Genomic DNA, 59,176 nt, shown 5'->3' on the forward strand with positions numbered 1-59,176 from the left:
AGATAAATAACTATCAGTACTTTATTTTCACCTGATTCTTAGTCAGCTATGAAAACTTCATACTCTATGAAGCGATAATTAAAATCAATGCAATTAATCAAATATTTATATTAACTTCATAATAATAATGTAAGAATGCTATATCTCTGGGCTTCCCTTATGGCTCAATGGGTAAAGAATCCACCTGTAATGTAGGAGACACAGGAGACTCAGGTTTGATCCCTGAGTCTGGAAGATCCCCTAGAGTAGGAAAAGGTAACCCACTCCAGTGTTATTGCCTGGATAGAGAAGCCTGGCAGGCTAAGAGTCAGACATGACCGAGTGACTAAGGACACAAGCTAAACCTCTGGTTTCATTAATTAGTCTCAGGATTGTGTCAGAGGCTCAAAGGACACAAATCTATAATAAATCTTATATTTGTGTAAGAAAATATATACATGAAAGACTCAGTTGAATTCAAAATATGATACGAATGCTGGTATGATATAGAAAGCATGACATACAGGGCTGCAATGAAAAGAGAAGATTTCAGAGCCAAAAGATCTAGGGATAAAATCCAGGTCTGCCACTTACTAACTAGGTGATCTTGTAAAAGTTACAAAATCTTTCTAAGATGCAATGTCCTTATTTTAAAAATTGAGAAAATAATAATACTTATTTCACATGGTCACTGTGTTAAATGGTATAGGTTAACACACCTAGCAATGGATGACAATGAATGAATAATTCATAAATGAGAATCATGTGAAGTAAGTAAGTATAAGCTTCCACTACCAGTGCAAAAGGACATTTATAAATCAACAACAGTGGATGAATGTTACCTACTTGTCTACCGTTATGATGGAGACAGACTCGAGGAATCACTCGTGTATAGCAGGGCTTATTTTTGCAGGATTTAGGAGCATTAGAGTACAAGAAAGACCATAAATGCCTCAGCATCAGACATACACAGGTTTGTTAATATCCTATTGAAAATCCAGTGGGAGAAAATCTAATGAGATTGAGAAAATTAGATGTGTCTTCGTGTTCCTACATGATTATGCTTGCTAAGATATTTATTAAGGTCTCAAGGGCTTCATTTATTCTCTTCATTATTTACATACACATTATAACTACAAAGATCTAATTAGGTTTGAAACTTGATTTGGACCAATATAATTAGCATAGGCTATGCTGTGATCATCTGTGACATTTCTGAGAAGCAATCATGACTAGGTACCTAGAACTATTTTCTTGAGCTCGGTCCTATGGTTCCTGTTTAGGCATACCTGGGAAAGTGCAGGAAGAGTCAGATGCTTTTCTCTGTGTCAAAATGACCCACAATTTAATTCAGACTTGGCATTTCCCACTTATCATAGGGTTTCCTCAAATCCTGAATTCTTGAGATAGATGCCGAATTATCAAAAATACTTATTTCCCATAATAAAAAGGAAGCAGACTCATAAAGAACAAACTAGTAGTTACCAGTGGAGAGAGGGAAGCAGGGAGGGGCAATACAAGGGTAGAGGAGTACAGGTAAAAACTATTAGGTATAAAATAAGCTATAAGGATATATTGTACTACACATGGAATATAGCCAATATTTTATAATAACTGTAAATGGAATATAACCTTTAAAATGTGAATTACTGTATTATATACCTGTATATGATATTGTACTGTCAGGCGAGTGTATACTCCTCAGTTCTGTCTAAGCCCTCGGCGTGTCACAGCTCTCGGGTCTTGGACAGACCATGTTATTTAAGCCAATTTATTCACTCTCCTCTTTCACTTTCATCAAGAGGCTCTTTAGATCTTCTTTGCTTTCTGTCAACTGCATATCTGAGGTTATTGATATTTTTTCTGGCAATCTTGATTCCAGCTTGTGCTTCATCCAGTCCAGTATTTCTCATGATGTACTCTGCATATAAGTTAAATAAAGAGGTGACAATATACAGCCTTGACATATTTCTTTCCCAATTTGGAGCCAGTCTGTTGTTCCATGTCCGGTTCTAACTGTTGCTTCTTGACCTGCATACAGATTTCTCAGGAGGCAGGTCAGGTTGTCTGGTGTTCCCATCTTTTCAAGAATTTTCCACAGTCTGTTGTGATCTACACAGTCAAAGGCTTTGGTGTAGTCAATAAAGCAGAAGTAGATGTTTTTCTGGAACTCTCTTGCTTTTTTGATGATCCAGCAGATGTTGGCAATTTGATCTCTGGTTCCTCTGCCTTTTCTAAATCCAGCTTAAACATCTAGAAGTTCACAGCTCACATACTGTTGAAGCCTAGCTTGGGCTTCAACAATTTTGGGCTTCAAGTAATTTTGAGCATTACTTTACTAGCATGTGAGATGAGTGCAATTATGTAGTAGTTTGAACATTCTTTGGCATTGCCTTTCTTTGGGATTGGAATGAAAACTGACCTTTTCCAGTCCTGTGGCCACTGCTGAGCTTTCCAAATTTGCTGGCATATTGATTGCAGCACTTTCACAGCATCATCTTTTGGGATTTGAAATAGCTCAACTGCAATTCCATCACCTCCACTAGCTTTGTTTGTAGTGCTGCTTCCTAAGGCCCACTTGACTTTGCCCACTTGACATTCCAGGATGTCTGGCTCTAGGTGAATGATCACACCATTATGATTATCTGGGTCATGAAGATCTTTTTTGTATAATTCTTCTGTGTATTCTTGCCACCTCTTCTTAATAGCTTCTGCTTCTGTTAGGTCCATACCATTTCTGTCCTTTATTGTGCCCATCTATGCATGAAATGTTCCCTTGGTATCTCTAATTTTCTTGGAGAGATCTCTAGTCTTTCCCATTCTGTTGTTTTCCTCAATTTCTTTGCATTGATCGCTGTGGAAGGCTTTCTTATCTCTCCTTGCTATTCTTTGGAACTCCATTCAGATGGATATATCTTTCCTTTTCTCCTTTTGCCTTTCACTTCTCTTTTTTTCTCAGCTATTTGTAAGGCCTCCTTAGATAACAATTTTCCCTTTTTGCATTTCTTTTTCTTGGGGATGATCTTGATCACTTCCTCCTGTACATGTCATAAACCTCCATCTATAGTTCTTCAGGCACTCTATCAGATCTAATCCCTTGAATCTATTTCTCACTTCCATTGTATAAGCATAAGGGATTTGATTTAGATCATACCTGAATGGTCCAATGGATTTCCCTACTTTCTTCAATATAAGTCTGAATTTGGCAGTAAGGAGTTCATGATTTGAGCCACAGTCAGCTCCTGGTCTTGTTTTTGCTGACTGTATAGATCTTCTCCATCTTTGGCTGCAAAGAAAATAATCAATCTGATTTTGGTATTGGCCATCTGGTGTTATCCATGGGTAGAGTCTTCTCTTGTGCCACAGGCTCCTGGACACACACAGGCAAGCCTGGGTCAGTCTCTTGTGGGGTCTGCTCCCTTCTCCTGGGTCCTAGTGTATGCAAGCTTTTGTTTGTGCCCTCCAAGAGTCTGTTTCCTCAGTCCTGTGTAAGTTCTGGTGGCTCTATGATGGGGTTAATGGCAACCTCCTCCAAGAGGGCTTATGCTATACCCAGGTCTACTGCACCCAGAGCCCCTGCCCCTGCAGCAGTCCACTGCTGGCCCGTACCTCTACAGGAGACACTCGGACACAGTTCTGGCTCAGTCTCTGTGGGGTCTATGGGTCCTGGTGTGCACAAGGTTTGTTTGAGCCCTCTGAGCATCTCTGGCAGGTATGGGGTTTGTTTCTAAACACGATTTTGCCCCTCCTACCTGGATGTACTCTAAGAAGTAGAATTACTGGGTCAAAAGGTTTATACAGTTTAAATTCCAATAGATACTGCCAAATTAAACTTTTAAAAAATTGTATCATTTTAAAATAATGTTGTACATTAATAATCTATTAGATTAAATTTTTAGTTGTTTATTTGATCTACTAAGTTCTGAAAGTCTTACATTATGATTGTAGATTTTTCAGTGTTTCATAGTCTTTTCAGATTTTGCTTTAAATATTTAGACACTGTATTATCAGTTATATAAATATTTAACACTACCCTAAATTCCATGCAAATTAGGCCTTTTGTTTTTATAAACCCTTTAAAAATATCTGTGTTGATTTGTTTTTCATCTGCAGTATCTGAGCATATACATTCCCTCACTCCTTAATTAACCATTGGTATTGTCAAACTTGTCCATGTATACATCCTATTTCTGTTCTTTCACATCTCAAATTTTAATGCTTTGTTTACATTATCTACCAAGGTCTGGAATTATTTTGTTTCTATAATTTTGTTTGTTCATTCCATCTTCTTGTGTTTTTGTGTTTCCTTAGTTTCTCTCTCTCTTCATCCAGAAAAATATGGATTGTGCGAAATAAACATGTTGGTGTGTTTCCATGATATGAAAATGTCTCTAGATTCCCTCTTGCTTGAATCATATAGTTTTAAAATATAGAATTTTGTATAGATAAGAATTTCCCACCTCACAACTTAAAGTTGCTTCCTATCTTCTTGCCTCCTACATTGCTGATGAAAAGTCTGATATCAATATTCTGTCCTTCTGGAGATAGACATTGCTACTTACAGAAACGTTCAGAGTGTTTTCTATGTTTAATCACACAATTTTAAAGATAGCGCTTTTGTGTCACTCCTCATACTTGGTACTGAAGGAGATCTTTCTCATTGCAGACTCTTGTCTGGTCAGCACTAAAATGTTTTCTTTAATTGTGTCATTATGCATTACTTCTCATCTCTCACTTCTCCATTTTCACTCTGTCTCTGTGACTCCCACTAGATAAATGTTGAAGTTTCTTGATCTGTCTTCCACAGCTTTTACCTTTTCTTTTCTTTCTTCTACACCTCTTTGACCTTTTGTGCTACATCTTGGGCATATTCTTCAGTTTTGTTTTTTGTCTCACTAATAGAGTCCTCCCTTCCTATGTCCATTTGGATGTTTAACTCATCTGTTGAGGGTTTGTTTTTTTTTATTTCAACAATAAACTTCTCCAACATCTCAAGTTGATTTTTATGCATGTAATATATTCTTATTTTCCTCTGAGTATATTAATTATACTTATTCTAAAGTCTTCATTCTAGTTATTTTATTAACTCCTTCCCTTAGGCATTGGATCTTCTGATGATTACATTTAGTGTTTTCTTTCATAGCATTGGGTTTTGTTTTATTTTTTTCTTGATGATTAACTCTTTCTTGTTATTTGGTCAACTTTATGTTTTCAATTATCTATTAGCCTTTATATGGATGCCATAAACATTTACCAACGCTACCTCAGTGCCTCTGAGACAAGATGTACTGTCAGATAGGAATTCCAAGGGGCTGGGCTTCTGAATTTTTTCCTATTCTTATTCTCTCTGGATGCTGCCAGCTGTTTGGAATGCTACCTTTGCTACTTGGACCCAAATAATCCTTTGCATTTCCCTCCCAGGGAAAAGGCCTGAAACAGATTCCTGTTTGAAGTAAGTTAGAGTGGAACAAATTAAAGTGCCTAATTTCTCTATTGGGATATCTCAGAAAATGACCCTATTTATTGTCCAGTAGATTTCTTCTTCTCACCTTTACTACTGCTTCCAAAGCACTATCATTCTAGAACTTTCTCAGTAGTTTTCTCCTTTAACTTTGCTTCAATTCAGTTTCATCTGCTTTTTATCTTTCTAGGAATACTAGTAATTTGGACCCATTAAATATCCTTTTCTGGTTTTCTAGAATTGCTATTAGTTCACTGATTTCATATACATTTCTTATCATGAATTTGGATCAGGAACAAGAAGTTACAATATGCTCTCAGGTTGTCACTTTAATCCAATCTCTAGGTGGGAGTCATGGACTCTGTCTTTATAGATGTCTTGTTTAATCCCTGTTGGACAGGAGAAAGCACACTTGACCCTGAAGCCAAGTGAAAAAGGGAGATTGTGAGACAAATTGTAAAATAATTAAGGGCAAGCAGAGAATGCAATGAGAGCAATCAAAAACAATGAGGCTGTTATTTCAAAACATCCAGTCTAAAAAGGAAGAGATGATTTGGAAATAAGAGGTGTTAATGGAGAGAAACTGTAAAAAGGAATACGTGCATCCCTCTCTTCACACTGTGAGTTTTAAAATACAAATAAGAGGATTCCAGGGAGGAGAGAGGTTTAATTATGTCCAGGAATTTCAGGAATATTGGGGAAAGGAAGAGTGGGAAGGGTGTTCCCAGAGGTAGTAGACATAGGGGATGTATAGCAGAGAAACAAACTCGGGCAAAAGTAAGGAAGTCAGAAGTATGAGAAGAAAGGGGGAAATGGCACGTGGATTTGCCCAAGGCAAGGCTGAAAAGCAAAATTTCACACACTGGAAAGAAGGTAGAGGAAAGGAAGTTGGACAGAGATTGTGTTTGCAAGTAGAAGAGACATAACTAGCTCCAAAATTCAAGATGAAAACTTTATGCGTTACACTTCTAACTCAGAAAGCTTTCTCCTAGATACTAGTGTTTATGAACACCAAACTTTGGTAGTGCAATAGAGGAAGAGGATCAAGGAATATGGAGGTTAGTGAGAAAGCCAGAGAAAGAGTAGTTTAGAACAACAACAACAACAACAACAAAAAGTCTCACAAGCATAAAATGAGAAAGGAGGTTGTATTATTTTTCCATAGAAATCTGGTTTAAGAGAGAAATTGTGCAAATGCATCTTTATTTTGTGCAAATTTTGAGACAAGTGATTAATGAAAGCCAAAAAAGAAAGAAAAGGGAAGGAAGAAAAGAGAGAGAAAGAAAGAAAGGGGAGGGAGGGAGGAAGGAAGGAAAGAAAATAGAAAGGAGATTGAATCCTCCTGGTCTGCCAGAGAAAAACAGAAAAGGTACATAAGGAAACTTTCATGGACTTAGTTGACATAATAGTATGATTACAGTATGAGGATGAGGAATCAAAAGGCATAAATTGAAATCAACACTCCAATATTTAGTAATTGTCTAACCTTGGGAAAGTCTATTTGAATCTTATATTCCATATTTGTAAAATATGGATAAAACCAGATTGGGATTTTCTTGAATATCTAGTGGGATAATATGCTACAAGGATTATTTAGATTGTACTATGTTACATTACTTCACAATGATACTAGAAATATTAGTTGATCATCTTTAGAGGATGCCAGAAAATGACTCATTATTCTTCAAAATGACTGATAAAGAAAAAGAAACAAGTATTTGTCTTATCTTTCCAATATCAAATATACTGTGAGGTACTTAGAGAGTTGATGAAAAAAAAATCTTTATAAAATAGTTCTAGTTGATAAACACAGAAGAAAAAATAAAATTAGAACATCATCATTTTATAACCATTAATTAAACAGTGGATCTAGGCAATCATTATCAAGGGCTATTTAAAATCATTAAATGAAAAAATATGAGGAACTTTGTACTGAATGAGTCTGAACCCACTTACTAATTTTAAAGTCATAGAAAGGACAATCAGACATTATGTGCCTCATGATATGATGCAATAGGAAGTATACAAACTTACTATAAAATTTCTTGCCAAAAAAATCTAACCTCAATCTGATTAAGACTCTATCTGGATGTGCCTATCAGCTCACAGGTCACACAGAGGTCATAGGAACACATTAGAGGAAATAGTTATGTAATCAGTGAAACACATAATGTAGAAAATTCTAGAGGACTAAATAGCCAATTTCTTCAACAAAAATAATTGTATGAACAAGAGAAAAGGAAGTTATAGCTTTAAAATACATGACATATAACAACTAAATGAAATGAGTAGAGCACTTTTAAATTTTAATAACACAATTGTAAAAAAAAATTCTAAGACAATTGGGGAAATTCAAACACCAAATTAAAAAAAAAAAAAAACATTTATTTATGGCTGCACTGGGTCTTCATTGCTGTGTACAGGCTTTCTCTAGTTGCAGCAAGCAAGGACTACATTGTGGTGCCTGGTCTTCTCATTGCACTGGCTTCTCTTCTTTCGGAGCACGGGCTCTAGACTGTGGGCTCAGCAGTTGTTGCACACAGGCTTAGTTGCTCCACAACATGTGGGATCTTCCCAGACCAGGGATCAAACCCGTGTCCCCTGCATTGACAGTGGATTCTTAACCACTAGGCCACAGGGAAGTCCCTCAAACACCAGATATTTGATATTAAAGAATTATCAGTTTGGGGGTTAATAATGATATTGGTTTCCCAGGGTCTAAGTGGTAAAGAATCTGCTCACCAATGCAGGAGATGCGGGTTTGATCCCTGGGTTGGAAAGATCTCCTGGAGGAGGAAATGGCAACTCATTCCAGTATTCTTGCCTGGAAAATTCCACGGACAGAGGAGCCTGGTGGACTACAGTCCATGATGTCACAAAGAGTTGGACACAACTGAGCAATGAAACCACCACCACCAGTGCTATTTTGATCATGTTTTTATGAGTCCTTATAAGGCAACCCACTCCAGTGTTCTTGCCTGGAGAATCCCAGGGATGGGGGAGCCTGGTGGGAGGCTGTCTATGGGGTCGCACAGAGGCGGGCACGACAGAAGCGACTTAGCAGCAGCAGCAGCATAAGGTGTATACTGAATTGTTTGTAGATGAAATAAAATAATTCAAATTAAGATTGTAGATAGAAATGCTTAAGACACACCAAAATGCACTCATCAATGAATTTGGTAAAGTTTCACAATACAAAATTAATATATAGAAATCTGTTGCAGTTCTATAGCTATGAACTATTAGAGAAATTAAGAAAATAATCCCATTGACCATTGCATCAAAAAGAATAAAATAACTTGGAATAAATCTCTGTGGAATTTAAAGACCTATACTCTGAAAATGATAGAACACTGACAAAAAAACTGAAGACAATACAAACATATGGAAGATATACCTTGTTCATGTGTTAGAAGAATTAATATTTTTAAATGATCATGTTACCCAAAGCAATATATAGATTGAATTTAATCCCTATTAAAATGCCAGTGGCATTTGAAAAGACCCTGATGCTGGGAAAGAGAGAAGGCAGGAGGAGAAGGGGACAACAGAGGATGAGACGGTTGGATGGCATCACCGACACAATGGACATGAGTTTGAGTAAACTCCAGGAGTTGGTGATGGACAGGCAGGCCTGGCAAGCTACAGTCCATGGGGTTGCAGAATCAAACATGACTGAGTGACTGAACTGAGAATAAATAATTCTAAAATTTGTATTTAAACAAAAAGACCCAAGCAGAGAAAACAATCTTGAGAAAGACAAACTGAGGTGGAGATATAGATGCTCCTTGGTTTCAGACTGTACCACAAATCTACTGTCATCAAAACGGTATGATATTGGCACAAAAACAGATACACAGATAGACAGAACAGTATAAATAGTTCAGAAACCCACTCACTCATGGTCATTTAATCTACAACAAAGGAGGCAAGACAGTACAATGAGGAAGAGATGGTCTCTTCGGTAAATGATGCTGGAAAAACTGGATAGCTGCATACGAGAGAACTAAAACATTCTCTCACACTGTATACAAAAATAAACTCAGATGGACTAAAGAACTAAATGAAGACTGAAAACCATAAAGTTAGTAGAAGAAAACATAGGCAGAACACTCTTTGATATAAATTATAGCGTTGTTTTTTTTTTAATCTATCTCCTAAGGCAAAGGAAACAAAAGCAAAATTAAACAAAGGGGAACTAAGTAAACTGAAAAGCTTTTGTACAGCAAAGGAAACCATCAGCAAAATTAAAAGACAACCAACTGAATGGTGGGAAATATATGACTGATAGGGGTTAATATCCAAAATATGTAAGCAGCTGATACAGCTCAACATTAAAAAAAAAAAAAAAAAACTAACTGAAAAATGAGCAGAAGACCTGGATAAACATTTTTCCAAATGTATATAGGTTGCCTATAGGCACATGAAAAGATGTTCAACTTTGCTACTCATCGGATAAATTCAAATCAAGACCTCATATCTGTCAGAATGGATATAGTCAAAAAGACCACTCTTAACAAATTGCAGCAAGGATGTGGAGAAAGGAAGCCTTTGTTGGAGGGAATGTAAATTGGTGCAGTCAATTTACAGTGGAAATAGTTTGGAGGTTTCTATAAAAACTAAAAATAGAACTACTCTATGATCCAGCAATTCCACTCCTGGGTATATATCCAAAGAAAATGAAAATACTAACTCACAAAGGTACATGAATCCCAGTGTTCACAGCAGCAGTATTTACAACAGCCAAGATATGCAAGCAATCTAAGTGCCCATCAATAGGTGAATGGATAAAGAAGAAGTGGTATATATATATACCATGAAATATTACTTAGCCATAAAAAAAAATAAATTTTGCCATTTGCAACTATATGAATGGACTTAGAGGATGGGCAATGCCAAAGAATGATCAAACTACTGCACAATTGCACCCATCTCACACGCTAGTAAAGTAATGCTCAAAATTCTCCAAGCCAGGCTTCAGTAATACGTGAACCGTGAACTTCCAGATGTTCAAGCTGGTTTTAGAAAAGGCAGAGGAACCAGAGATCAGATTGCCGACATCTGCTGGATCATGGAAAAAGCAAAAGAGTTCCAGAAAGACATCTATTTCTGCTTTATTGACTATGCCAAAGCCTTTGACTGTGTGGATCACAATAAACTGTGGAAAATTCTGAAAGAGATGGGAATACCAGACCACCTGACCTGCCTCTTGAGAAACCTATATGCAGGTCAGCAACAGTTAGAACTGGACATGGAACAACAGACTGGTTCCAAATAGGAAAAGGAGTACGTCAAGGCTGTATATTGTCACCCTGCTTATTTAACTTCTATGCAGAGTACATCATGAGAAATGCTGGGCTAGAAGAAGCACAAGCTGGAATCAAGATTGCCAGGAGAAATATCAATAACCTCAGATATGCAGATGACACCACCCTTATGGTAGAAAGTGAAGAGGAACTAAAAAGCCTCTTGATGAAAGTGAAAGAGGAGAGTGAAAAAGTTGGCTTAAAGCTCAACATTCAGAAAACTAAGATCATGGCATCTGGTCCCATCACTTCATGGGAAATAGATGGGGAAACAGTGGAAACAGTGTCAGATTTTATTCTGGGGGGCTCTAACATCACTGCAGATGGTGACTGCAGTCATGAAATTAAAAAACACTCCTTGGAAGGAAAGTTATGACCAACCTAGACAGCATATTGAAAAGCAGAGACTACTTTGCCAACAAAGGTCCGTCTAGTCAAGGCTATGGTTTTTCCAGTGGTCATGTGTGGATGTGAGAGTTGGACTGTGAAGAAAGCTGAGCACCGAAGAATTGATGCTTTTGAACTGTGGTGTTAGAGAAGACTCTTGAGAGTCCCTTAGATTGCAAGGAGATCCAACCAGTCCATCCTAAAGGAAACCAGTCCTGGGTGTTCATTGGAAAGACTGATGTTGAGGCTGAAACTCCAATACTTTGGCCACCTCATGCGAAGAGCTGACTCATTGGAAAAGACCCCAATGCTAGGAGGGATTGGGGGCAGGAGGAGAAGGGGACGACAGAGGATGAGATGGCTGGATGGCATCACCGACTTGACTTTCATGAGTTTGAGTGAACTCTGGGAGTTGGTGATGGACAGGGAGGCCTGGTGTGCTGTGATTCATGGGGTCACAAAGATTCAGACACGACTGAGTGACTGAACTGAACTGAACTGATGCTTAGTGAAATAAGCCAGACAGAGAAAGACAAATACTGTGTGTTATCACTTATATGTGGAATCTAAAAAATAAATGAATATCACAAAACAGAAACAGACCCACAGATATGAAGAATAAACTAGTGGTTACTAGTGGGGAAAGGGAAAATAGAAGGGGCATGATAGGGAATTTAGGGGTACAGCTACTATGTATAAAGTAAACTAGAAGGATATATTGTGCAGCACAAGCAATATAACCGATATTTTATAGTAACTTTAAATGGAGCATAACCTATAAAAATTTTAATCACTGTGTTGTACATCTGAAACTAATATAGTATAGTGAGTCAACTATACTTCAAAAATACATATAAAATTATAGAGTTGTAAAAGATATAAAATGGGCCAAATATAAGTTATTGTTGAAGAAAAGTGATAGGTACATGGAGATTTGTTACACTATTCTCTCTTCTGTTAAAGAGATTTAACAGAAAAAGTTAAAAGGATAAACAATCAAGTAGAAATATGAGCAGGGGATACAAAACTATAATAACTGGAAAAACAAATACTAATTACCACTAAATACATCTGAAATATTTGATGTCACCAATAATTAGGCAAACTAAAAATTAACAATGGTGACGTATGGTACAGGTTATATCTTTGCACATAGTGAGAAAGTTGATACATCAACTCTACAATGTATTAGGTTCCTAGACTTCTGTCTTTTCACTCAGTGATCCTTACCTTGCTTTGGGGCCACAGAATGATTGCTCCAGCTTTGACCATTTTGTTCATTTTTCAGGAAGGAGGAAGGGGAGAAGTCCAGAGCCAAAAGATTTATGTCAGCTGAGTCCATCTAAACTTTTTTAGAGTATCCCTTGAACCCTAAGTCAACAAAAAGAGCTCAGTAACAAGGCCTGTTCATATACAGAGGAAGCTGGAAAATGTCATTTGTTTTGTGTTTAAATTAGGCACTTTGAAGAACCCAACAAAATCAGGGTTCTATTACCAAGAAAAAAGGGGTGAATATACATAGGATATACAACCAGAAAACTTCACCCTATAATTTCAGATTAGTCATTACTATTGTTACTTTGTGCTTGGTTATATTTATATATATATATATTTATATTTTTATATTTTTCTTTATACTTTTTATATTTTATTTTATATATATTATAGATATTTTTTTCTTTATTCATCATGGCCTCTTACATCTCTCTCCTTCCTTCTGGACTTAGTTTCTTCTGATATACTTTCTTCATTTACTGGATCTCTTATCAATGATTGCTGATATTAAACCCTCTTAAGTGGTTTTCTTTTCCCCCAAAAAATATCTTTATTTTACTCTTATTCTTAAAGCATCACTTAGTTGGGCATAAAACTCTAGGTTAATCCTCAGCTCTTTGAAAATATTATTTTCTTTCTGTTTGTGGATAAAGCCTCAAATGATGTTCGAGTATCCTTCTTTTCATAAGGAAGTCTTGACTCTTCCCTAAATTTGCAGGTCTCACAAACTTTAGGTTTTAAAACGTCTTTGTTTGCATGTGTATTAGTTGTCTGTGTTATATTTTTATAGACTTATTTTGTAGAGGGGTATAAGTTGGCACATGAAAGAGACTTCTAGTTTGACATTTCTGTTTTGGGCAGGTAATTTGTAAGAGTTGATAGAAAATTTTTCATATTGCTATGTGGTCACATAGGGCATTGGCCAATCCACAGGTGCCTCTTACACAGTGACTGCATCCCAAAAACTCAGCCAAGGAAAAGGAAGACAGATATAATCAGAGCTTCCTCCCTGTGCCACATCATCTACCAGGTATAGAAATCAAGGTAATTTAATTTTGCCTTCCACAAATTCAAAAAATGGTGAAAGAATGCAGTTCACCAATACCTCAGTGAATAGTATCCTAAATTGATTTCCTGAGTGTGCTACCAAATTATCTTTCCTCTAACACATGGCTATAACCATCCATTTACATTTGGAAAACAAGAGAAAGACAGATGTTTCAGGATATTCTGATAGGTTATTTGCAAGCATGTAGGAGAGTCTATCATTGCAAATGAGGACAACTTTGATATTCAATCCTCTTGTAGAACATGGTAACCTGTCCTAAGAAGCAAGTACTGTTTGCAAATGGAAGCCTTAAGTCACCAACCTCTTGGCTTGCCAGATAAACTCTGGGGGAAGCAATGAATTGATGTGGGTGTAAAGGGACATGTACTATTGCTTGATCAAGACTATGCTTCTGTGGTTGACTCCCCACATCTTTCAAAGGTCTTTGCAAGAAACCACATTCAGAAACATCATTTGGACATGGTTGAATGCCTCATGTCTTGGTTAATGAGTAAGCTGCTTTTAAGTTGGTATATTTCTGGTCTCACAAAGCTTTCTATTTTGGTTCTCTTCAGTCTCTCTAAAATTTCAGGGAAAAATTCTGAGTTTCAAAATGCATATAAGCAAGAAGAAGCTCATTTTACTATTTGGAATAATCTTTTTGGAACAGAGTAAATCTGCAACTCTCTCTCTCCCCAAAGGTAAGTTCTAGGAAGTCTATCACTATCTTTGAAGAAATAACCTTTGCTGGCAGTGGGTATTACAGTTTCACTCCATATTCCTTTGGGAGAACAGGAGAAGCAAATATATTCTGGAGATCTAATTAGATTTCATGTAATTAATTTGGACTTCTCTCCTGCAATCATCATTGGAGAAGGAAATGGCAACCCACTCCAGTGTTATTGCCTGGAGAATCCCAGGGACAGGGGAGCCTGGTGGGCTGCCGTCTATGGGGTCGCACAGAGTCAGACATGACTGAAGCAACTTAGCAGCAGCAGCAGCAGCCTGCAATCATCATATTAAAGTGAATAGAAAATTTATGGAATACAAAATACAACTTGGATAAGTTGCACTGATCTGGAAAAGACTGGAATTATTCATTTATTTGAACACATTCTACAATCCTATCTCCTTTAATGGAACAAATTCGAGAAATGAGCATAAATTTGGAAGCATTTGTAATCTTTTAAAAAATTATACTTTTTACTGTAGTTTGGTCTTCCCTGGTGGCTCAGCTGGTAAAGAATCCACCTGCAATGCAGGAGACCTGGGTTCAATCCCTGGATTGGGAAGATCCTTCGGAGAAGGGAAAGGCTACCCACTCCAGTATTTTGGCCTGGAGAATTCCACAGAGCGTATAGTCCATAGAGTCACAAAGAGTCAGACACAACTGAGCAACTTTCACTTACTGTACTTTATACAATATACTGCTATAAATAGAAGGTGTGAAGCCTGTTTACTGCAGTATATTTTGTATATAAATGATGTTTTTTTCTTCAAGTAACATAAGCTAAGAACAGTTCTTGGCAATCTTCTTCATAGTCAGATTTGTACTTCAAGAATCATCGTATTTTTTTATTTTTCCTTCAATGGGTTCAGGAAATACTAAATGTTATGTATACAAAGGTATTTATGATTCAGTTAACTGAAACAGCTAGAAAATAAGCTTTTGATTCAGCATTATGCCTGCTCTGGATTCAGAATCAAAAGACAGGGTTACATCCGTGCTTTGTCATTAATTAACTGTGCATCTCTTTGATTCTTCATTTTCCCATCTGTACTGTGGGGATAATAGTGCTTGATTTATAGTCAGAGAATGGAAATTAAATGAGAAGCTATTTGAAAAAGTTTTGGATATTTTAACATATTGATCTAAATAGCTATGCTTTCACAGATATTTTCTCAAGAAAAGTCATTTGTCCATCCTTCCAATTTTTCTAAGTGTCCACTGTATGCCAGGAATGTGCTAAGTCTTGGAAATACAGAGATGAATAAAACAGATTTTTTTCATTTTCATAGTAAATGAGGATACAGGAAAAGAATTTTCTATCCCACTATTTCATGGTGAAAACTATAAAAAGGGAGAGGAAAGGGTTTTACAGAGGAGAGACACTTAAGACAGTTTGAGGAAATCAAGGAAGACGCCTCAATTGAAGTGATCTCCAAGCTGAAGAATAGGGATTAGAGGATTCAACTAGGTAAAGAAGTGGGGCAAATGTGAGGCGGGGCATCCAGGCCTTCCGAGAGAACATGTGGAGAAGAATGACCTGCAGTAGGGACAGAAGGTGGATCTTCCCTGATTACCAAGCAGAACGATAAGTACATGGAGGTTCACTTATACTGTTCTCTCTACTTTTGGAGAGATTTTCACTTTTCCATCACAAAAAGGTAAAAGCATAAACAACCAAGTAGAAATATGAGCAAAGATGCAAAACTTCAATACATGGAAAAATAAACACTAGTTACTAGTAAATAAATTTGAAAAATTTGATGTCGCCGATAATTAGGCAAACTAAAAATTAACAATGCATTTTAAGCATCTTAATCTAGTCCATCTCTTAGCTGAGGAGTCCAAAATAAAACAAACAAAAAAAGGCAGAACAAACATTTGAGAGTAACTAAATGCAGATTTTTCAAGAATAAAATGTTTTTTCCATAAAAAGCAAAGGGTTCTTTTTCCCATTACCTAGTAATCCTTCTCCAGAGAAGGCAATGGGAACCCACTCCAGTACTCTTGCCTGGAGAATCCCAAGGATGGAGGAGCCTTGTAGGCTGCAGTCCATGGGGTCACAAAGAGTCGGACACGACTGAGCGACTTCACTTTCACTTTTCACTTTCATGCATTGGAGAAGGAAATGGCAACCCACTCCAGTGTTCTTGCCTGGAGAATCCCAGGGATGGCGAAGCCTGGTGGGCTGCCATCTCTGGGGTCGCACAGAGTCGGTCGGACACGACTGAAGCAACTTAGCGGCAGCAGCAGTAACCCTTCTACCCTAACACCATTCTAGTATGTGAATTAACGTACCATCTCCTTTCTAGTCCACTATCATTAAACAATCTGTTACTTTCCACTCTTAGAATTAAATCTAATATTTGACTGTGCCAGGCACTACTGACCATGATCAGAGACTTCATCTCCTGGGTCAAGCAGAGGGAAAGATGCTAACACAAATACAGTGAAAGGCAGACTACAGGGGCTTCTCTGGTGGCTCAGTGGTAAAGAATCTCCCTGCCAATACAGGAGACATGGATTTGATCCCTGATCCAGGAAGATCCCACACGCCACGGAGCAACTAGGCCCATGCACCACATCTACTGAGCCTCTGCTCTGGAGTCTGGAAGACACAACCACTGAGCCCATGTGCCCCAGCTACTGAAGCCTGCAAGCCCTAGAGCCCGTGCTCCACAACAAGAGAACCATTGCAATGAGAAGTCTGTGCACTGCAACCAGAGATACAGTGCCCCGCTTGTCACAACTAGAGAAAAGCCCACAGAGCAACAAAGACCCAGCACAGCCAAAGAAATACATAAATAAATAAAATTACTTTTTAAAAAAGTTTAAGGCAAATTGTAGTATCACCCATTCAACCAATTAATTGAGCAACGTCTGGGCATCAGTCTAGTGGGTTTGAAAGAATAACCACAATGGAATGTAATAAGTGACACAGAAGCACAGAGCGCTCTGAGGAGCCTGTAAGGGGCCAAATGGCTTAGAATCAAAAGGGGACTGCATTCGTGCTAACCCCGTGGAGATCTACCTCTAAGGCCCTAAATCTTCATATCTGAAAAGTAGATCTTCACAATATGCAGGTTCTATGTGAAAAAGCTGAACAATTGCTTATACTGCAAATCACAGTAAATCCCACAAGTAATTTAAAGCCATTTTGTACTATTTCTACCTGCTCTACGTCTTCCAGTATTTCTTGCTCGGAAGAGTTTCCTGTATACCTCAGAACTAAGAGCTATCTAATCTCCAAATTTTTGTCTTTCCCCTCCCCAGTTTCCACTTGTGGGCAGAGTCCAGTGAAGTCACAGCCTTTGAATTACCTGAACATTTTCAGTCGCATCGTTGGGGGAAGGCAAGTGGCAAAGGGTTCCTACCCTTGGCAGGTGAGTCTCAGGAAACCTTCTCTGGTGGGATTATGAGCTGCCTCAATTGGATCTCTCAGAATCCCATGCTACTCATCAGTATGCTCCGTTCTTAGTTCATCACCAGAGATCTCATGAGTGTGTACAAGGATTCAAGAGCCTCCTGATGTTCGTTAGTTGACTTCTAGAAAAGATGTGTTCAGAATAGTTACAAGCACTATTCGCTGACTCCAAAATTTAGAAATGCCATCCCAAACTTTCAGTCCCTAAGACAAAAATCCCGCTTCAAATTTGTAATTTAAAAAATAATTTTCTGATTCAATAAACATATTTAAAATATACCTATCTTGTTATCGTTAAAGATGATGAGGGAAGTCAAAGGTGTCATATCCATGGGTCTACTTTATGTTTGGGGTGTAAGGTTCATACCTATACCATAGGGCCCTTCAGAGAACAATCAAGAGTTTATAGTATATAGTTAGTCTCCTTAGTATACAGTTGGTGTCCTCAGAATTCTGTGTCAATGTAATTTCCTGGTCCTTCTGTGCCTATAGAAACAAGTTTCTGCTTCTGCCCCTAGACTATGGTTTTCTCATTTATCATCTTTGAAAGTCTCCCAATTTTCTTTACCCTGGGACCCATCTTGTCTCTTCATTTTGTAAGTAGAGAGAGAGTTTTTTATTTTCACTTCTCTGAGTCAGTCATATTAACTTTTATCAGTGGATATTTAGCAACGATTGGTTGATTGAATTTTTGTTCAGTGGGTGATGGAATGGCTGAATCATTGTTATTTGATTAACTGATGAATTAATTATTTGGTTGAAGAGTTGGTTTATCAGTTTCTTACTTGGTCAATTAGTTGGCCAGTCATTTCAGAAGTTCACATTTAAATCATAGTCACAGATTCACAGACTTTTACTTACTTGTGCTTTATTCTATTCTTAGCCTTTTCTCTGTACTATTTGTTTTAATTGCTCATAGAAAAAATTTTGATCAAAAAGGAGACAATTCTAAAAAATTGCTTTTTTCTAATTCCAACAATGGAAGTAAAAGTATTTATTGTACCCTCTAAGTCATGTTGGAGTCAAGCCAAGTATCATGAGCAGGATAGGATATGATAGGAAGAGGGAGAGGGTGGGAAGATTTGGGAGAATGGCATTGAAACATGTGAAATGTCATGTATGAAACGAGATGCCAGTCCAGGTTCAATGCACGATGCTGGATGCTTGGGGCTGGTGCACTGGGACGACCCAGAGGGATGGTATGGGGAGGGAGGAGGGAGGAGGGTTCAGGATGGGGAACACATATATACCTGTGGTGGATTCATTTTGATATTTGGCAAAACTAATACAATTATGTAAGGTTTAAAAATAAAATAAAATTAATTTTTAAAAAAAGCAAAAAAAAGAAAATATACTGCAGAGATTGATCTAAAAATAAGATTGAAGAAATTGTAAAGGTTAAATAGTTAGACTGTTAAGAAAGCAATAAATCCAAACTATTTCTCTGGGATACCTAGAGGAATTGGAACAGACTTTGGAAGACTCCCTTAGCCCTCACCTTTGTCTTTATCCCAGACTTTTTCATCTGGTCTATGCTGTATCTTATGTCCCTCTCTCTCTCTCTCTCTCTCTCTCTCTCTCTCTCCCTCCATTCACAGATATCATTCACATTGTTAGAGTAACAGACTGGCTGAGCATTATCATGTAAATAAATACCCCCAATTTTTGCTACCAGCTTGCTAAAGCCTCCAGTGAACTCCCTCTCTTGTGGACCAGGGCTGGGAATATTCTGAGTCTGGCTTTGCCCTTCTTTCTGAACTATAGTGTGCTTGGTCTACCCCTTCACAGTTCATGATTTCTGATATTTATGAGTAAGATATCTGGCTCTCTTTTTCAGAATATGCTCAGTCTCCAGATCTGGGGGGATCCCAGGGCATTAACTTGCTCCCATTTAAGGTCTTTGTAACTCAGGTGTCTCTGAAACAAAGGCAGAAGCATGTCTGTGGTGGGACCATCATCTCTCCACAGTGGGTGATCACGGCTGCTCACTGCGTTGCAAACAGGTAAGGAAAGTCCAGCCGATTGATAAAGGTCAGATTACCTTTCTTCTTCCTGGGAATCAGCAGCAATAATTCTCTTAAAGTATGGGATGGTGCAATGATTGCTTAAGGGAAGACATGCTGGTTGCATAATATAAATAGGGCTCAAAGACATTGTCAAGGGCTCTAAACTTGATAGAAAACATGCATTCCTTATAGGAGTGAATACTTTGATATTTAAAATGACTGGATTAATAAAGAATAATATCCAAGTGAGAAAAAAAAGCATCACAAAGATAGATTTGTGAAAGTTCTCCCCTAGTTTTCTTAAATTCCAATGAAAAAATCATCCAGCTCATTATGCATCTTAATAAATGAATAAAAGAAAACAAAAGGAGGCCAATAAAACATGAAGAAGGCTTCTGTGTCTTCCTTCCTATTGATCCTGGTTCTCTGAACTTTAACAATTTCCATTTTTATCCATTCTCTTGTGTGCTCCAAATGTTCTATTGTTGCCAGTGTTCTTGATATGCATAAAGCAGCACTCAAGATCGCGTCCCCCTATTTTCCCTCTTTCATTTCATGTCTGCAAACATCTCCTGGATATTTCCTTAAAGCTGTACACTAATAGCTATCAAAGATACAAAGATGACTCAGAGGTGAACCCTGCCCTCCGAGAGTTGATTGTTTAAAGAAGAGTCAACTGATAATTTCACTGCAGTGTGGCATGTGGTTAGGCTAGAAAGATGCTAGGGAAGTATGCCAAGAGAAAATGATGCCTTTTCCAATGTTGTATTAAATCATCTTTTCTGGATCCCCAGAGATCCCCTTCTAGATCCCTAAGGTCTTAATCCACCTCAATGCATGCTGTCAAGTTCCTTTCAGATACCTTTGCAGCAGGTAGAAGTAATATAGGTCTTCAGTCTTTCCCATGTTAGATCTCTAAAATACAAACACGAAGGAAGTAAGGGAAGATCCCCTCTTCCCATTACTGCAATCAGTCCCAAAGCTCTGAGTGTGCATACTCTCTGGGATATCAGAGTTATGATGCTATTATGTCTTTCATGGTATGCATTATGTATTAGATCTCTGGCATTAAAGCAGCCTTCTTGATGAGAATCACCAAATACTCCCAAAGGATATCAGTGATACCCTGTATGCAAGACAGCAAAAGAGACACAGATGTATAGAACAGTCTTTTGGACTCTGTGGGAGAGGGCGAGGGTGGATGATATGGGAGAATGGCATTGAAACATGTATATTATCATATGTGAAACGAATCGCCAGTCCAGGTTCGATGCATAAGACAGGGTGCTTGGGGCTGGTGCACTGGGATGACCCAGAGGGATGGGATGGGGAGGGAGGTGGGAGAGGGGTTCAGGATGGGGAACACATGTACACCCATGGTGGATTCATGTCAATGTATGGCAAAACCACTACAATATTGTAAAGTAATTAGCCTTCAATTAAAATAAATAAATTTATATTTTAAAAAAAGAGAGAGACCAAATCAACCATCTGGGGTAGCTTCAGATCTCTGAATTACAGTGTATACACAAACCCTTGGATGCTTAACAAATAACATTGCAAAGTATTCAGTTTATCTTATTATTAGTTCCCCATGAGGCTACTTTCACTAGTCCCCCACTCACACTGGGAACCTCTACATTTGGAATCATTTTTCTGTTCAGAAGCTGCACACATGCCTTCTCCATCCATCTCATTTTGAAGAGGTCAGTTTGTCAACCATTACAACTGTACTCAGCTTCAGTGAAATCCATCCCTTTTACTCTTTCCTCCTCATAGAAATACTGTATCAACTTTCAATGTTACTGCTGGTGAATATGACTTGAGATATGTGGAGCCAGGAGAGCAAACCCTCACCATTGAGACCATCATCATACACCCACACTTCTCTACCAAGAAACCAATGGATTATGATATCGCTCTTTTGAAGATGGCTGGAGCTTTCCGTTTTGGTAAACATTTGAAGTTTACTCTGAATTGTCCACCCCATGTTCTCCAGAACTTCTGCTCCATAGCACAGTTACTAAAGTATAAATTATGTAGCATGTGCCCAAAATTTCTGGATCATGGACTTTGAGACAGAAAATCAAGGTGGGGTTCCCCTACCCGAAACTCATTTTGCTTGTGACTTTAGAGATACAATTAAGTGGAGTCAAGAAAGCGTCTGTCTTTCTTTGATAAGAGACCCCTGGAGGTGCCAGAGACATCACAAGGCCTTGGGGGATCCACCTAGATGCCCACTGGTGAGTGGCTTGTGGTGTCTCTCCCCCATGAATGAAACGAGCCCTGCCTTGCTCTTTTTCTTCAGATCAGTTTGTGGGGCCCATGTGTCTTCCAGAGCCAGGGGAACGATTTAAGCCTGGATTCATTTGTACAACCGCAGGCTGGGGCCGCTTGAGTGAAAGTAAGAACTTCCGTATTCTGCTCTTAATCTGATATCAGAACTTTCTGGTAGGTAATCAGAAAATAGAATTTTTAACCTATTTGTAAAAGACCATGTGTAAACATTTTTAAAAATAGAGAATGCCACATTGTACTTAAAAATTCAAATCTTTCCAAAAGACACAAGCCTGAATGGGGCATCTTCAATGCAGGGAGGTGAAAGAGTACCCTGCTGGGGTTCTGTGTTTTCTAGATGGCATCTCTCCGCAAGTCTTGCAGGAAGTGAACCTGCCCATTTTGACCCAGGATGAGTGTATTACAGCTCTGTTGACCCTAGAGAAACCCATCAGTGGGCGGACCTTTCTCTGCACAGGCTTCCCAGATGGAGGAAGAGATGCATGTCAGGTAGGTGGGAGTGGTCGGGCTGACAGGTCCCAGACAGAGCTTCCCTCAGATTTGTCATCAGATGAGAGGCTGAAATAAGGCTATAGGAAAGACTAGACTCTGGGAAGAAGGATCAGGAGTGAGAAGGGAGGTCAAGTCAAAATAAAGGGACAATTTCCTTCACTGTTCACCTGATATTATCACAGCATGTTTAATCAGCGACCTGGGTTTGATCCCTGGGTTGGAAAGATTCCCTGGAGAAGGGAAAGGCTACTCACTCCAGTACTCTGGCCTGGAGAATTCCATGACTAGTCACTGTATAGTCCATGGGGTCCAAAAAGTCGGACACGGCTGAGTGACTTTCACTTTCATACCTCAATACAAGATAAAAAGTTCAAAAAAAGAAAAAGCTTCAGGCTCCAGAAAGAGTATAAATCTGTTTAAAATATCAAAAGTATTCATAATTATTAGTGACATCATAATGATATTTCCAATGTGTGTATGTTATCAAATACCTAGTTTCTAAACTTTTTGGTGACTGTCAATGATATCTCTTGGTTATTTATTACCAATAAATAACTGATTTGAAAAGAAAAAATTAAAGGGACAGTTTAAACAACCTGTTTTTAGCAAGGACTGTGATTTCAGAGGAGGTCTTGTGCTCTTTCCAAAAGACCAAACATTGAAAATGATGCCAACAATGAACTCAGAGTTCTCCAGCCTGAAGGACAGGTGGCTCCTTCCTACTTAGAGATTTCTGGTTTGTGTATAATGGGAGCTTTTCTTTCTCTCCATCCCTCCTGCCAACCAGGAACTAAGGTCAATATGACTACTGGACAAAACTTCTCTGAGTCTGTAGGATGAGACAGGAGAGGGAAACAATGTGATGTCTGATGAAAGCCCCAGATGGGGAAGAAGGAGGTGGATTTGGTGGACTCCAGTGGTATTTCAGGAGCGAATGTGAATTGTACTTGCCTGTTCTCTCAGGTCCTTGAATCCAAAGTATTAGAAGCGAAGAAATTCATTGATCAATTTATTGACCTTTGTCTAGCATCTTTGTGGGGCATAGACACTGACAACGATGGTAACAGAGATCTTTTCTCCCTACAGGGAGACTCAGGAGGTTCCCTCATGTGCCGGAATAAGAAAGGGACTTGGACTATGGCTGGTGTGACTTCCTGGGGTTTGGGCTGTGGTCGAGGCTGGAAAAACAATCTGCAGAAAGATGATCAAGGATCCCCTGGGATCTTCACAGATCTTACTAAAGTGCTTTCGTGGATCCACAAACACATCCGAATTGGTAATCAAGCCAAAACATAAGGTCAAGAAGCTAGGGAAGGAGAGAACATCAGCAGAGTCTAGGCAAGTCAAGATCATTGAGCAGACGCACTCTGCTTTCATTCTGAGTGTCTCGCATAAGGATTGTGGTATTTACTGAGTCTAAAAAAAGGACCAACTATGATTCACACAGCATACAGCTATTCAATGAAACATGAGTACATCCATCCTAGACTTTGTCAAATTTGCATTTAATTGAAACTGTCTCAGCTGGTGATATGTTTCCACCACTTACTTCTCACTTACTGTGCTAGCAAGATTCAGCAAGCTGTAGCATAGATTGGTGGTTATCAACCAGGGGGAATTTTGCCCCTTCAGGGGACAATGACTGGAGACATTTTTGGTTGTCACAACAGGAGAGAGAGGAACCACTGGTGTCTAGTGGGTAGGGGGCCATGGATGCTGCTAAGCATCCTACAAGGCACAGGAGAGCACCCCCACTCCCACCCAGCAAAGAAGGATTCAGCCCCAAATGTTAATAATGCTGTGGCTGAGAAGGCCTGACCTAGAGCCAGGTACAGTAAATCTGAAAAGGCCAAGGTCTATATACATCCTTCTACTAGACTGACCAATGAGTTAATTGAAACTTCATTTTTTTGCCTCCAAATCCAACTTAACTGGTGGCTTCCAACCTCGATAGGACTTATGTTCTTCCCAAAGGGGTTAATTCAAACTAGTTCAGGAAAAACTTGTGATTGTGTTCACGTTTATGGAACACTCACAGGTATTTGAGTCCTCAGTTCAAGTCATAGCTACTTCAGCATCTCTTTTGTGATTATGGGTACGTTATTTCCATCTCCAGCCTTTCTTTTCATGAAAAATTAGAAGGGTAGCCCAGATGACCTCTTCTTGCTTTGCATAATCCCCAAGCCAATGAACACACTTAATAAAGAGAGTGAACCATTTTCTTAAAACACAAAGGCTCCTCTGCTGCTTTGTCAATTTATCCCTTCTGTTCTCTCCACAGATTATATTTTCATTAGTTGCAAACTGACTTAAAAACCTCTGCACTTTTGGGCCAGGGAGATGCTAACTTCTTGAAATATTGTTCAAGATACCACAAACCTTGAATCCCATCTTTCTTTTTCTTTCCCAGGGAAGCAGAGAAAGAGCTCCAGAGGTGGGTATTTTTCATCGCCTGCTCTTCTGGGAGCATGAATTAATCTCTACTATTTCTGAATATCGGTTGCCTTTATAATCAGAAGTCTTCCTCTGCAAGAGTTCTCCATACTGACTATGCATGACAACACCACTGGGCACACTCGGTCATTCATCCCCAGCCAGTGAGGGCGCACCCTCACCAGCAGGAGCCCACACTCCCTTCCAGTTCACTTCTTGTCAATCCAGAGCTCCAGCTCAAGTCAACAAACAGTTGTCAAATTCTCAGTTTGGATCTCAGACATGAGGGAGGAGGTGAAGTGGATAGTGGTCAGGTTTCTGAGCTCAGCTTGTTCAGAAAGCACAGGGAACCCACCCAGGGTTACATTGCAAGTCTTCAGTGAATTCACTCTGATTTGGCGCAAGCTCCTTTCTGCCTCTGAACCTGAGTCTCCTTATCCGAAAAGGAAACAGTTTGGACCAGATGGTCTCAAAGGCATCTTTAGCTCAGCAGTTCTGTGAGCCTGTGGAGCCAACTCCAAAGAGCAAAGTGGGAAAAGAGTACCTTGAGAGCTCAGTGGAGAGAATGGCTGCTTCTAGCTGGAAAAAGACAAAAAGACACGGGAGGCTTTGGAGCACAGATATCTTTTAACCTGAACCTTAGAGAATAAAGGATGAATAAAATTTGTCAGGTGGGGATGGGATACAGGTAAAGAAAAATATTCCAGCTCAAGGAATCATTCTTATCAGAAGATGGATACTAAAAGATGAAGATAGGAAAATTTAGGGTGTAATCTTGCCTGGAAAATCCCATGGATGGAGGAGCCTGGTGGGCTGCAGTCCATGGGGTCGCTAAGAGTCGGACACGACTGCGCGACTTCACTTTCACTTTTCACTTTCATGCATTGGAGAAGGAAATGGCAACCCACTCCAGTGTTCTTGCCTGGAGAATCCCAGGGTCGGGGGAGCCTGGTGGGCTGCTGTCAATGGGGTTGCACAGAGTCAGACACGACTGAAGCAACTTAGCAGCAGCAGCAGAGACCCAGTAAGTCAAAGCAGCTAAAGTGTAGGATATGTGAGGGATTTTATGAGAAAGAAGATTAAACATATAACTTGAGACCAAATTATGGAAACTTTGAACACCAGTCAAAAAAATTTAGATTTTATTGAGTAATAGGAGTTGACTAACTAGATAAATAGATTAGAGCTATACTGAATTGCTATAAGAACTGTACATAGGGAATAAACTGGAGGAGAAATAATGCATAGTAGAATTATGAGATTATGCATTAGTTCAAGAGATAAGAAAATAAGGCTTTATTTAGGGCAATGGCCAGAGAATGAAAAGGAGGGCATAGAAATAGGATGAACTAGGACTGGATAGTCACTAAAGTTAAGGATGGTGAGAAAAAAGGAGTGGAGGATGACACCAAATCTCTGAGCATGAAAAGCTAAGAACACAAAAAGTATTCAAATCAGAAGTACATGCAGTTTTGAAGACCCAAAGGAATTCTATTTGTGTACTCTTGCCTAGAAAATCCCATGGATGGAGGAGCCTGGTAGGCTGCAGTCCATGGGGTCGCTACAAGTCGGATGCAACTGAGTGACTTCACTTTCACTTTTCACTTGCACACAATGGAGAAGGCAATGGCAACCCACTCCAGTGTTATTGCCTGGAGAATCCCAGGGATGGCAGAGCCTGGTGGGCTGCCGTCTATGGGGTCGCACAGAGTCGGACACGACTGAGGTGACTTAGCAGCAGCAGCAGCAGCAAGTTTAAGAGGAAGAGACCTATGAGGGGGTTGAAAAATCAGAAGTTTAGGTAGACATAATAATTAAAACTGAGAGTGTGAATGAACTAGGTCAGAAGGCTCATGTAGAGAGAAATGAAAACTCAGAACAAAACCTAGGAAATACCTGCATCTGCAGAGTGGATTTCTGGGGTCAGAGAAAGAATAGTAAAGGAGAAGAAATCATAGAATCTCAAAGTTAAGCAAGATCTACAAGGAACAAAAAAGAATAAAGCGTCACAGAAGCCAAGACAGGAAAAGATTTCATGGAGAAAGGAAGCGTGCATGAAGAAGAGTCAAGGGGTCCCAGTGTCTGCATGTATTCTGGAGGGAGAGGGCTACTGTGGCTAGCCATCACTGTTAGTCCTAATTCTCATGGCTTTCCCTCCCAGCCACATGCAGTGAGCAGGACCGAGTGGTCAGAGCATCGGAGGGGGAGCTGCACTTCCCAGAAAGCCCCTTCCTATATTATGAGAGCAAGCAGTGAGTAGCCCCCACTGTCACCCTTGCCCCAACTCCCACCTCCAGTTTTTTTTTTTTTAACTTGTTTTATATCGGAATAGAGCCAATTACTAATGCTGTGATCATTTCAGGTGGACAGCAAAGGGACTCAGCCATACGTATACATGTATCCATTGTCCCCCAAACTCCCTTCTCATCTAGGCTGCCACATAACATTGAACAGAGTTCCCTGTGCTTATATAGTAAGATCTTCTTGGTTATTCATTTTAAACTTAGCAGTGTGTACATGTCCATCCCAAACTCCCTAACTATCCCTCTCCTCCATTCTCCCCCCACCACCCAGCAACCATAAGTTTGTTCTCTAAGTCTGTGAATCTGTTTTGTAAATAAGGTCATTTGTATCATTTCTTTTTAGATTCCACATATAAGGGATGCCATACAATATTCTTCTCTGACTTCACTCAGTATGACAATCTCTGGGTCCATCCACATTGCTGCAAATGGCATTATTTCATTCTTTTCAATGGCTGAGTAATATTCCATCAAAAATATGTACTGTATCTTCTTTATCCATTCCTTTGTCCCACCTCCAGTTTGACTCTGCCCCACTCATTGGACTGTGACAGCCACTTTCTGCCTGAAAATAATACCCTCTCAATGTGTCTACCTGCAGACAGTGTGCCTGGACCCTGTTGGTACCAGAGGAAATGCATGTGCTCCTCAGTTTTTCCCACTTTGATGCAGAGTCTTGTGACCATAATTACCTGTCAATATATTCTTTAGAAGACACACTTATTGGTGAGTGGATTTTCACATTGTCAAATGGACACTATGCTATTACTTAACGGGGCCTGGTTATAATATGTCTAGCCCCAAGGCATTTATAAACAGCACACTTCCTGTCTCCACTGTTGAGACTTAGAATTGATGGTGGAAAGGAACGCAATCTGAGCCTGTGTGAGGGCTGGAAGGCCACAGTGCATTTCACTTACTGCCTTTGCTTCCCATGGAACCAGGCTTCCTAGACTCATTTGCCAGACCTGGTACCCATCGGGAGTAAAATGCAGATCTACAGCTGTGCCTCTCAGGGCCTCTCGGGCAGAATGCTGCTCTCCTGAGCATGAAAATAACCTTTACCTGCCTCATCCAGCTCAGAAGGAAGACAGCAACAGATAACCACAAGTCGGAGACAAAAGTTACTTATGTAAGAAACAGAAATGGAGGCGCATTCCTGTGGTTCTAAACTAGAGATGGTATGGTCCGTCCCCGCTTTCCCCCAGGAGACCTTTAACAATGTCTCAGGAGCAATTTTTGGTGGTCACAACTAGAGGGAACGTTGCAAAACAATTTTGCAGCCAGGATGCCGCAAAACATCCTACAATGTGCAGAACAGCCTGAACACACAGAACGTTCCAGTTCAGAACATCAGTAGTGCCAAGGTTGAGAAGCCCTGATTCAGACAAGCCTGCCCTGTCATGAATGTTCAGGAACCTGTAAGTCTTTTAATGGGTGCTGTTTTCTAGGCTCTGAGCAAAGACTCTCCTTTCTTATTTTGCAGCGAAATTCTGTGGAGAGAGACTGGCTTCATCAGTTCTTGTTGGCTCCAACGCTATAAGGCTGAGCTTCATCTCTGATAACACAGATAATGCCGTTGGGTTCAATCTCACCTATAAAGCTGTTAAACCAAACTACCTTCCTGGTAAAACTGTTTACTCTTATCATACACTATGCTGACCTTTTGCAGAAGTTGAGGCCCCATAGGAATTAGATGATGGGTAGGGAAACCACCAAGGCCCACTGAGCTCCACAGCAAAGAAGAGCCCTAGGTCAGTGAGACACGGGGTACGGGGGCTCTTCGTGCAGTCTTGCAAATGCATGCTTGTTGCCCACCCACATGAGCCAAGAGAGCTTGATGACTTCTCCAGAACCAGTGCACAGACCTCCCCCTTCTTGATGGCTCTGCCTGAAGAGCCAGTTCAGGCATCTTTCATGGGGGACACAAGGGTGAGAACAAAGAGGTCCCCTCTGTCCACGGTGATGCCACTGCTTGGACCTTCTCCTTTGTATTGCAGATTCTGGCTGCGACTCCTTAACGATCCTGTTTGAAGAAGGCCTCATACAGAGTCCTCACTATCCTGAAGACTACAGCAACATGGCCAGCTGCAACTGGGTCTTTCAAGCCCCCAAACATTATCTAGTTAAGGTACCCTTACTTGGCTGTGGATCTCCACAGAATCGCTTACATGGACACCATGAGGGCAGAGGCTTTTATCTGATGCATTTGCTGCTGTATTCCTTGTACCTAGAACCTAGCACCTGGCACACAAATCTCTTGATAAATACTTGGTATCAGACCGGCGTATTCTGTCCTGCAACTACCCACACTTGCCACTAGATGGCAACTGTGCGCTTTCAGTTCAGTTCAGTCGCTCAGTCGTCTCCGACTCTTTGCCACCTCATAAACTGCAGCACAGCTGCTTCTCTGTCCATCACCAACTCCCGGAGCTGACTCAAACTCGTGTTCATCGGTGATGCCATCCAATTATCTCGTCCTCTGTCACCCCCTTCTCCTCTTGCCTTCAATCTTTCCCATCATCAGGGTCTTTTCAAATGTCAGTTCTTCACACCAGGTGACCAGAGTATTGAAGTTTCAGCTTCAGCATCAGTCCTTCTAAAGAATATTCAGGACTGATTTCCATTAGGATTGACTCGTTGGATCTCCTTGCAGTCCAAGGGACTCTCAAGAGTCTTCTCCAACACCACAGTTCAAAAGCATCAATTCTTTGGCGCTCAGCTTTCTTCACAGTCCAACTCTCACATCTAGCCTTGATTAGACCGACCTTTGTTGGCAAAGTAATGTCTCTGCTTTTGAATATGCTATCTAGGTTGGTCATAGTTTTTCTTCAAAGGAGCAAGCATCTTTCAATTTCATGGCTGCAGTCACCATCTGCAGTGATTTTGGAGCCCCTCAAAATAGTTTCTCACTGTTTCCATTGTTTCCCCATCTATTTGCCATGAAGTGATGGGACCAGATGCCATGATCTTAGTTTTCTGAATGTTGAGTTTTGTTGTTGTTGTTTCTCTTTTTTTTTCTTTCTTTTTTCTTTTTTTTCCTTTCTTTTTTTGTCTTTTAGAATGTTGAGTTTTAAGCCAACTTTGTCACTCTCCTCTTTCAATTTCATCAAGAGGCTCTTTAGTTCTTCACTTTCTGCCATAAACATGGTATCATCTGCATATCTGAGGTTACTGATATTTCTTGTGGCAATCTTGATTCCAGCTTGTGCTTCTTCCAGCCCAGCATTTCCCATGGTGTACTTTGCAAAAAATTTAAATAAGCAGGGTGACAATATACAGCCTTGTATACTCCTTTCCCAATCTGGAACCAGTTTGGTGTTCCATGTCCAGTTCTAACTGTTGCTTCTTGACCTGCATACAGATTTCTCAGGAGGCAGGTCAAGTGGTCTGGTATTGCCATCTCTTCAAGAAATTTCCAGTTTGTTGTGATCCACACAGTCAAAAGCTTTAGCATAGTCAATAAAGCAGAAATAGATGTTTTTCTGGAATTCTCTTGCTTTTTTAATGAGCCAAAGGATGTTGGCAATTTGATCTCTGGTTCCTCTGCCTTTTCTAAATCCAGCTTGAACATCTGGAACTTCATTGTTCATGTACTGTTGAAGTCTGGCTTGGAGAATTTTGAGCATTACTTTACTAGCATGTGAGATGAGTGCAATTGTGTGATAGTTTGAACATTCTTTGGCATTGCCTTTCTTTGGGATCCAGTCCTGTGGCCACTGCTGAGTTTTCCAAATTTTTCTAGTTTATTGAGTGCAGCACTTTCACAGCATCATCTTCCAGGATTTGAAATAGCTCAACTGGAATTCCATCACCTCCACTAGCTTTGTTCGTAGTGATGCTTCCTAAGGCCCATTTGACTTCACATTCCACGATGTCTGGCTCTAGGTGAGTGATCACACCATCGTGGTTATCTGGGTCATAAAGATCTTTTTTTGTATAGTTCTTTTGTGTATTCTTTCTACCTCTTCTTAATATCTTCTGCTTCTGTTAGATCCATACCATTTCTGTCCTTTATTGTGCCCATCTTTGCATGAAATCTTCCCTTGCTATCTCTAATTTTCTTGAAGAGATCTCTAGTCTTTCCCATTCTATTGTTTACCTCTATTTCTTTGCATTGATCACTGAGGAAGGCTTTCTTATCTCTGCTTGCTGTTCTTTGGAACTCTGCACTCAAATGGGTATTTTTTTCCTTTTCTCCTTTGCCTTTCACGTCTCTTCTTTTCACAGCTATTTCTAAGGCCTCCTCAGACAACAATTTTGCCTTTTTCTTTTCTTTTTCTTGGGGATGGTCTTGATCCTTGTCTCCTGTACAATGTCATGAACCTCCGTCCATAGATCTTCAGGCACTCTATCAGATCTAATCCCTTGAATCTATTTGTCACTTCCACTGTAAAATCATAAGGGATTTGATTTAGGTCATACCTGAATGGTCTAGTGGTTTTCCCCACTTTCTTCAATTTAAATCTGAATTTTGCAATAAGCAGTTCATGATCTGGGCCACAGTCAGCTCCTGGTCTTATTTTTGCTGACTGTATAGAGCTTCTCCATCTTTGGCTGCAAAGAATATCATCAATCTGATTTTGGTGTTGGCCATCTGATGATGTCCATGTGTAGAGTCTTCTCTTGTGTTTTTGGAAGAGGGTGTTTGCCATGACCAATGTGTTCTCTTGGCAAAACCCTGTTAGCCTTTGCCCTGCTTCATTTTGTACTCCAAGGCCAAATTTGCCTGTTACTCCAGGTATCTCTTGACTTCCTACTTTTGCATTCCAGTCCCCTATAATGAGAAGGACGTCTTTTTGGGGAGTTAGTTCTAAAAGGTCTTGTAGGTCTTCATAGAACCATTCAACTCAGCTTCTTCAGCATTACTGGTTGGGGCATAGACTTGGATTACTGTGAAACTGAATGGTTTGCCTTGGAAACGAACAGAGATCATTCTTTCATTTTTTAGATCAGAGGCAACTGTGTTCTTTACTTTTTGCCATTTTGTCCAACTGTGCACTTTACTTTTTGTCGTTTTTGAGTTGCAGAGGCAACTGTGCACTTTACTTTTTGTTGAAAAGCTGCCTTTACCTTTGTACCAGGTTAACTTGTTCCATCAATGTCTAGTCCTTTCAAGAAATAAGTATTTCTTCCTTATTAATTAAACTGTTACCAAACATGCTGTGGGACGTAGATAACAAAAGTGCAGAGCAGAACAGGTTCAGGGACTAGCATAATGTGTCGCAGGAGGGGTGACAGAAGGCGAGGCTGAGATCAAGGTGTGGAGGGCTTTAAATGTCAGGATACAGAAAGTATTCAGCCTTCGGCGGTGGTGTTTCAGCCTTCTGTTTGCATGCTTGTTCACTTAACACTAGTGCGCTGTCTGCAGACATGCCTTCAGGAAGATGGTGCTGCAGTCAGGGGAAGGGTGGAATTAGCATTTACTTAGAACATTTTCTCTTTAATTATTGAAAGCAAGAAAGTATATGAAGGAGACAAAGTAGATTATAAAACAATGGGGAAGCAGCAAGGGTGAACAAGACCTAGAAGTTCTTGTATATTTGAGGCCAAAAAAAAAAAAAGATCTGACCTAGGAAAAACCAAATTGGTGCAGTGTTATGACAGTCCAGAGAAGAGAGCTTTTAAAACAAAAAACAAAACAAAGAAAGAGGTATGGCTAATAGCTTGAATTTCCCACACAAAGTTAGAATTTGAAGAGAAGGAGGACTCCTCCCTTCCTTGGCTCCCCTTCCTCTCCCTCCCTCCCTCCACCACCTCTTCTCTTGATATATCTTGATCTCCTTCCCTCTTTTCTCTCTTCCTTCCACAGAGAAACCATTGTACAGCTCTGAAACCTTTTGTTCTTTTCAAACGTGCATTTAAATGTTAACAAAGTAAAAAGACAGAACTTTTTTAAAACATAAGGAGGACTGAGCACATTATCCAGTCCCCACGTCACCCCTCATAAAGAAGGTAGAATAATTGAGATGGACAATTGAAAGGAGGTGGAGGTGGTGGCATCTGAAAGGTCAGGTGAGGTCAGATGTCAGTAGTAGAATGAGATCACACAGGTTTTAAATGTGAGAAGACACAGAGGAAGTAAGGCAAATATAGCTGTTGTCTTTCTAAAAGTTCCTGAAACCCAAGCGGAGTCAGGCAGACAGTTCAAGAAGCAGTGAGATTAAGGGAAGCTATGTAGTGGCAGGGCTTCCCTCGTAGCTCAGTTGGTAAAGAATCTGCCTACAATGCAGGAGACCCGGGTTCGATCCCTGGGTTGGGAAGATCCCCTGGAGAAGGGCATGGCAACCCACTCCAGTATTGTTGCCTGGAGAATCCCCTGGACAGAGGAGCCTGGCAGGCTACAGTCCACGGGGTCGCAAGAGTCAGACACGACTTAGTGACTAGACCACCACCACCTTATAGTGACCGAGGAGAAAAGATGAAGTGTGAGCATATTTCCAAAAAGAGGAAGAAGACAAAATTTAGTTGAAAGTCTAAACATACAAGAGCTAGAAGTGATTCAAAAACACCTGTGCAGCCAGTACGCTGAGTGCCGCGTCAGTGAAAAGCTGCGCTCACATCCGCCAGCGGCAGCATCGCCCTGCAGGACCCATTTGAGACAGCCCTTTGTAAGTTGCTGTGACGGGTCATGACTATGTGCACACCATTTGACTCAAAGGGAAAAGAGTCTATTTTTATTATTCATCATAAGTTTTATGGCTCTGCATGTCCTGTTCACCAACTTTGAACATTTTAAATTCTAAATTTTAAATATTATTGATATTAAACAAAACAGGTTTGTTGTTATTGCTCAGTCGCTAAGTCATGTCCAACTTTTTGCAGCCCCATGGACTGCAGCACAGCAGTCTTCCCTGTCCTTCACTATCTCCTGGAGTTTGCTCAGACTCGTGTTCACTGAGTCAGTGATGCTAACTAACCATCTCAGCCTCTGCAACCCCCTCACTTTAAAAAATATTTTTAACTTTCTTTATTTATTATAGGGATTATAGATCCCCTGTGTGGGAAATTTCTGGTTTAGAAAAGATTTATGTAATTTTCCTCCTTTTTTAAAACCTCTTTCCATAAGACAGAATGGTCAGAGTAACTGAAAGTATCTGTTTCCAGAAAGAATTCCAGGAAGGATTTAAGAAATGTTTGAGTGAATCCTATTTCTGACATGTCTCCTTGATCCCATGTCTTGTGACCATGAATCATCATTTGGCTCCATTTTTGTCCCAGACATACAGGCCTCTGTGTCTTTTGCCGAGTGTTTAGGATCCATTGAATCCCCGTCACATGCGTGTATAAAATCTAGACTGCTACCCCATCATTTCTATCTCCCACTGCTCCTCTCTTTAAACTCAATTGGTTAGGGATATCAGATTGCTTGAACATTGTTCTTTGAAGTTTCTTTGCTCCTCTAAGGAGGCAGCTGGGGAGCTCAAATATTTGCGCATTTTCCCACCCTTACATTTGGCCCATAGTGGGGTGCTTACATGTTTCGAGAGGTTTGGGAGCCTGTGGTTTAGCATCTTTTCCTAAGTAATATAACTCATTCACGAATGCCCATTACCTTTCTCATCTTGCTCCAGAGCAAGCTGAACAACTGAAATTCTTCTGCTTGATCAAAATCAGTTAAGGTATTCATATTGTCAACTCTAAATGTAAAGTGGAGCCTTCTCAGCTTTCATTTCAGGACCTAAAAATAGAAGAAAATGGAGACTGCACTTCCGACTATGTGAGCGTGCACAGGGATGTAGAAAGGAAGAAAGAAATAGGTTTGTGCAGGGGCTCTGTATCAATCTAGAGGGGTGGGATGGGGAGGGGATGGGAGGGAGGTTCAAAAGGGAGGGGATATATGCATACCTGTGGCTGATTCATGTTGAGGTGTGACATAAAACAACAAAATTCTGGAAAGCAATTATCCTTCAATTAAAAAAATAAATAAAATTTAAAAAACAAAGAAATAGGTTTGTGTTCCCTGGGAGCCTCCAGTTTGCATCTGGATCTGGTCCTTCTTGGGAATCCTTTTAGGGAATAAACAGGATGTGGCTCAGTGTTGCTTTCCCTGCATCATCTCCATCCTTCCCTGTGCTCTCATCACCTCTCCTCCTTCTCCCCAGTTGTGGGGGGAGGCATGGAGCGAGGGTGGGGAGAGCTTCAGGGAAAATCAGAGAACCATTTGAATGGAAGGCCCACGTAGACTAGGGGTCAGAGGGGAAAGTGCCATTGAAATAAGCCCTGTGGCTGGAATCAGCTCTCTTAGTGGCATTCCCAATGAGGGTATTTGGGAGATAAACAGAATTGAAATGTTAGCAGGGTTAAATATGTAGTACAAAGAAGCAGTATGCCTTTTCCATTTTGAAGATGAATTGTGACATCCACCGGAAAAGTTTATTTCTTAACAGTTACCTGAAGGACAATCTTTTTTCTTCTATCCACTGCCATGTCTATTTGCTGGGCCCTTGATCCGGTCGTGCCTGGGCTGGGCTTGAACCAGCTCGGCTGTGTGGCTTTGTTGTCCCCACCCCCGTGGTGAGCATCACCAGGGTAATGTCCATCAGCTTTCAGTCCAATGAAAACGCGAACTTCAGAGGCTTCCAGGCTACAGTTTCCTTCATTCATGAAACAGGTAAGAGGACGGAGGTACCAACTCTGAGTCTCATCCTCCTGATGTGGTAAATAGAGCAAGCTTTAGAGCTCGGCCTGGGTACAGTCAACTCTTTATTCACCGAATCTGTGAACCCTGAACCACTGCTCCTGGGGTAATGCGGAGGAGCTAGGTTCCTATAAGCCTCTGGTTTTGTTTGTATTTCTGTTTCAGGTCACCTTATTTAATATACATTGCTGATTCATTAACACTGAACTCACTCACAGCCAATACCACTGTAACCTGTGCCTGAACAAAGTTATCCATCACAGGTATTTTCTCTGTAAGGCACGACCCAGCCTTTTTGCACTTAGGAACACTAGATGGCACTGGAGCACTATGTTTAGGGCCATTTCAACCACCAAAAAAAGCACAAAAATGCAGAGACGCGTACTAGTGACTAAGAGTGAAGCAAGTCAGAAAGAGAAAAACAAATATCATAGATTAATGCATATAAGGGGAATCTAGAGAATGGTACAGATTATCTTATTTGCAAAGCAGAAATAGCGACATAGATGGAGAAAACAGATGTATGAATACCAAGAGGGGAAGGGGGATGGGGTGGGATGAATTGGGAGATTGGGATTGACATATACACACCATTGATACTATGTATAAACTAGATAACTAATTGAGAACCTACTGTGTAGCACAGGGAACTCTACTCAATGCTCTGTGATGACCTAAACGGAAAGGAAGTCCAAAAAAGAAGAAATATATATGTGTTCAGTTCAGTTCAGTCACTCAGTTGTGTCCGACTATTTGTGACCCCATGGACTGCAGCACGCCAGGCCTCCCTGTCCATCACCAACTCCTGGAATTTACTCAAACTCATGTCCATTGGGTCGGTGATGCCATCCAACCATCTCATCCTCTGTCATCCCTTTCTGCTCCTGCCTTCAATCTTTCCCAGCATCAGGGTCTTTTCCAATGAGTCAGCTCTTCGCATGAGGTGGCCAAAGTATTGGAGTTTCACCTTCAACATCAGTCCTTCCAATGCATATTCAGGACTGATTTCCTTTAGGATGGACTGGTTGGATCTCCTTGCTGTCCAGGGGACTCTCAAGAGTCTTCTCCAACACCACAGTTCAGAAGTGTCAATTCTTCGGTGCTCAGCTTTCTTCATAGTCCAACTCTCACTTGTATGTGTATGTATATATATTATAGATAGATATAGATAGCTGATTCACTTTGCTGTACAGCAGAAACTAGTACAACATTGTAAAGCAACTATAATGCAATAAAAATTCATTTAAAAGTAAGTAAAACATTTTTTAAAAGTAAATAATTAAGGTGATAAAAAACAGCAGCATGCCTGAAAATGAAAAAACAAAAGTACAAAAATACAAAAAGCAAGACAAAACAGAAAATGGTGCTAGCAGACCCATGAAAGCACACTTGTTTACACTGCGAGAGCTGAAACAAGACAACAGAGTGTGGCTGAGACCTCAGCCAGGACACATGCTTCAAGTAACTCAAATTTTTCATGCTCTGCACATGTCCGTGAATGCCTGTGAAAGTGCCAGGGGGATTGGTTTTGAATTAACAAATAAATGTTAGCAAGTGGGTGAATTTGAAAATTCGGAATCCACAAAGAATGAAGATCAACTGTATGTCTGAATGTTGGCCTTTCCTTACTAGATGTGTGACCTAAGTGTCCCCTAAGATTCGTCCTCCTCAGTCTTATTATGGGAGAGTAATAAACACATGATAAGAATGTAGCAAGGATTAAATCAGACAAGATATGGTTGGTCAGGAGCCAGGGTGTGTGACACACGAGGGAGGCTCAGAGACATGAAGTATTGTCACCGACCCCTGGTCCCTGGACACCAGAAGATTCAGCTTCCTTCCAAGCTCTCTCACCCATGAGCACTCTGTCCAAATCCTAGAAAGCTAGTTACTGGCTTCTCAAGATGTTCATTCTTTTTAAGTGATAAATAGCTGCTTATGGCAAACCCAGGTTATAGTTAAAACACTCCACTTTCCAGTTCAAATACCCATAAAATCTAATTGACGAGATGCCCCCAGAATTCTAACCGTAATAATTTTCTGATAAACCCTAAACACTGACCTTGTTTGCATGATCTGAGCACTTGTATTATGCTTATACCCAGATTTCAACATCTCTGGATTAGAGAATGAATCCGTGTTTCTGGAGACATGGAATGTACCACCTGAAAAAATCCAGTGATTCTGGTAAGCTGTTTTGGAGAACATGACCATGAGAAGCACATGCAGTGTATTAGTCCAGGGTTCAACCAAGAACTACAAGATAATATTGGAATTCTAATGTCCAGTATCTAAGGACACGTTTTATGACCTTATTTGGAGACAGTGTGTTTACAGAGGCAATCAAGTTAAAATGATATCATTAGTATGGGCCCTAATCCAATATGACTGATATCCTTATAAAAGGGGTAATTTGGAGAGAGAGACATGCGCATATGGAGAAGGCCACGCGGACATGAAGGCAGAGACTGGAGTGATGCGTCTTTTACGAACCAAAGGATGCTGAAGATGGCCAGCAAAACTCCAGAAGCTAGAGGAGAGGCCTGGAGCAGGCTGTCCATCATCATCATCTTCATCCTCAGAAGGACTCAACCTTCCCAACACCTTCCTCTCAGACCTCTAGGCTCCAGAACTGTGACGCAATAAATTTTTGTCTAAGTCACCCTGTCTGTGATATTTTATTATGGTAGATCTAGCAAGTTTATTTGCCAGGAACCGGCTTATGGGATATTTGGGGGCTGACTAAGCAAGTCTGTTTATAAGGCAGGCAGGCAGAAAGGGAAGATCACAGGACTCTGGGATTTCACAGATGTGGGCTAAGGCCATTCTCCACAAGCTGAGTGTCTTCTCTCTTCTGGGGAGCCTTCTGTGTTAAGGCCTTTCCAACTAATGATGTCAGGCCCACTCAGACAATCCAAGACAGTCTTCCCTACCTAAAGTCAACTGATTAGGGACTTTAATTACATCTGCAAAATCCCTTCATAGCAACATCTAGACTAATGTTTTATTGAATAACTGGAGGCTGTAGCCTGGCCAAGCTGCCACTACAAAAAAGCCATCACATAGAGCTGGATGGGATGCGGTCACTGTCCCTTTGCTCAAAGCAGCACTGAAATCACAGAATCAAATTCCCAATCCAAATATTCATTCAGTAGGGTTGGCTAAATAGTTGGCCAGATCTGATCTGACTTACAAGATCCATCCGCTGCAAACAAAGTGAGTGAACTGCTATGTCTGTATGCAGGTAAGCACTGAGAAGCTGGGCTTTCTCTTTTCCTTGTTTCCCCTGTAACATCACTGACATCCACGTGTGGCATCCAGGTCCCTGTGGGAAACATGATGAAGGGGCAGTAGAGGCTGAGGGTAAGGGAACTTTCCAATTGCCATTTTGATATTTTGTCTAAAGAAAAATCACCTTATTTTTAACTAAAATTTTTTAATTTTATAAATTATCTGACACGTGGAGCACAGAAAAACACAGAGTCTGGTGGGTAAGTATTTCTTTTAGTGAGGAGAGATAGAAGCAGTCTGAATTTTCTGGGTTTTGTTTTTTGGCTTGGACGGCATGAGTCATAGAAACCCCGGGTGGAACCTCTTTGTGGTGGGTCTGCAGCGGTTCCTGCTCTTGGCCACCAGGGGGAGATATAGTCAACAAAGTCTTCTCTCAGCCTGACCTACACAGGATATCTGCCAAGGAGTCTCATTACTACTCTCGGCTAGATTTTATTCATCATTTTATTCCCAGCACCTATCACAGTGCCCAGGACACAGGAAATGCCAAATAAATATTTGATGAATAAAAGTAAATAATCCACAAATAGCTCCAGTAAGGGAGGCTTTCCTGATTCCCTCTCACTGAACTCCCACCTACATTTAGGGGTTTCTTCCCTTATACAAATACACAAAAACTTACAAAGGATAAGATAAAGAGTTTACATGTGTCCTGTTTTAAATAGCACACCTAAACTGGATTGCATAAGTTGTCCAATAAGCTATTTTGTCTTTCACTTTTATTTTGAAAATTTCCAAATCTACAGAACAGATAGAAGAATAATACAATGAACTCCTGTATATATTCCTCAACTGTTGACATTCTGTCACGTTGTCTTGATACAGTGCCCTGATTTGGTGTCCTATTTGGATAAATCTCTGTACCAGAGCCCAGGGCATGGGGGAGATAGGTACAGAGAACTACATAGGTACTAACCTAGATGTCGTAAAGGGATTTATATCCTAATAATGAAAGTTACACGTACAGAGAGAGAGAGTGTGTGTGCTCATTCATACCCGACTCTTTGCAACCCCATGGACTGTAGTCCACCAGGCTCCTCTGTCCATGGAGTTTTCCAGCAAGCACAGTGGAGAGGGTTGCCACTTCCTATGCCAGGGAATAGAGCTGCTGCTGCTAAGTTGCTTCAGTCGCGTCCGACTCTATGAGACCCCATAGACGGCAGCCCACCAGGCTGCCCGGTCCCTGGGATTCTCCAGGCAAGAACACTGAGTGGGTTGCCATTTCCTTCTCCAGTGCATAAAAGTGAAAGTGAAGTCATTCAGTCGTGTCTGACTCCTAGTGACCCCATGGACTGCAGCCTACCAGGCTCCTCTGCCCATGGGATTTTCCAGGCAAGAGTACTGCAGTGGGTTGCTATGTAAAACTAAAAGCATCGGAAACATAGATGGTGTTAGATGTCAGGATAGCAGTTATGCTTTGGAGGCATACTGACTGGACTGGACTCCTGAAATGTCTTTAGAGATTCTAATAGTCTAAATCTTGATCTGGGTTCCAGCTGTACTTCTTAGAAATTCATTTAAAGTGTTTTATTATTTGAGTATTTTTCTGTGTGGATGTTACTTTAATAAAGTTGACAAAGTGAAAGAAAGTGAAGTCACTCAGTCGTGTCCGACTCTTTATGACGCCATGGACTATATAGCCTACCAGGCTCCTCCATCCATGGGATTTTCCAGGCAAGAGTACTGGAGTGGGTTGCTGTAAAGTTGACAACAAATTGGGAAATGTGCACCAAAAACCACAATACAAGAAAATCCTGAATGCCAGAAAATACAAGAAATAACTTCTGAGAAAATTAGGACACTGCTGTTTGGGGCTATTTGATGAAGAAAAATAGGATGTGAACTTTATTCCATACACTGTGGGGAACCTTGGATTGTTATAATCAGGGGAGTGATATAATCAAAAAAGCACTCTTCAATGGTTAATTTGGGAGTGAGAGGACAGGGAGAGATTAACCCCAGGGAGAGTAGTCCAGGTGAGCAATGTTGAAGATCCAAGCTCAAAGACAAAAGATGGATTCAAGATATACTGTGAATATAGGATCTAAAGTGTTTGGAGACTTGATAAGTGGTACCAAAAAAAAAAGGCAAGAGTGAGCTTGATGTTTTACTCTTGGGTAAAACGTCATTTCTAGTTATATATAAGTTATGTGTGTGTGTGTGTGTGTGTTTGTATATATATATGTGTGTGTGTGTGTATATATATATATATATATATTATATATATATAATTTCTAGAATTCAATAAGCATTTCTCATTATTTCCAGGTATCATTAGAGTTCCCAGTCCAAGGGAGATGCTCAGACCTGGACTTGATGATGAGGAGGTTTCATGGGTAGCTAAGTTGTGTCTCATTGGCCCCCTTCCAAGTGGGCTTTGCAGCACCGCTCTCTCTCCCCCTTTCCAGGTCCCTTCCCAGGCAGACTGTGGGAGGCAGGAGGCCATGGTCAGTTCTTGGCCATAGCAGGTCAGTGTGCAGATTGCCACCAAGCATTGCTGGGAAGACCAGGTAGTCACCCTTGCTTGTTGCTTCACCAATATGTAAGTACACCTGGGGAATGGAGCATGGTGGAAGCACGTGGTTTAACTTGACTGATCATTAATTTTTCAGCTACCATCTCTGACATCCACTAGGGTCTGCTGCTGCTTTCCCATTCACCACCATCACAGGCAATCTGCTTCCCCAGCAGAACTTGAGTTCCCGAGTGCTTGGGAAATTTCTGCCCCTTCACACTATTTCACACTAAAATATGCTTCTAGTATATTTAAACTAAACAGAAGGCTGGTTTTTGGAGATATATTTTATTATACCTCTCTTCCTAAGATCTTTAAACCAGAAATGAATATTGAATTTTTTGAAATACTTTTAGCATTTATTGTAATGACTGAGTGATTCTCTCCTTTGACTTATTAGTATATTAAATCTATGTTAATAGGTTTACTAAGGGCTTCCCTGACGGCTCATATGGTAAAGAACTGGCCTGCAAAGCAGGAGACTTGGGTTCAATCCTTGGATCTGGAAGTTCTTCTGGAGAAGGAAATGGCAACCCACTCCAGTATTCTTGCCTGGAGAATCCCATGGATGGAGAAGCCTGGCAGAGTTAACATTCCTACAGTTCTGAATCCCACTTGGACATGATACATTCATCTTTCAATGTACTGTTGGGCTCTGTTACTAATGTTTCATTCAGATTTTTGCATCAACATTCATAATTGAAATTGACTTACAGTGGAGGTTCTCAAAATGTGGTCTGGAGACCGACGGGGATCTCCAAGATCCTTTTAGGGGGTCTGCAAGGTCAAAATGCTTTTCATAGTAATTGCTATTCAGTTGCTAAGTTGTGTCCAACTCTTTGCCACCCTGTGAACTGCAGCATGCCAGGCTTCCCTGTAATTCACTGTTTCCTGGAGTTTGCTCAAACTTATGTCCACTGAGTCGGTAATGCTATCCAACCGTCTCATCCTTTGTCACCCTCTTTCCCTCCTGCCCTCAATCTTTCCCAGCATTCCCTGGTGGCTCAGATGGTAAATAATCTGCCTGCAGTGCAGGAGACCCTTGTTCAATCCCTGGGTTGGGAAGATCCCCTGGAGAAGGCAATGGCTACCCATTTCAGTATTTTTGCCTGGAGAATTCCATGGACAGAGGAGCCTGGCAGGCTACAGTCCATGGCTTCACAAAGAGTCAGACATGACTGAGGACCTAACACTTTCATAGTAATGTTAAGACATACTATCCCCTTTCACTCCCATTCTCGCAGGAATGTGTCATAGAGTTTTCTAGAGACTACATAATGTGTGATATCTCAACAGACTGCATGTAAAAAGAGGATAGGAAGTTCCATCTGTCTTCTGTTTAGTCAGACGTTAAACAGTTTTGAAGAAATGGGAAACAATGCCAGTTTAATGTAAATTTTTTTTGTTTTGGAAGATTTGGTTATTTGAGTACATGTTATTTATGTTAACACCTAATAGTTCTATTGTAGTTATCTTTAAAAAGGCATAATCTAAACAATTTCTGCTTTAATTTCTAACATGTTAACTATTGATAAATATTACTTCCATAAACAAAAGCTCTTTAGGATTTTCAGTGATATTTTTCAAAGTGTAAAGGTGACCTGAGACCAAAAAGTTTGAGAACCACTGGCTATACTTTTCTATCATCTGCCTTTGTCAGATTTTGGTATCACCATTCTTCATGAAAAGAACTGGAGAACACTCCTTTGATTTAACTGAGGTATAATTGACATGTAACATATTAGTTTCCAGTATAAAATATAATCATTTGATATTTGTATTTTTGCAAAATGATCTCTGCAGTAAATGTAGTCAATTTCCACCACCCTGCATGATTACAATTGTTTTTCCTTGTGATAAAAACTTTTAAGATCTGTTCTTTTAGCAACTTTCTCTTAGCACTTTCCTTCTTGCTCTATGCTGTGCATAAACTTACAACGGGAGAATAATAAATAATGATGTCATGTGATTAAATATACTAGCCATCTACTCCTTGAAGATGCCAACAGTAACTTTCTCAATTTCTTTCCTGGTTACTAGTTTTTAGGTTTAAAAATGTCACCTTCACTCAATTTTGATCTTTTATCATCTAGTAACAGCTATAACACTCAGATTTTCCTACTAATTGCTTTGTGTTGTACAAAATATTTCCCCATGATACCTTGTGATATTTTCTACTTTCCTTGGATATTTTCAAAATCTTTAAAAAAAATTAGACTAGCCTAGTATTTTCTCATTTTATAGAAATTTTATTTTTATTTCAGAAAACTGTTTGGTAATTAACCTATTTCCTCTGGCTGCACCCTCTTGAGTCTCTTCAGCTGACCCAGACAGGCAGGCTAACCAGGGCCTTGAGACCGTGGCTCTGAGTTATTTCCTGCAGATGATGAACATGCATAGCTATAACCTTTAGAATGAAGCTGCAAGTCTTGATTATGCTCCTGTTAGAGCTCTTAACTCATCAAATGATGTCAAACAGACTGCTTCATGTTCCTGAGCCCTAGGATCATCTATATACATAGAGAAGAGAGCAGTCTCTAGAGCCTCGCTGGGCTTCTGGAAGGAATGGCTGCTGCCTTTACTGCAGTGGTCAAGATGGTGGCCTTGCTTTCCCTCTGATTCTAGGGCTCCTTGGAGAGCCACCTCCTAACCCCAGATTTTTAAATATGTATATATTCATTTCACTGTGCTGGGTCTTAGTTGTGGCACGTGAACTCAGTCATGGCATGTGAGATCTAGTTCCTTGACCAGGGAGTAAACCCAGGGCCCCTGCATTGGAAGCATGGTTTCTGAGCCATTGAACCACCAGAGAAGTCCCCTAACCCCATATTTTCTTAATGAGGCCATATCTGTGATTTTTTTATTATTATTTTAATTGGAGGATAATTACTTTACAATGTTGTGATGGTTTTTTCCATACATCAACATGAGTCAGCCACGGGTACGCTTGTGTCCCCCCATTCTGAACCTCCCTCCCACCTCCCTCTCCACCCTATCCCTCTAGGTTGTCCCAGAGCATTGGCTTTGGGTGCCCTGCTTCATGTATCCGACTTGCACTGGTCATCTATTTTACATAAAAATATGGAACGCTTCACAAGTTTGTGTGTCAGCCTTGCACAGAAGCCATGCTAATCTTCTCTGTTTCGTTCCAGGTTTAGTATATGTGCTGCCAAAGCAAGCACCGTATCTGTGATTTCTTTTCTTCTCACTTTCTAGTTACCTGGGTGGTGAAAGCAAGCATCCATGATTTGGCCAATGGCTCCCCTCAGGTAAGAGACCTTGGTGCCTCCCTTCTCTCCAGCCTGCCTGGCCACCAGCACCACTGTGACTGCCGCAGCCCCACAGATCGTGGGCCTCCCACAGCATTGACCAGAGGTTGGTCATTCATAGATGTCTCTGGCCCAGAGTACAGGATTTGGACTGAGTCTCCCTTCTCTTTATAAAAATAGAAACAGGATTTAAGAGCCAATTCCAAGTTTGTCGATTGTGTCTAGCTTCACAGTCGAGGCCCTCTTCCTTTCCTGGGAACCCTCTACTGCCCACAGGCCAGCTTTCCCTTGTTTCCCGCCCCGCAAGACTGTAGAACAAGCTACAGTCATTTAGGAATCCCTCCCTGACGCCCTTTTCTGCCTGGAGCCATGCGGGCACTTACAAGGGGCAGTCTGACAGCATCCCACACGGTGACCAGGTGCCCTCACTTCATGCTGTTTCCTCTTCAGGGGGAGTTCAAGCACTCAGGCTCCATGAGCCTCCCTTCTTCCATGGGCTTATTTACCACTCCTTTTGTCTTATTAGAAAAGGTCCATCACCTAACTCGCAAGCTACCCTGCGTCCTGCGGCACCCCTGCGGACTACCACTTGGCACCACCGCAGCCGGTAGACTTGCTTCACTTGAATCACCACCTTCTTCCAGCCCGAGTGCCTGTGAGAGGCGATGGGCAGCTGCTTCCAGCATGGGGCACAGCCACAGGATGGGGGCCCCCATCCAGGTCTGCGATCAGCCTCACACGAGTGTCCCGGGAACCTTCCATCCCCACAGCCCTTCACAGACTCCTGACTTGCACACCTGCTCTCAGCGTCTCTCACACTGCCCCTGACGTGTGAACAGGTGAGGACCCTTACCCTGTGTTCACGAAAAGAAACTGAGGCTGATAAAGTTGAAGTGACAGTCAGACAACTGCAGAGACAGAGCCTGCTCTAGACTCAGCTTAAGCCCAGCCATCCTTGCACAGCCCCGCTTTGGGACGAATTCCACACTGCTCTGGTGCTGTGCCACCCTTCCCAGCCCACAGTTGATCCCTTGTTCATTCATTATTTTCCATGGTCATGTGCAAGTCTTCACTGAGTGCCATCTTTTTGCCAGACTCTCAGTTAGGCTCTGGAGACACCAAAGCAAATAAAACAACCCATGATTTCTAGCATAGGGTTTACGAAGGGTGTGCCGCTGTCCTCAGTACAAGGCGATAAACACTGACATACGTGAGAACTGTGTTCAGAGGGAACGAAGAGAAGGGAGTGACTTCCTAGAACTATCAGGGAAGGCTTAACTAAGGATTAGACACTTATGCTGGGTCTTCAAAGAATCAGAAAATATTTAGGGAAACAGAAGGGAAGGCTTTCCATTCAGAGGGAATGGCACGAACAAGGGATCAGAAAGGCTGTGCAGAGGGATAGTCAGGGCAAAGGGGGCAGTCCTATGAATCTGGTGCTTTGACAGGGGGAATTGAGTGGAGATTACCTTAAATTACAGCCTGAGTTCCAGTTGTAAAGGGTCTTATGTTGGTGCTAAAAATGTTAGACTCTATCTTGTAGCCAACAGATGGGAACTATTGCCCTTCTAGCACAGGGGGGAAAGAAGACCTGTATTAAAGAAAAACTACTCTGACAGTAGAGAAGATGCATAGATGTAAGAGCCCAGATAAAATATGCTAAGGACTATAAGGGTGACAAAAAGGAAAAAGTAGTTTCAAAAAACATTGTGTCCACAGATTCAATAAGATTTGATGACCAATAATGCTTAAAATGGAGGAAAGAAAAAGTCACACACATATGCAAATAACTTCCAGGTACCTGACTCAAGTGACTGAGTAGATAAAAGCTAATCGTTTTTTACCACTAGTGCCACCCAGGAAGCTCAAACCATAATAATAGTTGACATTTATTCCTTACTCTGGGCCAAACCCTTTATGTGCATATAATACTCTCAGTAAACCTGAGAAACTGGTACTATTCTTAACCCTAATTTTACAGATGAAGAGACTGAAGCTCAGTGATCAATTTCTTTGCTCCAGCAAGTGGCCTATAGGGATTCCAAGCCAGGACTGTCTGAAATCAGAACTTGGTGCTCCTAACCACTATACTATACTGCCTCTGTATGTGCTCTTGGCCCAAAAAAGAAATATCATAGCAGAAGCAGATGTGGGGAGGGTGTGAGGGGTACAGATGAATTAAGTTTGTATCAGGTAACTTTAGAGATACTTGTGGGATGTCCAGCTACAGATGTCTAGGGATTAGGAAAACAGCCAGGGGTGATGAGATTTGAGAGGTGGCAGATATGGCTGAGGGTGAGGGTTGCAGCCTTGGAAAAGGCTATTTTCAGAGGAAAAGGAGCAAAGGGAGAGAGGAGAAGCTGAGGAAAGGCTGAAGGAGTGAGCAGAAGGGGAGGGGGAGAAGCAGGACAGAGCATGGAAGCTGGGGAGAGAGCTTAGGTTTCAAGAAAAAGGATGGTCAATAATGTAAAATACTGGACAAAATCTAGTCCTGTAAGAATGGGGAAAGAGGTCTTTTGATTTGGCCATTGGCAGCTTGTGGGTAATCTCAGTAAGTCAAGATTCCATGTCTGATGGCTCAAGAAGGAGAATAAAGAGGAGCTGACAAAGAAGCCACAAGAGAGATAGACTTCCCTTTCTGAAGAATGGTCTCCAAGTACAGTGGCTTGTTTCTGGGCTGCTGATGCTCCTGGCTTCAGGATTCATGGATGTAGACTCATTCACTAGCATGATCCTGATAACCACTTATTTCTCAGCCTTAGTCTTTGAAGGGACTGTATTAAAATCATGTAGTAGGCCCTCTTTCTTATTCTCACAGCCATCACTTCTTATAAATGTTTCGGGTAATATAATTTTCTTTGACAGCTTGCCAAGAAACATCACACACCTTTTAATTCACACAGTAGAATCCTCTTTCCCTTTGTCTTTACAAATAAAATGCCCAAATATCCCTTAAAAATATATGCCATTTTTTTCCTAGACATTAATTGACCTTAACAAAGAGATTTCTTGCCTTCAAGGTGGAGAGAAGTCCAACAAGTTACTGCAGCTCAGCATCGTCATCCTTGCCTCTGAAGCTGCCAGGTCCTAGCGCGTCCCTCTCTCCATGAACGCTGTGGACAGCGCTGTGGCTTCCCTTCTTGGGAGGCACAGATTCCTGCTGGTACGCTCTCCACCCACCATCTCTTTCCTCTCTCACAATGCTCATGGGGGACTGGGGAGTTGGCAGCCTGTGGGAAAGACTCTAGTTGTCACCTGGTGGCTTGGTAAGGGGGCCTCTAGTGGAGCTGCTGGAACAATGGGAGGTTAGAATCTCCAGGATGCTCAGGGACCCTCTGTAGACAGTTTTAAGGACCTTCTTTTGAGATTGGAATAGTCCTTTATAAAAGCACTGTTTTTGGATTTTTCAGAAGCATCCCACTCCAGATAGGAAATAAGGAAAAGGATCTTCCTTTTACATTTTCAGGGTTCAGTTTCCTTTCTCCTTGCTTCCAGAATCAGATCACTACTGATTGCAGCACAGAGTAGGACAGGCAACTCTATGGCTTCAAAAGATCTATTTCATCCTATTTGGACAGGTAGACTGTAGTCAATAAATCATGCATTCATTGTTCCTCCTCAGTTCTCACAAGACTTATTATTAACACATGTAAATTTTGTGTGTTAATAATTGAGGTTTCCCAGGTGGTGCAGTGGTAAAAGAATCCACCTTCCAATGCAGGAGACGCAAGAGATGCAGGTTCTATCCCTGGGTCAGCTTACTGGAGCTTGAAGCAGGGAGGGAGGGACGGGGAGTTATTGTTTAAAAATTACATAGTTTCAGTTTTTCAAGATGAAAAAAAGTTATGGAGAAGGATGGTGATATTGGTTGCACAATAATAATGTATTTAATACCACTGAACTATACAGTTGAAATGGTTAGGATGGTAAGTTTTATGTTATGTGTATTTTATTACATTTTTTTAATTGGAAAAAAAGAACAGAAGACCCCATGATGTTCTCAGAATTGACCCCTTAAAATGATTAAGTTTTTGTCATCTCCTCAGACTTTTTATACCTGGATCATTCTCCCTCACTATAAATTCTTTCTCAGGAATCTCTTCAGCCCTAAGCAAATAGACATCTGCTAATTCCATCCCATCCCTGTTCAAACATCCCTGGAAGAGTCTGAAACCACTTGGACTCAAGCTGAAACCCATTCCTACATAAGAAAATTAACTATGTCCTATAGAAAATTAACTATGGACTATAAGTCCATACACCATAATTATTGGGGTTAATTTCTGTGTTACACATAAGATTCTGGGCACAAGATCAAAAAGTAAGAAGAAAGAAGTAAGAAATAAGCTCTTAACGCTTGTTGAAGCTTGATTTAAGAGCCAATGAAAAAAATGTTTCTGTTTCAGGGAGGGTGTCTGGCTCCTCAAACGAAGTCCTGGAGGTGCCCAACGAGTCCAGGTCCTCAGCCCTGTCAGACCAGAAACTCAACTGTGTCAAGATTTTCTCAGTGAGGAGGCTCCTGGAAACAAGTCCCAGGATCAGCGGGAGGATATATAAACACAAAGGTGGGTGTTTTAATGCAGGGCTGGGCAGTGCACTTCTAGTGAACGGAATATGTGATATGGGATATGTACATCCACTCTTCCTAACTTCTGCTGCCACACTTTTTTGAAGGACAAACAGGGACCAGGCATCACCCTCAGGGGCAGCCCCGTCACCCTTCCAGTAAGCAGAACGCTCTGATGCCAAACAGGGTAGCAAACACCGGAGCTGAGCCCTGCTCTCTGACTTCCCTTCTCTCAGGTTCCATGAATACCCATCTCATGTTAACAGTCTGTCTTCAGGATAGACTGTAATACAATGACTCAGGGCATAGATTTCTTAACCATAGACACATAGTAGTGCTATGCACAGTATACTGCACCCTAAACAGTGTGATCAGATTCAGGTATTCCCTAATATCCACCATCATCTATTTATAAGCAATGTCCTGGATTGTAATGAGACTAGCCCAGTGCCTGCATATAGTAGACATTCAATGATGGTTAATAAAGTGCCACCTGTTACAGAAAGCTGCTGCTGCTAAGTCGCTTCAGTTGTGTCCGACTCTGTGCAACCCCATAGACGGCAGCCCACCAGGCTCCACCGTCCCTGGGATTCTCAGGCAAGAACACTGGAGTGGGTTGCCATTTCCTTCTCCAGTGCATGAAAGTGAAAAGTGAAAGTGAAGTCGCTCAGTCGTGTCTGACTACTAGCGACCCCGTGGACTGCAGCCCACCAGGCTCCTCCGTCCCTGGGATTCTCCAGGCAAGAACACCGGAGTGGGGTGCCATTTCCTTCTCCAATGCATGAAAGTGAAAAGTGAAACTGAAATCACTCAGTCATGTCTGACTACTAGCGACCCCATGGACTGCAGCCTACCAGGCTCCTCCATCCATGGGATTTTCCAGGCAAGCTAGTCTCGCTCATTATGCGTCAATTCAGGTCATCCTTGGGAGTTCTAGGGCCACATGAATTTGCCCTTGTAGACAATCAACACACATAGTAGGCATTCTAGTTTTCTTAGAATAATATTTGCTTTGAACAATATACATTAACAAAAGTGGAATAGGGAAGATTTGAACTACTGTTACACGACTGTATTGTTGTTGGCATCCTGAAAACCCATTCCAACAAGACTGTAGTTCCAAATAGTTCTGAATGAAATCAAATTGACTTGAAACAAGATTACGAACATGACAATGTAGTTGAAATAATGTTTTCTCAAAAATAAGTATTTTGAACCACTGCCGTTTATCAATAATCTTAATACATTCTGGAGTATTTTATACACCTTTTCACATCTTGAAAAAGTTTTGGTGTTTTTTTTTTTTTCCCTAACTTAAGGGGTGGGGGAGGCTGACTTGCTTTTATGCCACTAATTCCTGCCCAGGTCATAATATAAATATCCAGAATAAGAACTCTAAAATGATGTATTGCAAGGGGCTAGTAGGGCTTTTCTTTTTGATGGGATATGGGTGCTCTTTAGGCTCTTATTAGATTTCTCTCTTCATTTAATCAACAAACATTTGTAAGTGGCTCTATCTGAATCAGGTATCTAGTCACAAGGGATACTTCAGTGAGCAAATGGACAAAAATCTAGTGGAGATGGGGAGGCAGATAATAAAGAAGTAAAAAAAAATACAGCAGTTAGTAATAAATGATAGAGTGAAATAAATCAGGGATGAGCGATAGTGAATGCCAAATAGAAGGATGTTTGCAATTTAAAAAAAACTATGGTCCAGGGAAAACTGATAAGGAGACATCTGAGAAAAGATCTGAAGGTGGTGAGGGTGAAGGCTAGGCAGATATCTGGAGACTAAAGCATTCTAGCCACAGAGAATGGCAAGTGCTAAAGACCTGAGGTGGGAGCATGTCTGAGATACCAAAACCCACCAGAAGGCCAGTATGCCAGGAGAGGCATGAACACAGGGAGATCAGAGAAGCTGGGTGGGAAGGCAGCTTGTGTGGGACCTTATGGGCTAGTGGAAAGACATTGGGTTTTCCTCCAAGTGAAAAGACATCAAGTGGAGAAGCAGGGCCTCAACCCATCTAAACAAGTTCACTCTTGCTCCTATGTTGAAACTAGACTGCTGGGAGAAGGCATGGGACAAAGCAAGATCAGTTGGGAGACAATTGCAATAACCAGGTTAAAACACTGACATCTGAGTAGAAGCAGTGGACGTGGTGAGAAGCAGATAGACATTGAACTAAGAGCCAACATGACAAGATTGAATTAAGGTATGAAAGGAGAAGTAAAAAATGACCCCAGTGGTTTTGGCCTGAGCAACTGGAAGTACAATGCTGCCATTTCCTGAAATGAGATGTTTTGAACAATGTATACTAACCAACATGGCAAAGAAAGGATCTGAACTATTTATATATGACTATATTGATCTCGGGTATTCTCCTCCTGAGATGACTTCCTTAGATGGCTATAAGGCATAGGATTCTGGGGGAGAATTGTGACTTTGTATCTGATAACCTTAAGTCTGAATTGCCTATTGCCACTCAAGAGGAAATATCAAGTAGACAGTTGAATATATGAACATGGAGTTCAGGGGAAAAGATCCAGCCTGCATATGTAGAATAAGCATATGGTTGATATTTAAACTGTCACAGGACAAAATTGCCAAGGAAGCTGAGATCTGTGATCTGGAGCACTTCAATGTTTACAGGGGGTAGAAACGAGAAGGAATTGATGGAGAACTGATCATTAGGTTTTGCACCATCGGCATATTGAAATTTCAACAATGGTGGTGAGAGTGAAAGCTTTTTTGGAGTAGACTCAAGAGAGAATTGGATAGACAGATTTGAAGATGACGTGTACAGGTAACTCCTTCAAGAAATTTTATTGTAACTGGAAACTCAGAAATGGAATAACATCTCAATGTAGGTATGGAAGTCAAGAGAAGGTTTTATAACTTTTTAAAATTTTTATTTATTTATTTTTGGCTATGTTGGGTCTTTATTGATGCCTATGGGTTTTTTCTAGTTTCAGAGAGTGGGAGCTACTCTTTATTGGGGTGCACAGGGTTCTCATTGCGTGGCTTCTTTTGTTGCTGAGCACGGGCTCTAGGCATGGGCTTCAGCGATTGTAGCATGTGAACACAGTATTTGTAGCTTGAGGGCTCTAGAGGTGTGTCCCCTGCCTTGGCAGGTGGATTCTCAACCGCTGGACCACCAACTTTTTTTAACATGAGAAAAATTACAGAACACATATACTCTGCCAGGAACTGTCAAGCAGAGAGAAGGAAATGATATTGAAAGGAAAAGATGGAAGAATTGCTGGGGCAATGTTCCTTAGCAGATCAGAGGGGAAGAGAACTTAGATGGGACTATGGCAGGTGATACACAGTAACAGGAGGGAAAGCAGAGAAAAAAGACGCCTTTCTACACTTCTATACCATCTGAATTCTCTTCCACAATGGAAGAAGCTTACACTTGCTATTCATCAAACTGCAGGCTCTGAAAGACTGAAATCTCAGTACTAATGACCCAATTACAGTCCTTTCTCCAAAAGCATCATTTGACATTTCTGGGCTTCGGTTTGGCAGCTGAAAAATGGAAGGTTTCTTTAAATTTGAAGTCAGGAATTGAGTTTAAGTTTGTATGGCTCACGAACAAAATGTTTTTTATGCATTGACTGTATCATGGGTTGCCATGGAATAGGGGAAAGACCTACATTCAGGAACATGGCCTTGTGTCTTAGCTTTGTGACCTTGCACAAGACATGGAATCTCTTGGAGGTTCTTTATTCCAAACTAAAGTGGTCGTAAAAGGATCACAATAGTTTCAGAGAGATATCTTCCACTCTGGGAAGTGCTTTGTAAACCCTGCAGTTCCATGAGAAAGAATGTTCTATCATGATTCTCAGAACGGAAGCTTTAGCCTGGTTTGTTCCATCTTCACTTGTTATTGCTTTCAAAAAAAGAAAAAAAAACAGAAATTGCTGATTGTATTCAACTAGGAGACAAGAATGCCTTCTTCCATATCTTTTTTTGGGACATTTCCCCCTTCTCCCTTGCTGAAGACCAGCCTTTCTCCTAATATAGGTCTGAAGCTCCCAGCCCAGGCAGGCAGCCACACCTGCCTGTGTAGGTGGAACTCCACCCCTGGAAGCTTCATTTGCTGTCCTGGTTAGTCCCTATTGTCTCCACAGCCCAAGCTGTGAATTCACAATTACATACTACCTTCTGGAGGCTCTACCCCAGCCCCAGCACAGCAGATGCTGTTTGGGAAGAGTTGAAGCAACTGCTATAAACATTGGGGGGAACTCGACTAGCATCACTGGTGAAGCTCTGCCCACAAAGCTGCTCAGGGAGGATTCTTCTGGGTGTGGGAGGGACAACGGGCACAGGACTCCTCAAGCTAGTCTCCTTTTTTGAAATGTTTTTATTTTCTCTCTCTTTATATATATATATTTTTAACTGAAGTATATAGTTGATATACAGTGTTGTGCTACTCTCTGCAATATGGCAAAGTGATTCAGTTTTACATATATGCATACATTCTTTTTTATATTCTTTTCCAGTTATGGTTTATCATAGGATATTGAATATAGTTTTCTGTGCTATATGCTAAGACCTCGTTGTTTATCCATTTTACGTATAAACATTTACATCTGCTAACCCCAACCTCCCACTCCATCCTACCCCCAACCCCCTCCCGCTTGGCAACCACGTATCTGTTCTCTATGTCCATGATTGTTTCTATTTAATGACACTGTCTCAAGCTATTCTTTTGATTCCTCCCAAAGATAACTGTTTTTGGCAAGTTCTGGTCACTCCCAGGGTCTCAAGCCTTTTGTCTTTATAAAGTCTTATCCCATCAGGCCTGTGTCAGCCCCAAATTGCCAGAAGCTTGCCAAAAGTTTTTCATGCCACATTTCTGTTCTACAAGTCCAGGTTGAAACATTCCAGAAAGCAAAGCATTACTATTGCTTTATGTCCATTTGCAGGGCTCAGTGTTGAATTCTGATCAGGTAGCATAAATATTGTTGCTGTTTGGTTGTTCAGTCATATCCAACTCTTTAGTGACTCCATGGACGATAGCCCACCGGACTCCTCTGTCCAGGGGATTTCCCAGGCAAGAATACTGGAATGGGTTGCCATTTCCTTTGCCAGGCGATCTTCCTCACCCAGTGATTGAACCCAGGCCTCCTGCTTGGCAGGTGGATTCTTTACCACAGCTCCACAGGGAAGCCCAGCATCAATATACTTTAGTTTAAAATCCTTGAAGAGGAAAACTAAGGAAACTCCAATTCAAGTAATATTCTGCCTAGGTCATGGTTGATTGCTTGAGTTCTCCATCTGTGTTCTCTTATAAATTTCACCCTAATCGACTAAATTTGCCTACCAAGGTCCTTTGTTCAGGATGACACTTTTGGACAATGCACAGAGGACAGGAGAGAGCCAGGGTGCAGAAGTGGTAGAGTGGGTGAGCTGCTCACATGGCCTGGCAGAGACAACAAGTTGAAGTTGTGGCAAGGCAGCAGGAGGCTGCTAAGATTAAAAAAAGATACCCATACTTGGAGCAAGGAGAACATCAAGATCAGAGGGCAGTGCCACTTCCTGCCTTCTCTTATCCAAATTACAGGAAATATATTCTTAAGTAAATCTAAGTATAAATGAACAAGTCCTAAGAGACTTGTGGACAAAGATCCATATAGTCAAGGCTATGGTCTTTCCGGTACTCACATACAAATATGAGAGCTGCACAATAAAGAAGGCAGAAAGCTGAAGAATTGATGCTTTTGAACTGTAGTGCTGGAGAAGACTCTTCAGAGTGCTTGGAAAGTAAGGAGATCAAACCAGTTAATCTTAAAAGAAATCAACCCTGAATACTTTTTGGAAGGACTGAAGCTGAAACTCCAATACTTTGGCCAGCTGACTCATTGGAAGAGACCCTAATGCTGGGAAATATTGAAGACAGAAGAAGAGGGGGACAGAGGATGAGATGGTTGGATGGCATCACTGATTCAATGGACATTAACTTGGGCAAACTTTGGGAGATGGTGAGTGACAGGGAAGCCTGGCATGCTGCAGTACGTGAAGTCGCAAAGAGTCGAACACAACTTGGCAACTGAATAACAAGAGACAAAACCAATTGTTCATTCAGTATATTAGTTTCCCATTGCTGCTGTAACAAATTACCACAAATCTACTGGCTTTAAGCAGCACAAGTTTATCCTCCTACAGTTCTTTTTTTTAATACGCATTTGGCCGCGTTGGGTCTTAGTTGCAGCACACAGGACCTTCACTGAAGCCTGAGGGCTCAGTAGCTGCGATGTGTGGGCTCGACCATTGTGGCATGTGGGCTCTTGAGCATGTGACCTCTCTAGCTGCAGTGCTCAGGTGTAGTTGCCCCATGGCATGTGGGATCGTAACAGCGTCCCCTGTGTTGAAAGGCAGATTCTTAACCACTCTGCTACCAGGGAAGTCCCTCCCTTACAGTTCTAGAAGCCAGAGTTATAAAATCAGTTTCACTGGACTAAAGTCAAGGTATCAGTAAAGATACTTCCTTCAAAGGGCTCAAGGGGAAAATCCTTTCCCTTTCCCTTTTCATCTTCTAGTGGTGCCTGTGTTCTTTGATTTCTGGCCCATTCCTCCATCTTCAAAATATGTCACTTCAATTGCTTCTGGCATCACATCACCTTCTTATCTGTCCCTTCCTATGTCCTTCTATTTAAAAAATATATATATATATATATATTTATTTATTTGGCTGTGCCGGGTCTTAGTTGTGGCATACAAGATCTTTTAGTTGTGACATGCAGGACCCTGGTTGCAGGATGTGGGACCTAATTCCCTGACCAGGGAATCAAACCCAGACCTGCATTGGAAGCATGGAGTCTTAGCCACTGAACCACCAGGGAATTCCCTCCTGTATCCTTCTTATAAAGAATATCATGATTGTGTGGGCCCATGAGACAGTCCAGGACAGTCTTAACCCAAAATCTTTAACTTCACTGCAGCTATAAGGCAGCATTAGGTAGGACTGGGATGTGGTACATGTGGGTGACTCTTACTGAGCCTACCACAATTTAAGCTTAAAATGGCCAGAGTTGCTCATTTGTTCAAAGGATAAAATAGAAATAAATCATTTTCAAAGTTAAAAGCTAGTGAAAAGCCCACAACAAGCTGGTGATTTAAGAAGCACATACTCCAAACATCAACTTAGTCAGAGCACCGGTTTACCCCAGGGAATTCTCAACAATGAGAGAGGCTCGGTACTGTTATATAGGCTCAAATAGTGACAACAGATATTCATTCTTTCTTTCTTCTTTTTTCCAGCAAACACTTGCTGAGGGGCTTCTCTTTGCTGGGCTCTCTTACCAAACTGGGGATGTGGGGAGTGAGACATGTGCTCATGGTCTAGTTCAGGAAATGAGTAGAAGATAAACCAAAATCTGGCCACACATAAGCATCTGAGGGACATGTATAAAGTGTGTAGAAGAGCTGAGGAGATAGGGGAATCATCACCCTCTTGAAATTACTGGGAGCCCAGATAAATGCCTGCCTTTGTGGCTCAGACAGTAAAGAATTTGCCTGCAATGCAGGAGACCCTGGTTTGATCCCTGGGTCTGGAAGACCCCCTGGAGAAGGGAATAGCTACCATTCTTGCCTGGAGAGGAGCTTGGCGGGCTATAGTCCATAGAGTTGCAAAGAGTCAGACACGACTGAGTGACTAACACTTTCCCTTTCATCCTGCCCCAAGATTAAGGAAAGCAAGATGTGCCATCTGGCCCTCTAGTCACACAGAGGGACCATGATATGCAGGGAACATGACAAGACAGTATAGAGGATAAAGGCGAAATACTAAGAAAGCCATAGAACAAAGTGAGGCATCTTTAGATTCCAAAGTCAATAAAGACTTTTAATTGAATCAAAGGGAAAAAATGAAGTTCATTCATTCATGCATACAATAAATCCTAGGCACTGTTCTAGGAGTTAAAGCAAAGTAAATCCTGTCCTCATGGAGCTTATATCCTGGCAGGAAGAGAAAGACAGTAGGCTAGTAGGTAAAATACGTAGTTTATCATCTGGTGATACATCTTACAGAGACAAATTAAGCAAGCAAGATTGGTTCTTTCTTCAGTATTTCTGGAGCATCTACCGTGCATTGTATTTATAAGTATCTACTCTGTGTCAGCCAGTGTGCTAAATGCTACGGGGCAGAGATGAATGCATTCACTCCTTTGTTAAATATTTATTAAATGTTATCTACGTGACAGTCACTGTACTAAGCCCTGGGGACACAAAATCTCTGCCATAGTGGGATTTCCAGACTAATGTGAGTCAGACATTTAACAATTAAATACTCAGAAATAGCAGCTACAAACCAAAGTAACAGCTATGAATAGAATGTAATATGTACATCTCCTTAAATTGGGGCATTGGAACAGGCATCTCTAAGGAAGTAATATTGGAACTAAGACCCAAATAAGAGTAAAAGATATAAACAGTTGTTATAAACTATTGCAATTAGAGAACTATGGCATTGTCACAGGAGATGGGCAACTAGATCAATGTAAGAGAACAGGGAGGCCAGAACTGGACTCATAAATAGGTAACAACTGATATATGACAGCGGTGGCATTGCAGGTTAGTGATCAGGTGTGAGCAACACAATAAATGTTACCAAGACAATGCATAATCCATATAGAAAAAGTTGAACTGGATCCCTACTTCACATCGTACACAGAAATCAATTCTGGGTGATTGAAAAACTTAAAAGGAAAAAACTTTAAGTCTTGCCAGAGAAAATATAGAATATCTTGACCTTGGGTAGGAATAGATAATTGTGGGCAGGACTTCCCTGGTGGCTCAGACGGTTAAGCATCTGTCTACAATGTGGGAGACCCAGGTTCGATCCTTGGGTAGGGAAGTTCCCTGGAGAAGGAAATGGCAATCCACTCCAGTACTATTGCCTGGAAAATCTCATGGACAGAGGTGCCTGGTAGGCTACAGTCCATGGGGTTGCAAAGAGTCGGACACGACTGAGTGATCTTCACCGTAATCACTGTGGGCAGGAATCCCTCAGAAGAAATGGAATAGCCATCATGGTCAACAGAAGAGTCCGAAATGCAGTACTTAGATGCAATCTCAAAAGCGACAGAATGATCTCTGTTCATTTCCAAGGCAAACCATTCAGTATCATGGTAATCCAAGCCTATGCCCCAACCAGTAACGTTGAAGAAGCTGAAATTGAACGGTTGAAGGGTTCTAGGAATAAATAAGTCACAAAAAGCACTAACCATAAGGGGAAAAAGATTGAAGATTGATACATTTGACCACATTACGAGGACAAACTTCTATCCAAAGAGGGAGGGAGAAAGAAAAAACACTACCGAAGAAAAGAAGGAAGAGTAGTTGCCAACTAGGAGGAAACATTTGTAACTGATATAATTGGCAAAGAAGCAATCTCTAAAATATATATGACTCCTAAAATCGGTGAGAAAAAGACAACTCAATACAAAGATGGGCAAAAGTCATAAGCAAGCACTTTTTTTTTTTTCCAAAGAAAGAAACTCCATGAGAAAAACGTAGGATGTTCAACCTCCTTAGTAATTAGGTAATAAAATTAGTTCACAAGCCATCATGTGACAATTAATAAGTTGTCAGAAAAGTGTCTGACAGTGATATCCTGGCACCTGCAGGTGGTGGGGTGGGGGGCTTCCATTATGCATGTGCCTGTGGTGGTGTGTGGGGCTGGGAGTGGAGTCCATTTCTTGGCTTCTCTGTCTTACTCAGGCCGGGAGGCAGGGATTCACCCTTGCC

General features: G+C 41.0%; 1 protein-coding gene and 1 non-coding gene across 2 annotated transcripts; one reads left to right on the forward strand and one right to left on the reverse strand.

Annotated features, from left to right (window-relative positions):
- Positions 1-13,985: 13,985 nt before the first annotated feature.
- OVCH2 (ovochymase 2) lies at positions 13,986-38,442 on the forward strand. Its single transcript, XM_061380519.1, has 16 exons — positions 13,986-14,157; positions 17,457-17,566; positions 19,519-19,610; positions 21,393-21,565; positions 21,922-22,017; positions 22,249-22,400; positions 23,490-23,679; positions 24,814-24,837; positions 26,998-27,088; positions 27,741-27,865; positions 28,626-28,766; positions 29,140-29,270; positions 34,806-34,899; positions 35,622-35,753; positions 37,886-37,967; positions 38,187-38,442. The coding sequence occupies exons 1-15, from the start codon at positions 14,070-14,072 to the stop codon at positions 37,960-37,962; spliced, it is 1,716 nt and encodes a 571-aa protein (XP_061236503.1). The 5' UTR covers positions 13,986-14,069; the 3' UTR covers positions 37,963-37,967; positions 38,187-38,442.
- Positions 38,443-44,661: 6,219 nt separating this feature from the next.
- On the reverse strand, positions 44,662-44,768 carry LOC133227219 (U6 spliceosomal RNA). The gene has a single exon (XR_009729771.1). It is a non-coding gene; the product is annotated as a U6 spliceosomal RNA (small nuclear RNA).
- Positions 44,769-59,176: the final 14,408 nt, after the last annotated feature.

This window comes from Bos javanicus, chromosome 15 (genome assembly GCF_032452875.1).
Source record: "Bos javanicus breed banteng chromosome 15, ARS-OSU_banteng_1.0, whole genome shotgun sequence".
NCBI classification, from domain to species: Eukaryota; Metazoa; Chordata; class Mammalia; order Artiodactyla; family Bovidae; genus Bos; species Bos javanicus.

Excerpts from the sequence above, each read along its gene's own strand:
- OVCH2 (XM_061380519.1), top strand. The coding sequence starts at position 14,070 with ATGCATATAAGCAAGAAGAAGCTCATTTTACTATTTGGAATAATCTTT. Across the intron at positions 14,158-17,456 it reads AACTCTCTCTCTCCCCAAAG|TTTCCACTTGTGGGCAGAGT; the intron begins GTAAGTTCTAGG and ends TCCCCTCCCCAG. Across the intron at positions 29,271-34,805 it reads CCAAACATTATCTAGTTAAG|CTTTCATTTCAGGACCTAAA; the intron begins GTACCCTTACTT and ends GAGCCTTCTCAG.